General features: G+C 30.9%; 2 protein-coding genes across 2 annotated transcripts in view; both read right to left on the bottom strand.

Annotated features, from left to right (window-relative positions):
* LOC129002582 (tachykinin-like peptides receptor 86C) overlaps positions 1–10,257 on the bottom strand; it is a 19,319-nt gene extending 9,062 nt beyond the window's left edge. Inside the window, exons 1-5 of the mRNA XM_054430506.1 lie at positions 10,161–10,257; positions 7,267–7,378; positions 5,805–5,906; positions 2,913–3,047; positions 561–632 (exon numbers count right to left, since the gene is read on the bottom strand). Coding sequence (XP_054286481.1) covers positions 561–632; positions 2,913–3,047; positions 5,805–5,906; positions 7,267–7,378; positions 10,161–10,257 — 518 coding nt within the window. The remainder of the gene's footprint in view (positions 1–560; positions 633–2,912; positions 3,048–5,804; positions 5,907–7,266; positions 7,379–10,160) is intronic.
* Positions 10,258–45,860: 35,603 nt separating this feature from the next.
* Positions 45,861–70,497, bottom strand: LOC128983209 (tachykinin-like peptides receptor 86C). The gene is made up of 9 exons (XM_054402418.1): positions 70,346–70,497; positions 65,141–65,252; positions 63,515–63,616; positions 59,975–60,109; positions 57,842–57,913; positions 56,460–56,610; positions 53,986–54,182; positions 47,785–47,915; positions 45,861–46,306 (listed from the first exon to the last, which is right to left on the bottom strand). Exons 1-9 carry the CDS (start codon positions 70,470–70,472, stop codon positions 46,065–46,067), a joined length of 1,269 nt encoding a protein of 422 aa, XP_054258393.1. The 5' UTR covers positions 70,473–70,497; the 3' UTR covers positions 45,861–46,064.
* Between the last annotated feature and the right edge of the window lie 1,592 nt (positions 70,498–72,089).

The following is a 72,089-nucleotide window of genomic DNA, read 5'->3' as shown; positions in this document are numbered from 1 at the left end:
TAAACGATTATTTTAACCGTTTCCTGGAAATATTAAATGTTTTATAAATGAAAGCGATTAAATTCTAAATCATAATATTCATAATCCTGATGTTTTTGCTAATGTGTTATTTAACAGAATGCCTTTTCAATTTTAGTAGAAGAATGTAAACATAAAAGATAAATATGAATTTTTTAAGGTTATTAGTGTAATATACATATAGGCCTACGAAGTTCAATCAATGAAGTTTTATTAAATTGTCAATTTATCACAACCGTTTTTATCTAATTTAAATTGATTGTAAATAAGAAAAAGAACAGTAGAACCTAAAGTTTTATCAAAAATATTCAATAAAAGTCATGCAAATATTAAATTAATGCATGACAACCAATTATAATTCGTACGAGTAGTTTTAATTGTTTTCAATGTACTTAATCCTATTCGAATCTATTATCAACTAAATAAATACTATGTGGGAAATAATATTAAACGTTTTTAGAATAACTACTAAACAAATTCCTACTTTTAACAACAAGTCCTTACATATAAAATAGCAATAGCCTAAATTTTAATAATCTTACATGTAATCCATAGTAGAAACCAAGGGCTGCCCGTCCGGCCATATTAAAATACAAGCTGTTTGGCCTGAGGGTCTGGAAAAGTAGAACGTGTTAAAATTTCAACAGCGACATGTATTACGTATTGATTATTGTGTATAACTACACACCTTGAAATTATTTTTTTGTATCGTTTATGTATCGAAGCTGTAGCATTCAAACCTCTTAGTTGCAGATCAAATGTCAAACGATACATATGTTTTATTAAAACACCGTATATCTAAGAATTACACATACTTAACGCCAAGAGGGGTTAGTAAGTTTTGAAGGAAAGGAGGAAAACGAAATAAACCGGTAATGAAGGAATATAGTTATCTCCTTTCCCACATAAAAATTAAAAAATGGAGTAGATAGAGGAAAACCAGAAACAATACATGTTGACCACCAATTATGAAGAGTACGAATAGCTGAAGCGTCTGTGTGACGAAAGACTCCTTTACTGGACGTCCGGAAAGACAGAGGATATTATAATTCTGACGTTTGAAAGGGAGGAGCACAATTAAGTAAAGTGAAGAAGATTAGTTCTGGGAAACTTGACCTGCCCAAGGGGAACCGGTTCGATATGAGAAAATTCATTAAATAAAGATAATTTCAATTGGAATGACTCGTAGGAAGGATGAGGAGGGCCCCTAAAAAACAGTAAGAGTCGTATCGCTAAACTCTACTGGTAAAATTATAAGTATCTGTTGAAAGCACGATTACTAGAAAAATACCGGTATGGATCATAAACATAAACAAATGACGTTGTTGGCCCGAATCCTATACTAATATCATTGAACATATGTTTTGGCAGTTCAATTTAAGCAATGTTAAATCATGTTTATTTTCGGGCCAAAAACGTCATTTGTTTATGTTTATGATCCATACCGGTATTTTTCTAGTAATCGTGGTTGAAAGTAACAAAAGCGACGGTGGTGAACGACGGTGGTGATGGTGAAGAGTTTTTTTGTTACTCTGTTGAAAGAATTTCTAAGCACAAGCGCATCCCGCCAACCACTAATTGAAACTATCTATACCTGTATAGAGATGGTATCTTGGGACCTGTGCTAGTTGGATAGGGGCTATTCATCCTACTCAGAACATAGGTATTTTTTTTAAATCCATTTTTAACTAGACAGACTCATCTAATCCCAAAATCTTGGTTATATCATCTGCAATTAACTTGAGCTTGATTAAAATCATCAAATGTATTAGTAATTGGAAATGAATGGATTATTAACCTAAAGATTTAGTCTTACAGTAAAATTTCAATTTAAAACCCATTCAATACTAGATTTTATAAGTTAAATAAAAATGAAAATAAATAAAAACAATGCGACGAAACATGAATTATTGACATGTACAGAAGTTTGAAACTTAATTGGAAAACTTTGGCAGCCAGAGAAATTAATCGGAGCAGAAGAATAGTGCACTGTATTGGTTTTTAAAAACTATATTCTCTTATTTAACTGTCAGTGGAGCAAGAATATTGGCTCTCATACCTATCTGTATCTCGATTCCTTGTTTTTCCATATCCGGAATTAGTTCACATGATCGTTACAGATATACATGTAACCTAGATACTTCGAAACTCTATCAACATTATGTTTTCTCTTTATATAACTGCTTTTAAAATTGCATCATTGTAGTTATTTTGAAAAATATTTACCGACAAATATCACAATCTAAAGAGAAAGTGTCTTAGTTAATTGTATCAAACAGTAATTAGTACACTTTTTTATAGGATTTTATAGAAGTTTCTACAGAAACATTCTTTAAGACCATAGAGACCATAGAGACCCCTGTGGTTAACATATATTTCAGTTGAAGATGTCTTATACGATATGAATATTATATAGTTTAACAACAAAAGGTTCTACCATTTGTCTGTTAATTCATGAGTAAATTGATTTAGAGGTAATCTTATCATTAGTTAATAATCAAAAAGTGGGTACTGAAAAGAATATACCATACAGTGGTTCCATTATAATTATGTTTTAGTTTACTATACTTTATTGGAAAAGATGCTTCTTAGACCTTAAACGTCAAAAAGTGTGTTAATATTGCATATTTTACATGAATGTAATTTCAATGAGTTCTCATTGAACTCTAATGTTAATTATAAAGTGTTTAAACACATTCATTAGTGTTTTGCTTACATTTTCAGAGTTAAAAACTTGTATCCAACCTAATACATCTAATTTCGACATTTTAAATGGTGAATCCAGTCACAACTCGATCCGATAGAACGATTAGTACATTGAAGAAAAATACATCTGAATCCATACATCTTAAAAATAAACTCAAACATCGTTAATAACATAAACCATAACTTACCTGTGAGTGACTGTGGTAGAATACATAAGGCAAGGAGATCCCAGTATTAAACTAGTCAGCCAAATAGCTGCTATGGTAATTTGAGCACTGGTCTTTGACATCCTAGGTTTCAGAGGTCTATTGATTGCCAGAAACCTGTTTGAAGATAATTACATTACATCTTCCTCCTCAAATTATATCCTTAACCTCAATTGCAAATGTAAAAAGTAAATGTGTAAATTGTGTATTACAAGTTACGTAACCTAAGATATGTATGTAAAAGGACAGCACACAGCATATAAAATACAAATTATCATTATTATTGCCATTTTCCTATAGGAAAGAAGCTATTACCGTAGGTAGCACGGCAATAAATAACCTGGGACCATTTTGCTTGTACATCTTTATGTATTTAGAGGAAGTTACCTTTCGTTTAAATTAGTATGTTTTATGTTTGTGTCCGTGAACGCGATGACTCAAGTAATGTTGGTCAGATTTTTATGAAGTTTTGCACAAACTATGAAATCAATGTCATGAGGTCTGTTGTTTGCAAGAAAAAATGGTTCAAAATTAAATAAATATTACATAGCTCTTTTATATATAACCTCAACCCCTTTGGTGAATATATTATATTTTATGATACAGACTTTAAGTGATAATAGCATCTTTTCATTCCTGCGTTGTATGCTTTGCATATTTTCAGTTATTGAATTGATATTCAAAGAACACTCTTTTTTTTACGGATTCACGAATTGCTTCAAGTCATATCAGAGATTTATATTTTTCAGTATTGTGTCATGAATAAAAAAAAGAAATTTTCTCTCGTTAATAAATAAATGATATTTTGCATTCATGACAAAGGACATTTCTTTATTGAACCCTAAACATGAATGTATCGGTATGTATTTATGAATATGGATGTTAAAATCATAACTACGTATAATACTATCCAAGCATGTTGAGAACTGTACCAAGAATGTTGAATTTTAAAAGCTATACGTTAATATTAAAAGCCTATTAAACGTTGTTTTAACTTTATTGAAGGACGTTTATAAATTGATCGTGCTCTCAGGCAAAACCCCTTTCCATATTTAAAAAGTTTAAATTATAATATGGTCTTGAAACAATAAAAGCTGGCAAATCCTTTTTGTAGGGCTTTAAATACAATAAACTGTTATTCTCGAAAAACTTATCTTACGATATAAATCTTGCACTTTTACAACCAAATTCGTTATTTGTTATGGGACATGACACATGTTTAGCAATGGGATTTTAACAATGTGAGTCGGAAAAAAACTTAATTCATGTATTTATTTACTAACAAATGTTTAAAAACAATTTATTGTAACAAATAGTCCTTTATTTAGGTTTATGTCTTTCAGAAAATATTACAAAATATATATTATGGTTTAAACCATAAACACACATTGTTTTAATAAACAAAAAAGGTACATTTTAATCATTAGTTAGTCCTCATGAAATTATTATCATGGTAAAAGTATGTGTTTTGTAGTTATTTTAAAATATTTTGACGTGAGTAAAGGAAAATAACGAACGATCTGTTACGCCAGAGACAAGAATTAACCCAGTTGCTGGGCTTCCTTTGATTTGCAGGATTACTTAATCACCAGGAAAGCTGTACCGGATACCAGAATGAAGCGCTAAAGCCATGTCATTCCATCCTTCATCCGGTGATTACTAATTAAGTTTGTGTCAAAAGTAAAATAAAAAAGTGTGTCAGTGTCATGAGATATGTCAGTGAATATTTTAGACATGTTAGCTTTTTGTTTTATTTTGTCTTTAAAACAAATCTTTACATTATTTTGGAGTTTTCATTTTGTTATAATTCTGAAAGCATTAACAATACTTAGCTTTATAAACCATCAACAGACTACTTAAAATGAAGGTTATTGCTTCTGGAACCTAGGCAAAAACCTAAATTCCAAGGAAATAGATTCCTTGGTATGGGAAACAATTTTAATAGCTACTTCCCTATTACGAATAGTCACTAGGATATAAGCTAAACAACCATAGCAAAGGTTATATGTCTTCATTATCTATACCTGTATTTGTTGAAAGGAATCCAAGGGAGTTAACCTTTAGGATTTGTTTACATCTTTCTCGCAAGATGTTGCTTTAGTTACAGTAGAACATCTATCATTAGAATGTTTTCTTATATTTACAGCTACATGATTATATTTTATTTATGTGGGACTAGGTACCATTAAGAGTCTAGAGTATATGTTAAAAGAAATTTTATCCGTATGCACAGATCAGTGTAAAATTCAACAATATGCTTCACTTAGCTCATGTTGGTACTGTTGTTAAAACTACTAATGTGATGGTTTTCCTGTTAACACTATTTATAGTTTCTCTAAGAGATTTCCTCACAGTTAATACGCTGAATGTTAAAGGTTAACTTGTACGGTGAAACGCTTTTATGTGTCCCTCAATCTGTCGATAACAATAAGAATTGAAGCTACGTTTACCTAAACTATTATATTGTTTATGAAAATACTGGAAGGCTCGATATACTGTTATTTTATCAGAATTTCACCATTACCATGAGCATTTGCTTTATGATACGTGTATTTGATTTATAACTCGTAAGAATAAAACCCACTAGAATTTGGGTTACAAGTTAAACATCTTTACTTATAAAGTCTATAACAAAAGTCTTAATGTAAGATTTATAGATCTTTTGGTTACATGAAACAGATTCTCATCTCTACTGAGAACCACGAGACTTAAAGCTACATAACACATACTCTAATCAGTACAAAGAGAAATTGTGCGAGTTAACTCTTTATGTGGCATATTCTTGTTTCCAAAAGAAACCAATTAAATGAGGTAGTTGGCCACCTGTTGAAGTGAAACTAGTTTTAGTTAAGTTACATGGTTAAATATTCTCACCTGTCCAACGAGATGCCTGTGAGTGTGAACACACTAGCCGCTACCGTCACGTTGGCAATGAAGTTACTGAAGGTACAATAAGGCCTCCCGAACTGCCAATCGCTGCCAAAAAATGACAAATTGTTATATATATATTGGGTGACTGTAAGAATCCTTTAACTGACTCAATGGACACATTTAGATGAGTTTTAATACGATAGAGGTGCAAAGGATTGCAACTGTATTCCAATTGGATTCCGAAGGTTTCGGTGTATCCAAGAGAAATACACGTTCCTTCTGTTTTCTGGGATTTCCAAGGTTTGAAACTGACTAAAATTACTCAGTGATTATATTGATGTATACAAATTATTAAGGGTCGGTTTTAGTGGTTTTTTATATGTGCATCCATAATATCATCTTGCCATAACAGTAATACTTTGTTACAATATAGTTTTATTTTATTACAAATCCTAAGTTAACAGACCTTTTTTAAAAAAAATCTTGTCGAATCTTGATTTTCTATTTCACTGAATATGAAGTTGGGATACAAAAAATCTTTATTAAACTTGTCTACATACTCATATTTCCATACCATATTTCATATTTCATGCACTACAGATTTATGAATATAACGACAATCCTTAACCAAAAGTTTGAATATATTTTTGGATTTGAATAGCTAATGTTTATATACACTTTTTACGTATTTCTTTATATTTTCCACTACCTCAGAGCTCATTGAAACAAAAAAATGTATTAGTCTGTAATGCTACGTCGTATATGTTTGTCACAGTAACTTATGGTATAGAATGTATAAATAGTGTGAACATTGAGAATACAAACTTTAAACCTATTTGTGTGGTTAAAAAACTTTTCTAACTTTGAAATAATACCCTCACAATAGACTGTTGATATGCATGGGAAAAGCTATTTTTAATATTTAATATACTTTGTAGATATTATTTGTTGGTTAACGATTACGATATTAATATGAGGCAAGATTTATACGATATATACACACATTTTAAAGTTTTGAACGAATTTCAACAACAGTTGTAAATCATCGTAAACAAAGGTTTGGGAGATTTGCATCATAATGTACAATAATCTTACAAACCCTTGATAATTCCTTACAAACGAAATTCCTGAGTCAAAACGTCTTTTGTGAGCTTAAGCTTTCCTTAATCTGCATTAGTTTACCTTGGATAACATTTGCAATTTAATACCCTACCTGAGTTATCCCTTCATTTATCTATACAACAGATTACTTGATCAATTATGTGTTAAAAGTAAAGCCTGTTTTAGAGATTGAACCATTTTTCAAAGTGTGCAACTTGTTTTACAAATTTGGAAAGATAGCGAAGATGATTACTCAATTTGCCAAAATACAACAGGTTAAAGTAGCTATACATTTTCCACCAATTGAGCCAATATCTAACAATTTCCCTACAACATGTAAATGATCAACAGAAAGTATACTTACTTGTTCAACATATACACAAAATTGAAGATACAGTTGAATACAGACATCATTAAGTCTGCAATGGATAGATTTAAAAGGAAGTAGTTAGTGACTGTGCGCATTCGACGATGAGCTGCAACAAAGAAAGTGAGCTAATTATGCTCTCAAAACATTTGAGCAGTGTTAAATGGAGTAGTTGTTTGAACAATGTCAAATTAGCGCTGTAATATTTTTTTTGCAAAGGGTACCTCGTAATTAAAAAACTTATTCCCTATATGGGAAATTCGCTAAAAAAACTAAGGTTATTTCTGTTTATTAATCCTATCCCACACCCACATTGATGCATCCGGAAAATTAGTTGCTTAAAATTAAGTATAAAATATTTTATTTTCACATCCTAATTAATTTGTGTGCTTGTTATTTTGACAGGAGACAGTTTTCAGATGCTAATAAATCAAGATTTGTCAACAAAAGGAGTTCTAGTTTTAATATCAAGAGTGTTAAGCTGCAACAAATATATTTGTTTCTGCCATCCTTTAACACGTCATTATCGTTTACGGCTTTTATATGATAGCCTGATAAGTAATATCCCAAAGGTTTGCAAAGTTATAATTGTGGCAAATGCAATATAGTTTTCTCTACCAGTAGAAATCATGATAGTATATGTAGTTGTTTTTCTTTTTTTCTTGACGACGATTTCAAATCCCATTCACACATAATACAACGGATGTTCAATGTTCAATGGCCTATAGCCAACTTATATTCTTTAATAGAGGTTTCCCAAGATTTTTTTAAAATTTATTATAATTACAATTATTATGATTATTTCCGAACAGTATTATAATGGTATTTTTACTAAATAAATGTTTCAATCAGTTTCAATTAAATTGGAACCATGTTTTACAGGTAATAAATTGAAAAAAGTATTGTTAAAGAACTAGTCACATGTTATTAAACTTATTTAACTTTGTCTAAAAAATTAAAAAGATATTTCACAAACATTAATGAAACATACAATATATTTATTTACCCTTTTGGTTTAGTTATAATCCAAATGTCAGGTTTATGAACGAATAATATAAAAAAAACATACTCAAAAACAATACAAACACATGGAAGTCAATAAAAAGTTCAGTCAAAAAAGTTCTTTCTTTTACAAAGAAAACTGTTATTTCTGGTCTCACGATTGGGCTTCTCAAAATCACAATAATTGGACATCAATTGGACCCCTTAATGTTGCCATGGCAACGAAGATACTTCTAATTGGTCATCAAAGGTAATTTTCTACCTTGTTCTACCATAAATATCTTAGGTTACTGACTTGTAAATTATAGGATAAAAAGGTTCTTTTGACAAATCGTTTACTACGAATTTTTTTATTCCATGGCTGTGATAATTTATTTAAATAAATAATTTGTATTAATTTAATTAAGTTAATTTAACAATGACATTTTGTAATTTTATGTTTAACCCCTGCCCGGCCTTCTAAAGATCTGTAAGAACTAATTGGATTAAAAGCCTATTTTAATGATGAAAAATATATTTTACCGTTGCACTTGTAACAGTTAAATTATATTTCAATCATGGCTGAATGGAGGGAAATTTCTAACTACAAAAAAATCTTTATCAGACTAATTTTATTACAATTTTAGACGGGCTGAAGATCTACGTTCTGACCTAATAAAATTCTGACCTCCCAATGGACGTTTTTAATCTCTGGCCATTTTTAAAATATCCAAAAACAGTCACCACACTACAATTGTAATCTTGGAAATGAACTAGAAACGCCCATGCCTTTGTCCTACACCGCTCTCTACATGCCTACCACTGATCATGAACTTCCGTCTCTTTAACTCATTTCCTAATTATCATAAGCTGAGGTTGATGTGGGAAAATTAAATCAATGGCTGAGAGAATATTATTTTTTATAGGAAAGTAAGTTTACGTTCATACAACAATTTTAATAGAAGGCACTTATAGATTGTTTATCTTTATTCGAAAGAGACCTCATTATATCTTTTGTTTGGTTTTAGTGTTTTTTGCCTTCTGCTTCTCTGTAGTTTTGGCAAAAATGACTATCATTCATATTTTAAAATCCACCTTCTGCTCCTCTTCCACAATAGATGACGTGAAATCGTGTAGGTGTTAGTGTTTGTAATATCAATATACTGATTTTGTTTGTGTACAAGCGCTGCTTATTTCAAGGTAGACAAGAAATTTAACTTATTTCATAGTAAAAAAAAATAATTATTATTTAATTAAAATTGACATTCTTCTAATAATGGTTATAATTCAGAAAATTGTACTAACTGATAACACGATTAAGTACAACCCACGAATCCTAGAAAAATGGATCATTAACATAAACAAATGATGTTGTTGGCCTGAAACCTATACTAATAGCATTAACATATGTTTTGGCAGTTCCTTTATGCAATTTTAAATAATGTTTATTTTCGGGTCAAAAACGTAATTTGTTTATGTTTATGATCTATACCGGTTCTTTTCTATTATTTGTAGTACAACCATAACAAAAATCTGCATAGTAGCTAGATAAATTTAATTAAAATGCAATCAATGATGATATAATTTAATTGAAATACAATCAAGTATAATATTTAAACCCTGGAAAACACACTAAAAGGTAAAGTGGTAGAGGATTTGAAGCTGTAAAATTAATGTTTTGTATGTACTGCAAATTATATCCAATATTGGGTGATCTATTTGTTCTGTTTTCAACACTACAATTGTTAGGTGTTTTAATTTAAAAACTACGAGTACATTACATTTTAACTGTACAAAACTACTTCAAATTTTTAATAAACAATCAGACTTTTTTAAAAATCAGAAATTTTTAATATCATCAATACAACTGTACACCCAATTAAAAGATACATGTCCGATATTTTACTCACCTAAAACAATCCAGATAACAATGACGTTGCCACCAATGGCTATGATAAGCATGAAGGCAAACATAGCGGTCCAGGCTATCTGCATCAGCCAGGACATCTGATGTCTGGTTGGTCGTCTGCGAGGCATTGTCGTGGTGTAGGACCAATCGTAATCCTCGTCACACCCGAACAACGCCTGAAAACGCATCGATGGTTATTTCATTGACTATTGGATATTAAGTAGACATCTCATATATACAGGGTGGTAATAAGGTCCGAAGACAGTTAAATATTTTCTAAACGACAGCAGGCAAATCAATAAGATCAATAATATCAATTTTCTGTCATATCATGGGGACGTCCCGCAGGGAGTCAGAAGGAAATCCTAAATAGAAGCATAGGTTGACATGCATCAAATTAAAGGTCTTTACTAGCAGAATATAATGCCGCAAATTTGAACTCAAACGGACAACCAAGCCAAGAATGACAGTTGGTCAAAGATTAATTTAATTTGCAGCGCTATTATCCGCTTACTCCTCGAGGGGGCACAGCCCTAGGAATCAGAAGAAAATTATTAACGTATGCATAGGTCGATATGCACATCAAATTAAAGGTCTTCACTAGTAGATTACAATTCCGTAAATTCAAGCTCAAAAGAACGCCTGAGTAAAAAATTACAGTCGTCCAAAGATTCAAAATGGCAGATTCGAGAAATCTTTTAACGGCTGCCATTTTGCACAGGATCAACATTTTGAAGAGAGAGAGAGAGAGAGAGAGAGAGAGAGAACTTTATTACATAAGCATCAAGCTTAGAAATAGTGTCACAAAAGTAAAAATTAAATACATGTTTTTTTTGTTTTTTTTTATGTCTTTGGCTTCTTTTTTAAAAAAGTGGCATTCTTCTACATCGGGCTTCAAACTCCTCGATGCTGTAAACAGGCTCTTCGAGCATCCATTTCCGAAGTCTTCTCTTCATTGTCCCAGGGTTGCCGGCTTTGATATCCATTGGGAGCAGGTTAAAAAGTCTGGACCCAGCATAGGATGGCTTCTTAGAGAATCTGGAGGTTTGGTGGACGGGAAGGTTGAAATTAGCTTGGTTCCGGGTATTGTGCTGATGGATATTTGAATTCCTCGGGAGGTTAAGGGAAGTAGAAAAGGCAACAACCTCACAGATGTAAATGGCGGCCAGCGGAAGGATTTGGAGAGACTTGAAGACGCCCCTGCAACTCTCTTGCTGCTGGAGGCTCCCGAGAATTCGCACAGCAAGTTTTTGTAGAACAAAAACTCGCTGAGTGACTTCCTTCGCACAGTTTCCCCATAGAATTATACCATATCTAAGATGGGATTCAACGAGTGCGTGGTATGCTGCCCGTGTTGCATCGGCTGTTGCAATACTATTGATCCTTCTTAGAGCATAGATGGAGGAGCCGAGTCGTTGGCAGAGATGGTCGATGTGGGCACCCCAGCGCAGTTCCTGGTCCAGGATTATTCCAAGATGTTTTATTGACTCGGTAGCTTGTATGTTAGGGTGGCAAGTGACGTCGTCCTTAAGTTTCCCAAAGAATACTTGCTGTGTTTTGTTTTTGTTGAAAACCAGGTCATTGTTGGCACAGTAATCCATGGCTCTTTTGATGGCGAGAAGGTTGTTTAGCTCAAGGGTCTCCAGTTCATTGTTACTGGTTAAAAGTACCGAGTCATCCGCATACTTTAGTGTAGATTTTAGTGGCACAAGAAGTGCGGTTTGCGGCATTGTATTCTACTAAAAAGACCTTTCATTTGATGTACATATTGACCTATGCTTCCATTTAAGATTTTCTTCCGACTCCTTGTTGGCCGTCCCCCTGAAGAGTTATTGGATCACTGAAAATGTGTTAAAATAAAGTTTTATGCTCTGTAACTTTGTACCAAGTATTGTAGCTCTATCTACATTATTTTTTTTTATATATTTAACTGCCTTCGGACTTTTATTACCACCCTGTATATAGACGAGCTGTCACAAATTGTTAAAGAAATAACGTAGTTATGTGAGCTAGTGTCTAAAATTATATTTTATACCTTACCTTGTATTGCTGACCAAGTATATCATAACAGTTATACCTCAGCATAAGTCATTCTCTTAGTTTCACATGGCAAACAAGTTTGTGTAACGGGACAACTTTCCTTTTTTAATGCATTGCATACTCTTACGCTTAGGGAAAGATACAGTCAAGTGAATTCCAAGTGTAAAATGTGAGTAACATTAATTAACTTAGGATGCTTGAAGATGGATTGAAGTAACCGAAACATCAGCCAGTTCAACTTGCCAGTCCTATCGGGAAAGCTAAGATTTGACAGTTTATGTATACAACATTTTTCTGGTTGAATCACTGTCTAAATATATCCCGAATTATAATGTTAATAGATACATCACAAAAATGATATACTAGGTACAGTTCTAAGGGTTTTTTCCTCTAAGAAAATAAAGGAATTTGTAGAGGAACTTGTAACAGAAGCTAAGTTCTTCGAAATGAAAACCAAACGGATAATCAGATGAAATAGTGTTGGCCGTTGAGTAATAAAAAAATCCAACATCCGTTCAATTATTCTATCTAACAGACCACTACACTAATATTAATTGAATCTGCCTATGAAAGACATCAGACCATAAGCAGTTATCACTAATTAGCAATAAGGAGAGAATTCCCTAATTGCTGTTCAACAATGTGTTCCTTAATGTTGATATTATTTTCAGTTGTTTTGTTAACCTGTCGCTTAGAGAGAAGAGAAGAAAAGTCATTAAGACATTAACGATCATTAAAATTAACATGACTCTCATCATTAACTTAACGATTGTCAAGGCTGTCAAGTTATTTTTTTTTTAATGTCACCGTAAGACTGACATAAAAAAAACTACAACTTTACTACAGATTACTTAATTAGTCTTAATGAAGCTGTAAGTAACTATCTTTTAACTTAGCTATTCTAATTGAAGAGTCAGCTGACCCTAATTAAAACTACAAGGAGTTCATAACTAGTTTATTTAGTCCTTTGGCCGAAACTACTGTTTATGAATTATCAGAATGGCAGATAAAAACTTGAAAATCAATTGCAATTTAAATTTTAATTCTGTAAACATTACCCAATGTTTTGAACAAGCTGTTTATTTGAACACTTACATTACTGTTTTAGATTCAATGAATTGAAATATATTTAGGTAGCAATAACCAGAAAAAACGTTATAGAAAACAATTTTGAACAACCATCCCTGGAGTTTTGTGTAAGAAAACCTGCTTCTTGGGGGGATTTTGTATGTGAATGTTTTTTATATTGAAAGGTCTAGCAGGAAAAGAGGCCAAAGCTTATTTTGTTGTCAACAAAACTACGTTATTATAGTTGTAACATCAGAATCAAAAATGACAACAAAAATGATTAGTTCAGAGGATAATTAGTTCTCTTACGTTCAGTGACGTAATACCTATTAAGTTTAACCTTTCAGAAAAAGTAAGTCATAAGGCATTAAGTCAATAACTCACTTACCAGACATTAATGCATTGGTAAAGCCAATTTAAATAGAAATACAGTACAGCGTTTCTTATAATTTAGAAAATAACAACTAATCTTTCAAAAAATCGTGAACAGAGTAATAATTCTTTGAGTTATCAAATGATCTACAACTACAACTATTGCTAGCTTTCGTTTCACAAACTGCTGTTTTGAACCAAGTGGAGGTTGTTTTGAACCCATAAGCTTTTTTTATAATAATACTACCCAACAAAAATATGATGTTCTTTAGTGACCATACTACGTTTTGGACTGTCCTTTTGCAGTCCTTTTAAAAGATGTAAGAAATTGAGTTTATTTTACAAAATAAAATTAAATAAATAGAAGAAAGGCAACTAAGATAAAGAATTTGCCCATTTTAAAATTAAAATTTGTGAATCTATTAGGTTTGATGTTTCTGGAATGCGCTGCATTCAATCTGCAATCGCTTTGACGCTTGACATTCTTTTGCTATGTAAAGGCAAACTGATTTATGCCTCGTCGACTTTGATTTTAAAAACCCGAAGGGGTGAGGTTTTACCCCTTTTTGTTCAGTGTACAAGACAATTAATAACATTTACCAAATACATAGATATGCAAAATATAATTTTAGTGATAGTTTTTTAAAACCAGACAATTATTTGCGTGTTGATATTTCTCAGTCCTACCTGTTTCTGCTTTGTGCAATGGTATATTTACACGAAACTTAATACATTTTTAAACATACTTTATCCAATTAAAAGAAAAAAAAAACATAAGGATACCCAAATAAAATAGAACCCCTGTTCGATTTCAATGAGGAATTATCGGAATCAAAACTACAAAACATAATATTTTACATCCTTATTTGTTATTGGTAATTATTTTCGCAATCTTTCGTTATCAAACACGTAATCCCCTTTTGACATGTTTTAGGCTTACATTTAATGACTTTACAAAAGTATAAATATTTTTTTATGTTTGAAAGAATAAATCCTAAACGAACCTTGCTAAACTATTTTACCCACGTACCTCAAAATTATTGGTCAGTTAGTTTCCCTGTTAATTTTGCTCATCTTATTCATGTAATACCTTACAAATTATTCATTCTCTTGGAAGTAGCAACAAGATCTTGAGAAATATTTTAGGAATTCTACTAAAGAAATAATTATTGCAATTCAGATTCTCCTTTTCTTTGATTTTATTTTTGAATAAATAAAATCCGGTAGTCTATAGCTTTCGGCACTGTATGTTCCTCAATATGTTCAAACATTTAAATAAATATATCTATGATTACCCAGTCAATTCCTAGGAACGCAGCCTTTTTTGTAGTGTAAAAAAATTATCTTATTTTTATATTCAATTCTTTTAATCTATCATAGATTAAAAGATAACAGGTTAATGAAAATTTTGGTGATTAATACTATAGCATTATCGTACATGTCTTTAATTTGTTGTAGACCCACCGTTACAAGCAATCTTCTTGCATTAATTCACATCATTTTGTTTACCGTCCACCACAGCCTGATCCAAAAAGTAGCCTTGTTTACCATATAAAAATCCATAAAATAAGTACTCTCTACAAGCCTATCTGGCCTCATATTAACTTTCCTATAATTTTCCCTTTAATCCTCTCCATAATATTCATATGGGAATTTTGCTTAGTGATGTTTTGTTTTGTACCATATTTCAGTGAAGTATAAACATATTTTCTTACAGATTTATCCGTATCCACTTCATTCCTCGTTATGGAAAGACAGTTTTGCTGTTTAATACTTCTTTCTTGTAATTTCCCTCTCTTAAACTTAAAATATACCAATGGTTTAATTTTTTAAGAAACTATTAGAAAATTCGTGTTTTTGTGTCAGATTTCAACACGTCGGTTTGTGTTTCCACAAGTCGATTAGCAAGTTTTTACAACTTTTTAGCGAATTTCCCTATAGGGAAGTAGCTATTACTGTAGGTGGCACGGTAAGACCTAGACCCGGGACCGATTTACTTTTTCATTTTGATGTCCCCAGAGGCCAAAAACACCATTCGCTCAAATTTGTATATATGTATATATATATAGACATATATATATACGTCCGTGAACGCGATAACTTGAGTAATTTTTGTCCGATTTTGATGAAATTTGGTTTAAAGGTGTAAAGCAGAATAAACTTGAATGAGTTCGTTTTATTTTTTTAAGATTTGGCAAGTATTTGTTTTGTGTTAATAGTGTATAGAATTAAAGCTAAAACCAGTCAGGGTAGATATATCTGCATTTTATAAACTAATATTGGGTATTCAAATAGTACCAAATCGTTCGCTTAAGGAGCCGCTATAATTTTCAACAATAAAAGTTTTCTTATTATGATTCAACCAAAATATTTGTACTGTAGCCTTTATGTAATATAACATATTTTTGTATTAGACAAAATTCCGAGATTTAAAATAATGCATGTTTAGTTTTGGTAAATGCTGGGTCCAAAAAAATAAGTTTATTTATTATTGTCGTTGGTTTAGTGAGAAATATTTTCATTACATCTTTATGAGACCTCCGGTTTGTCTGAAATCAAAAGTGGAAGCCTTACATGATTCGCCCTGCATAAAATTCATATTATATTTTTATAAGGTCAAAATTTTGTCATATGCAATCACTTATTTAGAGCAACATTTCACTTTAAATCTAGGACAATACAACAAAGTCTGAGCATTCTTAAACTTTCTTAGGATTGGACCAGCAACAAAGGTGTATATCACAATGATATTTTTCATTCTTTAACAAATAATAATAACTACAAAATAAAATTCAATTTGCACACTGTTTTTTTTTTTATTTAGAGTTATAATTGCTTTCAATTAACCACCAAACAAAGATTACGTGTCATTTGCATCCAAACTTAAATAAGTAATAATTATTGTCTTCACATGTAGTCTTTTAAAATATAATTTTATGTTAAAATATTGGAAACTGTACAATTGTACTCAACCGTACCTTACTTTTCAAATCTTGAATTACAGTATAAATATCAACAGTTCTATGAATTTAAAAGGGGGAGTGAGCTGGCGTAGTGGTTAGAGCGCAGAACTGCAATACCTGAGGTCCCGGGTTCGATCCCCACCAAGTCACCAATAGATTTTATCTAAGTGATAATGCCGCAACCACTAGGTCTAGCCTGATGTAATGTGAAAAACAATCCCAGGCTCGTGCCTAGGATAAAAATAATTAAAAGAGTTTTCAACTCTACTCGATAAATGATTCGTTCATAATAGCTCTCCATGCTTTGAACTATTTCACTCCACAATTCGTGATAATTTGAGTCACAGTAACACAAATCCCTCTGAAGACTAAAGTCTAAATTACGTCATTGTTCTGTATTTGCATAATTCTCACTGAATGAATGATTCTGTCAATAACAAACTCATTAAGGAAGATTCTGTCCCAAACGTGAAAATTAGTTTTCCAAGGAATAACAATTGTTCGCATTTATTCGCATTTATTTTTAAGATAGCAATTATAGAATTCAATAACCAAATAAGCCAAAGTAAAGAAAAACATGATTTGCTGGCGCACCTATATATTTTAAAAATCCATGACAAAATAATACATTTCTTTTAATAGCATCACAAACTCTTACAGATTATTACTTTTGTCTTTCGTGGGTCATAAATTAAATGTAGGAACTCTTAAGATATAATGTTCGAATACGTTAAGATTGCAGTCCGTCATATACAGATTACCGATATATTTTTAATACGTTTCAACTCCCCTTCCAATTTTAACTAGTGAAAGCATTGAACATTTAATCAATGATTATGAAATAAGAAGCAGTAATTTAATCTAAGGAAGGTTCTAAAATTTAAAAATAAACTTTCAGAAAACCGACGGAATTCTCGCTTTTACCTCCAAACGATATTTCGTATTGAAGTTTATTAATCTTCATCTTCCATCAAATGAAATACCTTAACAACAACCGTTCTGTCCGAATAAAACCTGGCTCCACGAAGTTTTATTAAATTTACATCTCTACAGCTTCCTAGTCTCCATAACTTGGGCAGTTTGTTATCAAATTTTTTGAAAAAATAGTTTAAACACACTGACTTAATTCTAAATAATAATTATGGAAAAGGTGGAATTCTTTCATAGAAAGCTCTTGGATTACATTAAATATATTATACTTTTTTTATGCACATTTAAGCAAATTATTAAATGTAAATATCCATTTTTTTAATTTATTTAAGAAGACAGTATTATTTAAACAAACAAAATTGGACTAACTTATACAACGTATTTATTAAAAATAACATCTACTCGTCTTGGTTACTGTGGGTTTATTTCAGTACTGATATAAACGTGGGTGTTTTCGTAAAGTGACCTGTTTCTTGCCAATAAGGTGCACTTAGCTGTATGCTCCAAGAAATAAATATTGTTTTGTCTCCATAATAAAATAAAGAATATTGACATTTATATGGTTTGCGTTCTCTGGGGTTATAAATATAATCCTTATGACCTCTGCAAAAGTTAAAAATACCAATGTTCAGTCCAATAATTACTCACCGATTTTTACTAATCCGATCAAAATTTATTATTGCAACTGTTTTCTTCCTGGGAGTAATTAATCTACATTATACGTAAGTGTTTGCATTCTCATCCAGTTATAGATAATTTGTTTAAGTATCTGTACTATCATTTAAATGGGGTGGGTTACTATTTTCTTATTTCGAAAAATAGCATAGCGATTTATTTTTTTTAAACAACAAAAACATCCGAATATAATTATGATAATAAAAACATTAAATTTACTAGATAGGTTTATTAGCTAAATTCAATATATTTGTTATGTACGGTAGTCAATATGAACACATTTTATACAATACAAAGAAAATATTCTAATACACCTTTGTAAATACATAGATTGAAATAAAAATAATCTTTATCACCTGTGTTTATTAACTGCATCTAAAAAAAGTATTTACGTTAACATGGGCACTTTAAAGGGCTGTAGGGCGGAAACTGGATTTTTCCCAGCCTTGTGACTAACTCCAATTGATGTATCGTTGCCATTTACCCCGTAGTAAACAAAAAAATATAAACAATTCGGACAAAAATAAAAGTTTGTCCGTACACGCGCTTATGTTAGAGTACAGGATTTAACCCAATTTATTAGAACTGTCTAGTCAGGTGGTCCTGAACTTCATCTAGTTTCTTTGTTTAAATTTTTTACATTACATTGGAGGTCTAGAATGCATATTCCATATGCAATATTATTTCATTATTAGATTTGTTTAAACCAACTGTGTGGAATTGTGAAATCAAGTGCATTTGAAGTTCTGCTTGTTTACACTTAAACTTTATAAGTCTGCAATTTGTTGCTATGGAATTGACATTTACTTTTAAAACTCTCACCTCAGAACTTTGAAAATCTACGGGTTAGGGTCCTAGGACAATATCGAAACGGGGATAGTTCTATATGTATCCTCCGAGCTGTAGCTTTATTTTTATCCAATTTGAACCCAGGCGGTTCAGTAGTTATTTAGTTTAGCTCATACAAACACACAGACAGGTGGCTAGACACAAGATGAGCCAGACGGACACCAACTCTTCTTTATAATAGTACTAGCAGAGTACCCGTACTTCGTACGGGGTTGGTATTAAGTAGGCATGCTTATTGCAGTTATACTCAAGCTTTACATTTGCAATGGGAGAGGACGCAGTTTGATAAAATTTGCCTCTTTAACATTACGGTACTGTATAATATAATATTTTACATCTACCAGAGCCATATGGTTCTACCTCTTCACCTAAACAATACAAAAAAATAAATGATTAAAATTCGCAAAATATCACAAATCATTCATGGAATTTCAAACATACACATTACTGAGTTCAAATTTGCTGTTTTCATAAATAAAAAAAATATATTGCTGCACCCTGTTAGTAAATCTTATAAATTTTTATGCTTTTGCATATAATAGAACAATTTTTTTTAGTTGAACCAGCTGACAAAATTCTTTAATTCCATTTAAATATGAATACTCATAAGGTTAACATGGGGAACTACAAAGCCAGAAAGTATTTTTGAGATAAGAATATGCCTATATGTTAATCGGGAATTTGATCTATCATCGTGCCAAATTTCAGCCCAATCTGTCCAGTAGTTAATGCGTGATTCAACTTAAAACAAACAAACAAACACACAAACTTTCATATTTATAATATTAGTACAGTAGAGTCCCGCAAACTCGGCGTAATGTGGACTGAAAGGGTGCCAAGTTTGTGAAATGCCAGGTTATCAGGATCTAGGGTTAAAAATAAGAACAATACTATTTTTAAGCTTATTAACCGCCTTTTTTATTAATATTTATTTATATTACAAGTCAGTATTAACTATTAAGTCATCAGATATAGTACGACAAATCCTTGGTACGAGTTGTGAATGATTTGACTTGAGCTGGCTTGAGTTCATGTTTAAATAACTTCTTGATCAGCATTGTACGTGTTATTAAATTTACGGAAAGTAAATAAAAGAAACGTCTTATAACACTTAAAACATATATTTACGCTTATACTGTTACTCACACGACGGTAAATATACAAAAACGATGTTCATGTTTAACTCGGACAAAAGAAATCACTAATTTTCTGCGCCAGGTGATGACCGAGTTATCCAGACTGCCGGGTTATCGAGATCCGAGTTTGCGGGACTCTACTGTAACATAGATTGATTTATTTGTTAAACTATGTGGCTTGGCTTAAATTGTTTTAAATTACATTTTTAAGGTAGAGCTCAAACAATAACGGCCATCTCAAATAAAAGAAATCATACATATTATGTGATCGGTAAAAGAGTTACACAAGGTTAAAAGTTTCGAAAATGTTTAAGCATTTATCATATATGACTTCATTACCATTTTGTATTAAGAGTAATCTGTCCAACTTCAGGTAGGTGAATTGTAATTTTCGTGGTCTGTGAATGTTGGTTATAAATCCTTAAATGAAAGACAACTTTGCCGAGTCTTTTTAAATTGACGCTACTTGTTAATGAACAGGAGCTTCCAAAGGCTTGAGCAGTCTTTTACCTAAAGAGGACTGTTTCAAAGCTTAAAAAATGTTCTAACACAATTTGATTTTTACCCTTTTGTATCCCTGTAACCATTCACTCCAGCAATCTTGTGGAGAGGAATATTCTTTTGAAACTTATCATTGCTTGTTTTAAAAATACTTTAAGCTAATTTGAATATTTCATAAACAAACAAGATTATTGAACTTTTACCTCTTCCCCCAATCTCAGCCTTCAAAATAGTGAAACCTTTTACTGAACATTAGAGAATCTGTATTGAAAAGATCAAAGTCAAAAGTTAATTTTTACTCATAATGTTAAGGTTCGGCAGTTTTTTTCGGTTTTTAGTGAATTTCCCATATAGAGAATAAGCTAATACCGTTGTACTCATGGTAAGGCCAGATCCCGGGACGGATTTACTTTTTTTCATTTTGAGGTCCCTAGAGGCCAAAACATCATCCGTTCAATTTCATATATTGTTAGCACGATCACTCGAGCAAAAATTATCCAATTTTGATGAAATTTGGTACAAACGGGTACCTACATTTATTTGAACAGTTCGGAACCAGTATGATCGGACTATGGGAACGGGGGTTTATGGGGGTTTTATGGGGGTAAAAATTGGGTTTTCCCATTTTTGACCTTAAAATCATACAATTTATTTCCAAGCCATTTTGTAGAGTAAATAGAAATTAGTATATTGAAGTGTTGTTATGCGCCTAATGGTTACGGAGAAAATTCCAAAAAGTGTTGAATTTAAAATTCCCATGCTATTCTTACATCGAAAATAAGTCAACTGTTGTAGTTGGTTTTTATGGATATATTTTGATGGAAATTTGCTAAGTTTTTATTTCATACTAAGCTATTAACATTTCTATAAAATAAAACAAAAACATACCTTATTACATTCCCTGTAGTAGCAAACCTAAGTACTCATTCAAATTAATGTTATTAATATAGGAAACAAATGTGAAAATTTTAAGGAAATATTTCAGTGAAAATCAAACCAGACAAATGAAAATTCGCTTAGTCTGCAGGTTTACTGCGGATGGGGTATTTTGTTTTTTTTTCTCTTTGCATAATACTACATATTAACAAAAGTATATCCTACGAGGTGTACAATGGTACTCCTTTATCTAATTTAATCAAACCTAAGAGAATCAGGTGATCTATAAAGCGCATTTAAGTATCTATAGTCAACGGTATTATCTGTGTTTTCACTGCGCTGTGATACACGGGTAGAGGTATAACATAGGTCTATAAACTAATAGAAAAAGTGCACTCAATACATAGACACCACTCTAATACTTTGGAGAATGACACTTTAGTTTTATACTATTTAAACCCTTGGCAGGTAAGAAATATAATCTTAGCTATCATTTGTAAATTGTTTATAAAATTTTACTAGTATACTCATTATAAATTTGAGTTGTGAACTTGCTTTATTTTACAATCCAAAATAAATAGGTCTAACTGTAAATTCGAAGTTTTCATTCGTGTAATTTGAAAGGGCTGATTTCTTAGGCTAGCTAATACCATTGACTATAGGATACATAAGTTGTAGATAGATTGTTGTATTAATAGTCAAAGCTAATACAAAATAGCGAATAATCGCCATGCTAATACGAGACATGTTCACATTTTAATCTAATTTAGCAAATCTGAGAGGTTTTTTAAATTATTTATTGTTATTTATCTTTTTCTGATCTTGTACAATCGTCAAGAATGTTGTTATGAAAAACATTATCCAGCTTACAATATCAATAACTACTTTAAATTGGTTATTTGTATCTTCTTTTTCACCATAATTTACTTTTCTTCAATTGAAATCTCAAACTTTGCATGGAACATTACGAAATACATGTTTGTCTATGGTATTGACATTTCAAATTCTTCGTAAACAATCTTATGTAAATAAAAAGCTATTTATCCACCACTAAAACTCGATTTTTATTCAATGATAATTTTGAAGTCAAGCTAATGTATCGTTGAATTTTCTGTGATAGACATTTCTAGAAGAACCAACTCTTTAATCAAATCATGAATCTCAAACGAAAAAAAAGTTCTAAATTGCTTAACTATCGTAGCTGTTACAAGAAGAAAAGTTAAATAACTCCTAGGATTTTTCGAAATCCTGTCCATTGATTAAAATCTTTTCTAAATCTCAAAGTCAAAGAAAAATACATTTGATTGAATGTTCTTGATAGTAAAAAGTTCCAAACAGCACGCTTACAACAAAATCTTCTCTGAAAGCAAATGTTTCTCATTGGCAAAATTCTTATAGACGTTTGAATACTGTTTAAATTTACCTTATTTGTAGCTTTTTTTATTGCTTCTTTCAGCATTGGGTTAAACAAACTTTTGAAAACTATAGGTTCATGTATATAAACTATATTACAAAACAAACATTGTAGTAGTTTAATTAATATGGTATGCATTAATAGTTATTATAGTTGTAGTAATATACATATACATATACTATGTAGTGTAAATGGTTTGTATAATAATTTGAGACTCAAAATGTAAGTATAGGTTTTGTGTTAAGCATAGTAGCTAATTAAAAGTAGGATAAATTAATAGGCCGAGAACTAGTTTCAAGCATACTTCTCATCCTTTTCACTATCTTACCATGTTAGTTGAAACAATTAATTGAACGAATAAAAACATAAAAATAAACTCAACTCTCCATAAGGTTGATAATCATCGTGCGGTAAACATTAATAACTTACTGCTCCTAATGTAGTTGTTGAAAAAAAATTAAGCCAAAATATTCATCCGAATATTTCCGAGAGCACACGAAAACACCCGAACTCTTACGAATAATCAAACCGAATGAAGGATTTAAGGAAGAATTTAAACTGAGTACACCTTAAAAATCAGAATACAATACAACACGATAAAGGCTTATGTGGAAACCAAACGCAAATTCACCGAATACAGATAATATCATTATTATGTTATGTATTATGTTATTATGTATTATGTAAACATATATTGTAACTGTTGGTAGGAGATAAATTTGGAGTTCCTGTAGCCTAAATATGACAGAATCAGTTATTAATAGTAAATAGTTAGTTAAAATTATCGTCATGTATTCCTGCTAATACGTCCAAAGCCTTCAACTCCACGTTATTGTTATATTACTTTCTAACTATATTATTATATTATTTATTATTATATTGCTATTATATTATATATTATATTTCTTTCCATCTAAATTTCCTTTTTGACGTATTTATATCTTTTTACATGTCTTATATTTATTTAGTATTGTAAAAATGGCGTAACCGCTAAGATAAATAATTAGGCACATTAATAATAATAATCAATATCAAGCTGTATAAAATAATTACCATTATCAAAAAACCAAAATTGATAATTTCCTCCAGCCACAACGAAATAATTATATACACCTAACATCCAATGTTTATAAGTAGGTGTCGCTAGTAAGGTAGCTGCAAAACGCTTTCATTTTTCCACTCTCAAAAAAGAGAGGTGGTAAAAATCATAAGTTTTCACCACCTGAATACTCGTGTGTTCAGAGTTCTGCAATTTTTTCCTACTAATAGTTGAGTTGACATGTAATTAATCTTTACTAATGCTTTAAGATTTCTTTATTTAAAACTTTCTTTAAATGTACACCTAGACTTTGTAATTGTATGATGTTAAAGGGACTTTTGGCAGTTTGTCAACATTATCAAAACCATTTTTTTTTTGTATTTGTCATTTACGTTTTATTTACAATAACTACTCAATAGTATGGCCAGGTCTCTTCGTTAACGTTAACTTAGATAACGAGACTTTGTAAATGTATAACTCTTATAGGGAAAGGATACGAATTGTATACTTTGTTATTTAGTACAATCAAAACAATAAAATATTATTTGCAACTGAATTCATTAATGTTATTTTACGGACAATTGTAGACATTTTATATCTTGATTCATTAAAATAAATCCCTAGTAAACAAACAAAACAATAATAAAAGGAAAACATATACCTTCATTCAAGAGTTGTATTATAATCCTTCATTGTTTTTTGCAAAATACAGGGTGTCCGGTCATAAGTGTTAAATAAAATTTTGCATCAAACTACGTGGTAATGGCAACATAATGACGCAAATTTGAGGTTCCCAACCTCAACCGTTATGGAATAACAAATAAATTAAAGTTTTCCAAAAATTATTGTAGTTGTTATTAAAAATATTATATTACTCTGTTAAAAATGCACTAATTGTTAATGTAAATGTCATTTCCAGAATCCTCACAACATTTTAAATAGATATAACACATAATCGTTGGGGTACGTAAAAATATTATATTTACATTTCTTCGTTAAACAATTATTTTTAATATCGACGAAAATTTAAATAACAATATAGCAATTAATATAGCAATTAATTTCTCGGTTACCGAGTTCCGCTGAGTTGAACAAATATTACTAAAAACTTCCTTATTTAAAGGACGTTACAATGATGTATAACTACATTTATCTACTGTCAAATCTATGGTGAATTTTACGCACTATTGTGAAAAATCACGGTTAAACCAAAACAGATATTGTAAAAAATGATGAATTTGTTTTACTATTTTATGAGCTGATCACTGATGTTTGTGATCATGTATGTATGTAGGTTGGGTTTGTGTAATTTATGATTGACCAGACTACACTTCCTACTAAACACGTTTTTAAACTAACGTTAAACTAAACAGTTTTTTTTTAGACTTTGGAAAATTTGTTATTAAAAAAACACAATACATTAGTAAAAATACACAATAAAATCTAATCAATGACATACTTCGTCCGAAGCACAACTTTTATTAAGGTGAAATCACAGTTTGGGTGTAAAGTGCCCTCCGTTTTCCCGCAAGCAGGCCCTAGCTCGCTTGTGAATTGCGCCAACTGTGACCTCATACATAAATTTTTCCCTTACTATTCCAGCAGCCTCAAAGATTCTCTCCCATAACTCAACTTCAGAGTTTACAACAGTTGAGTAAACTAGACCTTTTATGTAGTGCCAAACAAAAAAATCTAACGGGCTCAAGTCTGGAGATCGAGGAGGCCATGTCACACTTCCTTCACGTCGACCACGTCCAATCCATTTCGATTACTTTTGGTATAGCCACAACCGAACTTCCGCGAGTTAATTGAAATCTTATCTGAAATATGAAAAATGTACGATAACCGTAACTTTATCACAAACACATTTTACAACTATATGTTTATTTTTTTAGCTTAATAGTTATAAAGAAACGTTGCATGTGAGAAGAAAATACAAATTATTCGTTGCCTGCACTTAAATGTATTATTCATCACAATAGCTTTTCTTTGCCCTACCATGTTTTTCAAAACAATGATTGAATTACATTGGGGAATTTGAAACTTGGTAAAAACTATATTACACCATTGTAAAGCCCTTTATTAAATTATTATCGTCCCTTTATCCCTTTATTATCGTGTGTAGTTACATATTATGTATCACATTTGAAAGCTTGAAAAAAGTGATTTCCGACTATCTTCGATATAGCCAATAAATGTAACGTTAAAACAAGTTCTCTTTCCTCTGGGAATTAGGGATTTTTTTCCTTTCGAGGAAGTATGTTTTCTTATTATATTTGTCATTTAAAGTTTGAATGAAAAGTTTTGGGCAATGTTGTTATACTGTAATTTTTTTTACTATTAGATCTTTATTAATAATTTATGTTTTTGGACTGAACTGTCTATATTGCATAATTTAAACCATAGCTAATTATACATGATTATTTATAAAGTCGTTTTTTATTGAAAACTATGTAATAGAAATAACTCAAAATATAAATTAATCAATCTATCAGATCATCCTACAGATCATTAAACATATTCATTAGCAATAAACAACGCTTTAACGGTGTAATCATGTGCATGATGATGAACAAGAACAAAGACAACATATACAATGGATTAACCAAGTGACTAAAGAGTTATCGGATCAAAGGATTTGTTGGCTAAAATAACGGTTTATGCGAACATGTTTCCCACCAAATAGAACCAAAAACTCCATAAAAATGAAAATCTATGAATACAGATATAGCATTGGATATTTTTTTTAACTTATAGAATTATTTATTAATACTTTATAAGGTGTTCACTATTTATTTACGCCATTGAAGCAATTTTCTGTCAAAACCCCTAAGCAGGGTAATAATAGACCCAAGTGGTGTGTTGCACCGATGCAGGTACAACTAATTTCGCTGACTGCGTTTGTCTTACTTTGTTCCACATTCTTGAGAAGCTAATAACTATCTTGGTCACGTTCTTTTCCTGATTTAAGTTGTAATTCTCTCCCCTCACTGTTTATCTAACTACATTTTCTGGGTAAAAAATACGTTGTGAGGAGAAATTGTTAAAATTATCGTTAAATCAGTTTAAATATATTTTAGTCAGTATGCGCATTTATTTCTTCCGATGTTGTTATTTTATATTTCATGATTATATTTAGATTTACTATCAATTTATTGAAATTTCAATTACTTGTATAAATATTCATTATTTATTGAGAGTTTTTAGTAATTAGTTATAATAGGTACATGAACAAAATATCCTAACACATATAGTCCAAACTGATAGAATATGAAGTGGACTTACAGTGAAAACAACCCCAATGCGGTAATTCAATCCAACGACCCTTGTTCAAGTGCTGGAGATGGACCTGCCAAGTCGCCTTGTCGTACGTTAACTGCTTATGTTTACACCATTTGCTTACTCCAGAACTTTAAAATACTATGTTGAATCATTGATATTTTCAAGTGAATGCAGAAATATTCCGATTTTTACTTTATTGTTCCATTAAACCCATATTTGGACATCAATTGGCATTTATTTGAAGGACTGTAATTCTATTAATTTATGTTGTATGAATAATTTGCACCTATAATACAGTGTTTTGATCACTGTTTTGAACTTAGGTACGTATACACAATATCCTTCTAGGTATACCTCATATTAACATTTTATTTTGCATTAAGAAACATATCAATTTAAACATAACCGAATGTAATAGATGTTTTTGTTCTAGCGCACCTCGTCGTGCTAAATGGAAATTACCAACTACAGTAACAAACTTTGGTGTAGAGAAGTTTTGAGAGAATAGTTGGATAACTTAACTTTGTAGTTCTTTGTAAATCATTTACTATGACTGGGTGAAATTCACGAGCTACAATTTCACAAGCTGACATTTTGCTTATTTTATGCTTTGCAAAAATGATTTCCATTTTACCTTAGTGTTATAATTTTATCACCAACTTTTGAACGATACACTTAAAAATATATTTGTTACTAACAAATACAAATTTACCGACAACTATGTTATACTTTCAAATAAAATCTGTCCACTTTGTTTAGTGCTCTAATACAGTCTAAAATAAACTACAACTAGTTGCTTATTTGAACTATTAATGTTTATCTTAAAACATTAAATATTTTGTCAGGCATATATTATAAATACAGGGTGTCACAAAAAAGTGTGATGGGCTATACAGGACCTAATTCTACATGCAAAAATAAGTCAAAAATGAAGAATAAGATTTTTTGGATTTCGGCTTAGTTTAGCCGTAATCCGCCATTTTGTTTTTGGGGATAATATTTATTATTTCAAATTCCCTTCGAGATATTTTTACGAAACTTAGCAAAATTGTTTAGACTATAGTAAGTAACATTTATAAAAAAAATTATAATTTTAACTTTCCAAATTTTAAAATGGCGGCCGTTTGAATTTTTTAATGCAAAATTTCATGAAAACCGGTACCTAAATCAAAATCTTGTAAGACACAAAAGTTTTAGTATTTATTATGACAAATCCAACAAAACAAAAATGAATAAAATCGGTTCATAAATAAAAAAGCTGTGTTTATTTTAGTAATTTAGACTGAAATTATTAATATTAAAATGTATTAAATGTAATGTAATAGTTTATGTAACGTATTAAGTAGTTTCAGTCTAAATTACTAAAATAAACACAACTTCTTTATTTATGAACCGATTTTATTCATTTTTGTTTTGTTGGATTTGCCATAATAAATACTAAAACTTTTGTGTCTTTCTCCTCGTTTAAAAATAAGTAGTATTTTGCAAAAGAATATAAACCTCTACTAAAAATATAATTCTCCTCCAAGTCTTCTGCAAATTATTTTGTATAAATAATAACTTTCCGGCGATAGATTATTTTTATACTACGGCATATGAAGGGAATAAATTTTTAATACAGTTTAACATTATATGCAATATTCTACTGATAGTCTATATTAGACTTCTCCTAAAGGTATCTTAATAGACCGTTGTATGTTTAGCTTAACGAATCCGTTTTATTTATTTCCATGTTTGACAAAACAATAATTTAGATCCTGAAATATTAATATATAATGTAAGTATAATCATTATGCTGTTAACTGACATTAAATAAGGATACCTTGTTCTTAAATCAAACCAGACTTAGACAGAGAGCTAAAAGCATAAGATCGTAAGGAACACATTATTCTTTTAAAAACAACATAATCAAGACAAAAGTATGTGGGTAAGATACCATACTGAAAAGTCCTAATTGAAATGTATAAAAACTTTGAATTGTTCCTAAGCTAGTGAGTGTGTAAAGTGGAAAGTGTGTGGGGATTCATGTGTGAAAAGCATGGGGGGGGATACATGTGGATGGGTTTGAAAACTGATAATCACAATATCATTGTCATCAACAAATGGAAAGGTCTATAAACGCTTCAAGTAACAAAATATTGCAGCACTTTATTAAAATTAATCTTAGTAGTCAATTATCTACTACATTTTAAAAGGCCTAGTTTGTGACAATTGATATCAAATGGAAATAATGAGTTGTTTTATGAAAAACGGGTAGTTTTATTGCTTAAACGTTTGAAATTGTGTTTATTGTTTTTGTATTTTAAGCCTTGATAATGTGTATTTTAAATCGTATAATAATTTATCCAAACTACTTAATTTTTATAAATAATAAAATACATACATTTTAGAAAAAGAATATAATAACTTTATTCATTTCATCAATAAGTAAAATGTTTGAATCATTTTACCAAGTAGTTTTATTTGACTAATTTTCGATACATATACTACTGTTTAAGGTAAAGTTCTTTTATAAATTTTATTGTAATCACGGTTTATGCAATTTGATTATAAATTGTTAAGTGTATTGACGATTTGGTAATTATATAATTCAGCATTGATGATTGGGTATTTCGACACGCTTTAACAGCTGCTAGAGTTGTAAGCAGTTTACAATGAAGACCACCTCAATGCGGCATTTCCAATTCAACTACCCTTGTTCATTGTTCAAGTGCTGGGGATGGACCTGCAAAATCATCTTGTAGTACATTTACGACTTAAGTTCACATTTTCTTACTGAAGAAACTCAACTTCAACATGGAGATGGTATGTTTATGTTTGATTAAAATATTTAAAATGTTAAGCAATATACATAAAACAATCAGTAAAAATATATCAAAAATATTTCATGAAACCAATTACATCCTTCGCAGAATCAATTGGTTGTTTCAATCTGGCTAGTAATAATACTAATACTTCAGAAGAATGCAATAGTAAAATTAATTTCACGCTTATTTTTTAAACACCCCCTGACTAAATAAGGATGATTAATTTTGTGCAATTTCTAGTACATGTTACCAATAATGCTCGTTTCAGTTTTTTCCAACCTAATTCCAAAATATTTTTCATATTTGTAATTTTATGGAACGTTTGATGGAAATAATTCAGAGACATATTTTTATTAGCTAAAATTGTCATAAATATGTAAAAAGAATGATGTATAGTGTTTAGTTAAATAGTTTTTATCCGTTTTTACTGTATAAATATGTATACCTCTTAACAATATGACAAAAGCCAAGAAAATCAGTAAAAGGTTACTGAATACAAAATTAATTAAACGAAAACAATCTTTATGCTAAATCATTCTTCATATGTATCTTATAAAATAAAAAGGTATTTATGATTACTACTAAATAGAAAAAACGTATCGAAAATGTTTACATAAAATAATGCAACTTCAAAAATACGATTACCTCATTTAGAGTATAGTTTGGATAAAATATGTTAACAGAATTATCTTGTAACTAAAACCAACAAAATCCATAAATGCTTAATATTAAGAGTGGAACATTAATGCAACATTAATGGACCTTTTCATAAAAAGCTATCTAGTAATCGAACATATCAGCGTGTAAGCAGCATCAGCATGTACATATCAGTATGTAACTTGATAATAGTATGAAAGGTCAAGTGTCACTATTATCTTTGTAGACGACCGGTCACATACAAGGAGGTTAGGTCTATCTACTAAACTCAGGGAACAATACGTGGCTGTATCTAAAGCATCACTTCCTGGGTATGAATGGGGTAGAGTTCACGAGTTTCAGTTGACAAAAATGTATGATGAATAAAGTTATTACTTATCTCTATGACGGTGTCTTATGGTTGAAATGAGTAAGCTAATCTTTAAAAAAAAAATGTTTTACGAAAAGTAGTTACGGACGTTCAAAGGATAATTAATGTAATATTAGCTTGTATTCTCTTAATTGAGAAAGCTATCGACTAAAAATAATATTTTCAATAAATCTTACATTATAAAAATATCTGTTAGATCGTAGTTTAAAAGGATGTATGTGGTGGATAAATGTTAGTTTATGTTGATTAACGTGTTTGTAGAGTTGCTATTCATTTACATAACTGTTAATGTATTTATTGTGTCCTAAGACATATCCACAGACTGTTCCAAAAATACAATATCCATAAGTACATGAAACATTATAGTAATAGACAATTATTATATTAGTAAAGGTCTAATGGGGTATACGAATGGTTAAAAACCATCGTCTATTGATTAGTCGATTCCTTATAAATGACGACAAACATTTATAATTGTTAATTTACAATAATAATTAGCTGATTTCCTTTTAATGAACAGTCTTAAAGTGTTAATGACACGGATAATTTTTTTATTAACTTTTTCTCACCACCAATAATTTAGTGGTAAGGAAAAAACTATATCCTAAAATGATCAAACCTAAACCCTGCAATTTACCAATGACGATTTTGGAATGGAACATTTTGCTCTGTTCAATAATAAGATTGAATAATGAGATTACTCTCGTAAACTGTTAGATCATGTACAATTTGAAAATCAGCTAGACCATTCATATGAGAGCTAAAGTCAATTTCAAAAACATTATTTTACTAGATAAATAAAACATATTAACTCTAAATAATAAACCTAATGAAGAATCTAAATTTTGCATATCTTTATCGCAAATTTCAAAAATATACTTGAAATAGCATTTTAAGCTTTCAGTATAGTCATTATGGTATAATCTTGGGTTATAAATTATTACTGTTTTGTTTTATTTAATAGAAAAAACATTAAAATCATTAATTTCTTTTATGTTTACAGTGCCACCATGTTAAAATTAATTGGTTTCAAATTAAAAGACTAAAATGCGAGCGATGAACAAGCTAGTGTGGGAAGGTCAAAGAGTTTAATAACGTGAGTGTCGTATATCTATTTTGACAAACTTTAAACGATTTTTTAACCTTTAATCAAGAAATGGAACGTTCAATGTAAAATTTCACGTTTCAAACTAACATTGGCTTGTTGCTTTATTTAGATTGATCGCTGCAGTTAATGAGGGTCCCAATTGATTTAATTTATTTTGTTACATGTTAAACATAATGTGTGAATTGAGTTTTATTCTTTTTATCGATAAAATATCATTTTAACGTAAACAAGCCAAAAAAATCCTTAGCTATTAAGTTAAGGACTATTAAAACACTAAATAAATAGGTCGTTGAGCGCTGGTTTTTTAGCGCAACCGTTTAGTTCTTTACTGTGGTAACAGTTTTGATATATTTATAGGTGCATAAAATATAATTTGCTAGTTAAAATTTAAAGGAAATTCAACTACAGCTAAAAAAATACAAATTCCGCGATGGTCCATAAATATAAAACATTTTTGTGTTTACGACTTATATGGCTTTGTTTCACCCATTAAGTACAGAGGAATACTTTATACCACCATTAGTTCTGCTTTATTGTTAGAGAAGAGACGGGGCAAAATAATGGAGCAAACATATCGGTTAAAAACGTGAGGTGGTGCGGGTTTTTTATTGTAGTTTAGTTTCGCACAAGTTGCAGCTTGTATTAATACAGCACTTCTCTTTGCGTAAAATATTATGAACAGTTTATTGGAAACATTGAAAAAATGCTTAGAACACAAATAATTCATAAATTTGAATTTGAAAAATTGGCAGTTGACAAGTAAAAGTACACTTTGTGTAGTCGATATAACAAACACTGACAGAATATTAAAACGTCAAGAAGTATTAGTCTGGGTTATGCTTGAAACTTTCTTGATCATTTGCTGAAAACCTGGAACAATATTTCATTTTTAATACAAGATTGTAGTGGCAGATAGTAAAGTCTGTTATTTAGATTATACTTAGCTCTACCAGGGCTAAATTAACTGTCTGCTGAAATTATTTTGAGTCAGAAGGAATCTAGCAAACTAAATTGGAAGGCAATCCTGTTTAGTTACCTTGTTAATTTTACCAGTTTGGTTTTAGATATGGAATGAATAAAGTTATAGTTATTGAATTGAATAAGTTGACTTATCGAATCATACACTACCTGTAATGCAATTTCTTTATTGTATATATGTTTTAATATAAGGTTAAATATTATACCTGGATTCTGAACCACAAGGCTGACAGTGTTAATTTTAGCACTAGGCAGTAAAGCAACAACATTGAAAGTCCCATTCTTATGACTCTGAAACCATACTGCTGTGATAATTTGTGCATTAATTTTAATGAAATAAAAAAGTGTTTAAATGTCCGCACATAACAAGTCATTCAGGTGTGTGGAAAGTGTTGGGATTGCATGACGTGTTATACAAAACTTTTCAAGCGTGATTTCCTTGTAATCAGCAAATAGAAAGTCCAGTTAACACGTCATGTTAAAAACATTTAAACAATTATGCTTTATTTTAGTGAACTTTTACAAAGCTATTGGGAAAATTACCTCAAAATATATTAATTAACATACAATTAGTTGTAACATTAGATATTTTATTTATTTATTTATTTATTTTATTTACGGCAAAATCGCCATTTGTTCAATCAATTACATGCATAATATTTTGTGGATCAATAAATACTATTAACATGCTATAAGTTTTACATCTTGCTATTTGGTCATGCTTTATGAATACATGCTAACACCACTAACACTAATGATTCTCAACTGAGTAATGAAAAATGAAAAACAAACGTATATAGGTTTGAACATCGATTCTTATTTTATACATGACAAAACATGATATGAGAAGTTATTTATGTAACATGACATTACCAGGTGGTGTTTAAAAATCTTTATACTTAAACAATGTATGATTATTTATTAAACCTGCAACTTTAATGGGTCGCTTTTGTTTTGATGCAATGTTTACCCGTTTTCAGTTTACCACTTGAGGAGTGTAGTAGGGTATTTACAGTAGAATCTCAAAACTAGACTCACACGAATATTATTAAATACGACAATTTAATATTATATTGTTATCTTGATTGACTTCTTATCAAGGTTTGCAATAACATTAGATTAGGGGTAAAATAAACACTAGAGGATTTGAAAATAACATTTGTCATCAAGTTTGACACGTCATTGACACGTCGTTTGTCTTGTTATCGAGGTTCCACTGCAGTAATACACTATTGTGGTGTGTTGCTGACATAATTTCTGTATACTTAATGTTGGTTGGGGGGGGGAGGGATGGTATAGTGTTCGTTGGGGAAAGGAATTTAAACATTTTGCGTAAAAAATCTGTTGCTGGTAAAAATCGATGTTTTAAAAAAAGTGCAGGTCATTGGTTTAACAAAATTAAAATGTGATATTTATGTTTGATAAGAACCTTGACATAATACCTTAAAAGGTAGGTAGGGAGTCGTAAAACACCCTGCAATTTTATGTAAACAGTCAAAAAATGTATTAATTTTTCTTTGGCTAATAGCTTTTAATTTTAATTTTCATCTCCAAAAGAATGCATACCACGTCACATTGTTGTGAATAAACTGTTTAAAATAAAAAAATAGTCATAATTTTATTACTTAAACACTATTTAAAAAATAATCAAAGGTCCAAAATTATTGTGTACATTTTAGTAATCCTTAAAAAAATTTGAATGGGCAGATTAACCTTAACAACATTATTATTTGACAGAAGTAAGGGTAAGTAGCGTAGTGGTGTAAGTAGTGATAAGTAGTGTAGTGTACTAAGGGTAAGTAACAAGTTAATAGCATGGACGTTTATGAAGTTCACTACTTATACGTCAATTTAACGAGAGGAATGAATTTTCACCTCCCTGCACGGATGAAAATTAATGCTTTTAACGGAGGTATGAGACTATTTACAAGATAAGTAACAATATTAAGCGAGTCATAAGGTATATAATATAAATTGGGAACATATACTTGAGCCATTAATTTTGTATTGAATTGACCAAGATGAATTAAATAACATGATTAAGTTTTTCTAATAAACTATTTAAAGTTTCCACCGGTAAAAAAAATAACTGGTTTGATAGCAGCAATTCATAAATAATTAATCTCAATAGTATTAAAAGTGATAATCTATGATATTGTGTCCCAATGTTTTTGAAAATGACAGTTAGTATAATATAATTTACATATCGAAATATGATTTGATAAAAGCATGAAAGGTCAAGTGTCAATATCATTTGTGTGGATGACCGGTTACATACAAAGAGGTTATCTTCTAAACTCAGGGAACAATACGTACCTATATCTAAAGCATCACGTTATCCTCAACATGAATGGGGCCTACTAGACAATGACTTTTAAATTAACTATTTGTTTCGTTAAATTATTATTATAAGCTCGATGAAACGAATAATAAATTAAAGGTTTGAAATAATCAAGACCTTATTCTCCCAAGAAGTGTTTATTAATTCTTAAAATATGGAGGTGATCAATCAAATAACTTGTTTTTGTAACGAATATTCCATCAATTATGGTGAAACCATTATTAACCAATTTTATTTTAAAATTTCTCTCCAGCTTTAAGTTTGTTAAACTGAAAAAATGTATTTAACATAAACTACTAATAAGAATTGCATTTATTGTAATACGTTATTAATCACGTAATTGTAGAATTAAAAAGTAATCGGTAAGCGAATAAATGAAGTATCGTTAGAATCAAACAATTAAAAAACATACAAATTAGGTTATACATTGTTAACAAATACTACACTACATGTAATGTTCATTGTATAATAAATAAATTATAAATCATATTAATATTGATATATTAAAGTTTGTTAGGATTAGAAATATAATTATTGCTGAGAGTCTTATAGCTTATCGTGATCCTCCAATATTACTTTGGTTACATCAACACATTTTTTGTTTGTGGAAGACCGCAATGCCGTTCCCACTTTTATGTTGGCAGCCTGACAACCTTGAACAAACAGAGCCTTAAATAAATAGCTAAGCTTTTGTCATGACATTTTGTGTTAAATCACCTGCAGAGTTGTTCAATGGCATAGTAACATATTTAAAATGAAAACTAAGCTCATGTCTATCTCACCGTCAAACATTTTGTTGGCTAAATGTATACTGAATTTCAAAACCAGAATTTTAACTGAATTTTTTTAACTGAATTTTTAAATCCTTAAAATGTACTGAATTTTTGTTGTCTGTGACTTCAATAAAATAAATTTCAATCACGTTTTATTTACAGAATGGGGCGAGTATCCGTTAAAAGATGCAGTACGGTGCAATTCAGATTTGCTTTCTATAATCAACGAGAGGGATATTTCAACAGTGTTTACTGCAAATTTAAAGAAGCGTATTATTATCATCTACAGGATGAGAAGTGCACATTCTCATCCCGTTGCGAAGCACGAGCAGAGCAAACTACAGTAGTTGTTATTATTTTACACTAAAGTAAACATATTCCGAAAATTTTCGTTGAAAGGATTATTACAGAAATGGATAACCATAGGTATTGATACGGGTTATTGTGTAATATTTAATTTTAAAAACAAATTTATAAAATGTGGAACTAATTAAAAACTTATACAGAGCCATTCTTTAAGGATAATTGAGCAATAAAAAATTTGCAAAATTAAAAACTGATCTATAAATAAGCTAGCTTGAGAAATTGAAAGTGCTTTAGTTACCTTGGGACGTTTTGTACATTTGTTTTGATTAAACTTTAAAAGTGTAATTTCCTTTTAATCAAGAAATGTCTAATACAAAATGTCACGTGCCCGTTACAAATTTGCAACCGTTGCTTGGTATATGGAGTGATCGTTGCAGTTAATTAGACACTTAATTGATTTCCTGTTTATGTTTTACTAGCTCTACAAAGTTGTGTAATGGCCAAAATACAGGTCCTAGTGTACAAGCAGGCATATTAGTTGCAACTGTCAGGTGGTGTTATTTGTTTTATTTATTTTCTGCTCAAGTTGTCATTTAAGAATAAATATTTCTTGTTTTTTTCGTATTTATTTTAAAATTGCATATTAAATATAAAGGATAGCCATAAATTCAATATCAAATCCAACCTGTCAACCATGATTAGTAAAAGTCCTCATCATGTGTTCAAAACAACAAACAAAGCTGAAACCTTTAATACTCGTCGAACAGTATTTTCGGGATTACTATTGCAACTGTACCTTGCCATTCTAAAAAATGTTCTCATAAAAAAAAACCTCCACCGACAGTCTGTTCCCGCTCGTGTACCGGCAATGTTGCATATTCATGATAGGCCTATCAAACTACAAGTATTTATTTTTATTTTTATGTCGTACGTGTCGTGTATAAATGTTGTATGTCGTGTAATGTGTTGTGAGAACGAAGCTATTCAAGCGGATCTACATCTTCCTGTATTGAAGTGTTTGACAATGGCAGCTCGCCGAAACATGTAACACACGTTGACGAAAGTTACTCTTGGAACTGATAAAGGTATTGTAAAACCAGATATTTTAGGTTGGAGCTCGTTCGCTGCGCTCACTTGCCTTCAGGTTAGCTCGTTCGCTAAGCTAACTCGCCTCCAGGTTGAAGTTCATTCGCTACTCTCACGCTCCACCCTGTTGGTAATCCTTGTAACTTTAATGCTATTGAACATCATAGAACAGAACCAACTTGTTTAATCGAAACAGCTGTTAAGATTCATTAATTCCATTTCTCATGAGGTTAACGTGGGAAACTCCAGAGCCACTGGGGCGGAGCCCAGAGGTCGGAGAGTGAAATCCTTTCTTAGTGAGCGTCTACTACCCAAAAGGAAGATGCCTGCCAAGTTTCAGGTTCCTAGGTCTTATGGTTTCTGAGATTTTGTGATGAGTGAGTGAATGAATGTATGAATGGATGAGTCAGTGGTATTTGAGCTTTATATATATAGATATTGTTTGAATAAAAATTTGAGGTAAGCATAAAGTAAATACCTTTAGTTCATGTTAACCTTTGGTAAATCCCAGTGTTTCATATAACAAGTGTCAGAAGAGTCGAGTATTATTTCAGAGATATTAGATTACCTTCACAAACTCAGTCCGTCTCTGCGGAATCTGGAACCAATTTATACTTTACCATTAACTGTGGTAGAGGTAAAACTTGGAAATTTAGAGTGAAGAAGTCTTCTCCGACAGAAACTGTAGGTGTTGGCGTGAATAAAACTCGAAATATTTAATACAGTAACATGTTTTAACACTACTTGGGAACAAAAGCGTATATATATATAATACCCCCGCCGCAGCAAACCTGCAGACTAAGCGAATTTCCATTTGAATGATTTGATTTACACTGAAATGTCTACTTAAAAATATAACATTTATTCCCGATTTAAATAGAATTAGTTTAACAAGTACTTAGGTTTGCTGCATCAGGGAGGGTAAAACTGTTTTTTTGTAAAATGTTAATAGTTAGTAAGAAATAAAAACGTTTTCCAAATTTGATCAAAATATGTTCATAAACAAGCAAACTTCAACAGTTTACTTATTCTCCATAAGAATAACATGGGAATTTTAAATTTACAATTGTTTTGAATTTTCTCCGTAACCATTAGGCGCATAATAACGCTTCAATATACTAAATTATTTGTTTTTTTAAGCTCTACAAAATGGTTTGGAAAGAAATTGTTACATTTGATGTTTTTTTGATCAAAAAGTGGGGAAAACCTATTTTTACCCCATAAAACCCCCCGTAAACCCCCATGGTCCGATCATGCTGGATCGCGAACTCGTTCGAATAAACGTAGGTTTACACGTTTGTACCAAATTTCATCAAAGTCGGATCATTTTTGCTCGAGTTATCGTGCTAACGGACATATATTAGATATATATATATATATATATATATATATATATATAAATTTGAACGGATGGTGTTTTTGGCCTCTAGGGACCTCAAAACGAAAAAAAAATCGGTCCCGCGTCCAGGTCTTACCATGAGTACTACGGTAATAGCTTATTCCCTATATGGGAAATTCGCTAAAACCATTTCTGTATTTATGGATATTTATTTTAATTTCTTTGTATCCATCTGTCAAACAAATTTAATTTTTTTAACTCTACGATTTAACATCTAGATGGCTTGATTACATATAAAGCTAAATGACTTAAATATGTGTGATGTTTTTATAACTCAATAATAATCAGTAGGCCTAATAATATTGATATACCTTAAATGTAGAAGAATAATTATTAAATAGATTCGAAGTTATAAACATGTTGCCTTTGCACTGCCTCACTTTAAACCGGAAACAAAACTGTCTGTCGTGTGGTTTAACTGGGAAACCTCAACAGTGTAAATGCTCTTAATTAAAGAGCCGCATAGTTAAGGCCTTTGTGGGAGTTACACTAGGCTATAAAATATATAAACACCATTGTGTTGTGTATTTATTATATGACCCAATATATTTTAATGACATTACGTTTGGAGAAATTCTTCTCCCAGAAACCGCCCAAATAGTTTTAGTGTGTTTATTTTCAAAGAAGTATACCATTTCTTATACTTCTATAACCAATTCATCTATAGTATTACATTGTATGATACGGTCGTGATTTAATTTTTTATCCATACAGCTAAATTAGTTTGCTGATAGAAGCAACATTTTCAGCTCACCTGCACTGTTTATTACCTGTACTAAATAGTAAAATGTTGTTCACTACTTACATGACGTAATCTTTGATTTTTTATTAGCCTAAGAATGGCCCTGAAAAAAAAAACATTTTAGGTACGGGTTTGAGGATGTTAAACATTAAGTTTAAAGTATCAGCTCTTTTCTGTTCATTGTTGAATTAAATCGTTGCATACTGCATGTATTTTATATTTTATATTATAAATTAAAATACGTATTCAACTATATTTGGTAGTGGAAAAACGCTTTACCCTCCTTTAAACAAATAATTTTAGTCAAATCATGCTCATTTACGAAGCAATGATTTATTATACAATTTAATTTACAAATAAGATTTAAAATGATTGCATTTTTTATATTCTAATAATTATCATGCCTGAAATATAAGGGGCATTATGAGATGTCTTGATATAATTTTGTTGTTGTTGTGTAATTTTAGATGCTGACATTGGCATTAATTTCTTTTAATTACGCTATAAATTTATAAAATCGTCTGCCTTATAAACAAATAAATAATGTTAATCTGATTGACATATTACCCTTGGAAAAAAGTACACTACTTCACAAGAACTTAAACGCTCGTGCATTAAAATCTACGTTTGATTATGCTATAAGAATGAAACTATCCAAAAGTAGCCTACTAGTCATAAATAGCTCATTGACTACGTAGCTCAAAAACTCCCCAACCATGGTTTCCTGTTATTCAATCAATACATAAATCTGTTTTTTTATTTAATGAAATGAAAAACAAAGGAAGACAAAAACGCAACGAAGTAAACTAAAACTAACAAGTTACTTCTGTCTTGCTTTAGAGTTTTTAATTGCCACTTAAAACTCACGTTTAACACAAGCAAAAAGAAGAGACAACGTCAATTTAAAAGTTAAATACGGTCTCAGGAAATGTGTTTGTAAGAGTGTTGTTGAACAGGAGCTGAGTAAAAAAAAAGTAAAAGTGTGTCTGAGTTCTTTAGGTATTACTGTTAAAACCCCTATTTACTAATGATAAAAATTGTAAAATGCTTGAATAGCATAGCGCATTTAATTCGTTTAGTTAACAAAACTGAACGACGACTGTAGCCATGGATTAGTTCAATCATTAGTCTAAAATTTAAATGCAGAAATATCAGTTATTTTTTTGTTATAGTATTTGTTTTATAATTAGGTTGTAAAAAAATTGCCACACAAATAAATATAATGACTTACACAATTTAAAACCTAGAACTAAATGCAATTTGTGAGTCAAAATGTTTAAATGAAAAATTCTTTCTAGTAAACAATCGGATTATTTAGGTAAATGATTGGGAATCAAAGCTGTTGGAATCGGATGTTAAATTAAACATGTATTGGGGCACGTTATGGCCTATAATTATGTTCTTAACCCGTTGATTACTACCAGGTTAACAGCTTAGCACACTTTTTCAAGTATAACATTGTAGAGATTTAACAGTTTGAAATACCAACGTCAGAGTACTAGATAATTAATTTTTTATGTTTTTATATTTAACATTGTTTGAACACGTAGCCTAATTTTGACGGGAACGTATACAATATTTGAAACTATGACACGTGTAACGTAGTATAATTTATTTATTTATTACTGTTTTCTAAATCACGTGATCGTTAACTGTTAGGGAAGACCAATTAGGAAACATGAAACATTGTGGAAATAACTTTCTTTTAAAAAAGGGGAAGTAAAAATTCTGTTAAATAATTGCGTTTTATTATAATAAACTCTTTATAAGGTTTGTTTTACCATAAACCTCATAGAACTTATAGTTAGTTGTAGGTCCTAGTTACACATTCCTAGTTAAGTTAAAATATTAAGTTGAATAATATAAGTATACTCAATGGTTACACACTCCAATCATCATCAGACCCAATATGCAAATGTCATTCTGTCAATGTAAATACAGTATTTATTAAAAGAATTGTATACCATTATAAAATTACAGGAGAATTGTCAATACAGTTTTAAATATTTAGACCTAAGGACTTGCATTATAAAACAAATCAAAACAGTTTTAATATTTTACTCTCAAAATTTCCACTTAAAGTTAGATTTTTAAAAATAAATGTTTTTATCATCAACCAGTCAAACCAGATTTTTTTTATTATTAGAAACTAAGTTCCAAATTTTTGGTCTATTATATTGAGGTGATGCTTCAAATAGTTTTCATCTATGTCTAGTGGGTGCAATTAAAAGTCCTATGTCTAGGGTAGTACACATGGTTTGTCTGGCTCCCCCCGAAAACGGACAAGTAGTTGAATACCCGAAATACTGCTTATAAAATATACAGGTCATAAAATGATAACACTTGAAAAGCCTAAAAGATGGTCTTTCTACCATGGCATGAATTTCCCGGCTCAAGAAATATATTAAATGATAAATATGACTGACGTACTGTCAATTGCGTTTTAGTATCCTCTGATTTCAGAAACCGTTCTGAGAGAAAACAATTCTGAAGAAAGTTTTCCCGTGAATTGTTAATTTTAGGAAGCCAATCAAAACTTCTGTTTTTACGCATACTGTCTCTTCTAACATGAACTGCGAATCAGGAAACGTTATCTGTTTTAAGCAATTTCTATGATCAGTTCGAAAAATAACTACTTGAGATTCTTCAATGTTCAAGGAGAGCCCATTTACCATATACCAGTCACATGGAGCAGTAAATTCTGGATCTACTGTGTGCTGCAGGGAAGTTTTGGGAGTGTTAAAAGAAAAATTTCTATTTGTCTTGCGAAATGTAATCACATGTGCAATGCTGATAAAAACATTATCTCATATAACAACGTAATTTAATCAATTACAATCTCGCTATCTGTTTTGGACAATATGTTAGGTTACTACGTTTTTAAAAGAAGAGTTTTTAAACAGGATCACAGTTAAATGCAACATAATTTGTAATATAAAACCATGTTCTATTTTGATAAAATATACTATTTTCCATAGCAAACTGTTTTCTCGTGGGGTTCATCGATTGGTTTGGTATACTGTTATGTAAATATCAATCTGCTGTAATACTGGTGCATTGCAAAATATTTATATGATCCTCTTGAGACTAGCATTCTTATCCAATCATTTTAAAATGTTTCAACTTCCACGAAAACTCTTGTTCTGTCATTATGTTGTCTATATCTAGTATTGTTTTTTTAATTTTTAAATTACCGGTATTCATATAATTGGTCATACCATTACTCATTTTATAAGCTTTAGGTAAAGTAGTTTTTATGTTAGGATTAATTTTACAAAATGAATGAAATCACTGTGAATTGTAAAAGGTAATTAAAATTATTTTCAAGGGATAAAAGCTGATATTCATTAACACTGTGAGTGTAGAATGTATTTTAACACGAAAAAACTGAGATGTGTGATCAATTGCTCATGTTATTACATTCTATAGGTTATATACATCGATGGTTATTACACCCCTTTAATATTTAAGACGTCAATAGTTCGCAGTCGATAGTCTTTTAAAAAAAAGTAACAATTTATATGTTTAAACCCTGTGATATGAGAGAAAGTTTTTATGAGTTTGTTGTTCAAAATGAATGTAATATAGAATTACTGTTGATAGCAACGTGCAAAAGCTTCTTAAAACGAGGATTACTTCAATTAAGGCTACGTTAGGTGTCAGGTATTGAATAATTTCAGCCACAATCATTTAAATTACCATTTATTACCCTGTTACCGTATTTTAATGAACACATTTATTGAAACACAACCTAAAGGAAAGTCCCGAAATACGAAATCTTCTATTAAGTTATACATATATTTTAACTAAGTTGTATTAACAAACTTCTTCAGGTACAGTACGGAAAAGAAATAAGGCTAAAGGAATATTCCAAGCTTGATTAGCAATTTTATTAAAAATTTGACTTTCTACATTTTAAATGAGTTGACTGTGAAATTAGGTTTCTCGTTATAGCTATCATAAAACTTATATCCACTCAAAATTTATTATTTGAATATAAAGTTCATCCATATAATCTAAATACAAGATTAAAGCTAGGTTTAATGAATTCCTCATATCTAATGTTATTGACAAGAAAAATTACATATTTAGCCATAAAATGACTTGGTTCTAATATGAGACTTACACATCTTTACAATAAATTCTCGTGCAAAAGAGAGGCGAATTACTTTAAAGATACTATTTTTTCTAGATATACACTATTATAATTGCAAAAATACTAATTCAAAAATAGCTTACAGTCTTTTTCTATAACATGTATCAACCTATATATTAGTAGCTTATAATAATTTTTATAAATAAGCAAGTCTATATCACTCTCTGTTATAGTAGGTCTATCACATAACATTATTCAACAACTTTTCATAAATTTAATTAAAAAAAAATATATAAACCTTCATAACCAACGCAGTATAGAGAAAGTATATCTTAGTTTTTTACTCCCAATATCGCAGTACAACCTACTATTGAAAAACACATAACTGTCTACGACTGCAAGTAATAAAATAAGAAATAAATAAAAAAGGAACACCAATGAAATACAAATCTATAGTTTCATCAAGACAATAGTTAACAATTTTAATACTAACAGTATACAGATGTAAAGAGTACATTACGTAAATATTTCCGCTATTTGCATGAAGACCTTCAAGCCAGAATCAAGTATAACACTATTCACATTTATAAAATTATCATCATAATTTTATAAATTATGCTACAGTTCTTATCAATTACTAGCTGTTACCTACTGGCTTCGACCCCTTTGACTTGATAAATATTAATACAACTATTGATTGGTTAAGTTAAGCTGAAAGGAAAAAAACTGAATACAGTAATACAATTACATAATCACACCTGATTTTAATAGGGTATAATTTAAAAGAATAGCAAACAAATAAGTACAGCTGAGGTAATTTTTACATTAGGTATATGTAAAGTTACATTTAGAAAGGAAATACGACCGTAAAGTAAGACCAATTTATTATATAATCGATGGTTTTGCGCAAGGTTTCTCGTCATGACGAACATTTCAAATATATGGTTTATGGGGGTGTTACTTTGAGTTTTCTCGAAAGTTCATTGCTACTTTGGGATTTATATATGGATTATCATCAATTATTATTATTATATACAATTATTATCATTACTGTACATCATTTGATGTCAAATTTACTTTATTTAAAACATACTGTCGTATGTTAAAAATGTTAAAATGAATTACGTAGTTTTTGTTAAAAAGAAGACTTAATTACAAACTGACTGATGAGTTTTTTTCCATTTGTTTGGTCGTATTTGCACTAAAACATAACCTTAAAGTTGTCAGTTTGATTTACAATTCAAATAGGAAGTTATTCAGTTTATTTAATCCTAAAGGGAAGGTAGTAAAGTGGGGTTTTTATTGTTATCTTAATATTTCAGGTATAAATATATGAATTTTCCATATTAGTTAAATGTATATCTATAAAGAAGCAATCAACTATACGACAGCAAATACATCCTCATTTAAAATACCGAATAAACTTTAAATTTAAAAGTTTTGTTTTCTCCGTAACCATAATACGTACAAGAGCGTTTCAAAGTAGCTTGATTTCTTTCTTTAAACTTTACAAAGCGATTTTAAAAAAACTGCAAAACTTGGTTTATTTAGGGGAAAAATTATATTTTACCCCATAACACCCCGTTCCTTAGTCTGATCGTGCTAGTAGATGTACTTTGCACTCATTAAAATCATATGCCTTTGATTCAGGTTATCGTGCTAACGGACATACAGATTGAAATTTTAACCTCTAGGGACATAGAAATAAAAAAAAAAAGATAACTTGGAGTTTATTGTATTACCATAAGATTCATGGGAAAAGCTTTTTCCTCAATGGGGAATTCGTATAAAGGTAGAATCAAATAAGTCACAAATCCTAAGTCTCAGAGAAATGTACCATGTAAATATACACATGGCAGATGAGAATTTAAACCAAACCTACACCTAGAAATTTTAGGCAAATTTTGAGTCTAACACTCACAAATCTGTTAAGTCTACACATACACAAATATGCTTAACACCAATGTCAGTAAAATCCTGCGTAGCAACGTTATGTAACTACTATTGACGTAATCTGTCATCATTATTTGACGAAGACGATGTAAAACGAACCGTTGACGTTTGATGACCCAAGGCACAACGTCAGTACGGGCACTTTCAGACTTGCGATGACGTCATATGCCTGTGGTTGACGTGGTTGGTCAACAACGGTTGGTGCTGTGGATGACGCCATGACACCGGTTGGCCCGCCACACAGATCTGCACCAATGGCCGTCTACAGGTGTGGTGCTGTTGCATGTTGGGACCTGTCGCGCAGAAACACTGTGTTTGTTGCTGTTTGAGGACAAGTCGTTGTTGCTTGTACCTCTCGTTGTTTGAATAGTCGTCTCCAGTGCCTCCTGAACCATAAAAACAATAAAACATACATAAAGCTTATGACTATTGATGCATCTCCAGTAACCAATAGTTTTTGTCTTTTGTTATGTTAATGGACAGTTAATTTAAATTTAAAGAAAAATAACTAGTTTTTATCACCCCGTACAGAAAGTAGCTGTTTTCGATAACAGCTGATGTCAAAGGAAGTAATTGTTTCCTAATGTCCAATTTTGAGTTAGAGGAAAATGATCAACTGAATTTCCTTTCATCTAAATAATTTACTTACCCTTTCTCCTAATCAGCCTTCCATTTACTATCTCCGCGCTAGTGTCTGTTCGCAATTTATTCATAATATTAAATGAGCTGCTGTTATTGTTCATACATAAGTATGCATTACTTATTTGTGCTTTGGTATATATCTTGAAGCACAATGAACGTTGCCTTGAACTTGTTTAGATGATGTGCCATAATCTTTTTTTCTATTTTTTCCACATTAAAGTTATATTAATTAGATTACAGTTATATTAGAAAATTAATTACCGAAGTTTGATATTTTGTACGCGAGTATTGTTGCGTGGTGATAAAAAGTATCGGTCATTATAATCGCTATTTATAATTCAAATTATAATAATTTGCCGGAACTTGCTAATTTTTTTTCCATACCCGGCTTTACTTCATACATGAGTATGACCCACACAATCTTGGCTTCACCTCACAACCGAAATTTGTGTTCCTGAGGACTATATATATTATAGGACTATTCTATAATGAATAATAAAGAAACTGAAGAACTTAATACTGTTATATTAGGAGTAATTTTTTTCCGATTTCTTTTGAGCGAATTTCTCTAGGTGGCATGGTAAGACCTAGGCCTAGGACCGATTTACTTTTTTCATTTTGATGTCCCCAGAGGCTAAAATCATCATTCGTTAAAAGTTTAAAATGAGTATATATTAATACGTCCGTAAACGCGATAACTTGAGTAATTTTGTCCGATTTTGATGAAATTTGGTTTAAATGTGTAAGGCGGGATAAAATTAAATGAGTTTGAGAACCAGCTTGATCGGACCATGGAAACAGCGTTTTACGGGAGGTTCTATAGGAATAAAATGGGTTTTTATTATTTTTGACCCTCAAAACACAAAATTTCCCAAATTCTCTCTAAACCTTTATAAAGAGCTTAAAAACAAATAATTTAGTATATCAAAGAGTTTTTGTACGGTATTTGACATGTAAATTTAAAATTCCCATTTTTTTCTTATGGAGAATATTGTAAAAAATATATTTTGATCAAAATTGGCAAATTAATTTATTGTATACTAACCTATTAATATTTTACTAAAAAACACACTTTATTAGTTTTCTTGTAGTAGCAAACCTTGTACTCGTTAAACCTAATGTAATTTAAATAGATCAAAATCAATTCGGACAAATGGAAATTCGCTTAGTCGACAGGTTTGCTGCGGTGGGGTATTTTGACTTTATTTATGAACAATCTCACCAGATCTAGAGCGAGAATACGAGTGAGAACACCGTCGTATCATGGGTGGCGTGTCAGCTACGTCACTGTGCTGTTCTGATCGTTGAAGACATCGCCATTCACACACGGCAGTCCGGAAATATTGTCTGAACCTGTAAAACGAACGTCAAATCTTCATCAATGTAATATATTTTAGGTAAACAGTAGTATACATTTATTTTAAGTAAGTAAAGTTCATGAAATTATGGAGGTTCAATTGACGGTTTCTTATATGGGTTTTGATTGCTGAGTGTTGGTCGTTTTAGGTACATTTAAGTTTGCCTTTCAGTGCAAAACTCAACGTTTTTGTGCCCTGCCAGCTTACCTTTTGCTTAGTTTAATTTTCCTTGCATAGGCTTATGGATTTTTCTTGTATATAAACAGAGGTTGGTGGCCTATTTCGAACTTGCATTTGCCCATCCACATAAGCCTATGCGTGCAACATACCCAGCAAACCAAAAAATGAACGGGTGAACAACTAGGGTGAAGTGTACTGATATAAATTAGTGGCAGGTACCAATATTTTAACCAACGACATCTTTGTCTCCGGTACGAAGTGGTTTTACTAACTGTGCCACCAGATCACTAATATTTTGCGGACAGGGAACGGATAAATCTGGTTATGGAAGAGGAACCAAAATACCTTTAATAAAAAAAAAAATATTGTTGCAAAACAATTTCACATAACAATTTAGCAAAGTATTTAATAATCTTTACTAACTAAATTATAACCAAATGTTTTTTGTAACAGTTTAACAGTTCGTATGGCCTGGTTTTATTCAAGAATCAAGAATCAAGAATCTTTAGTACCTTTGATCCATTCATATACAGACATTGGCATAGTCAATAAATTAAATAAATACATCACATTCTAACAATAATTACAAATACTTACACATGCTAAATTAACAGTAACGATACAGAGGTGAACAATAGCAACAATAGGCTAACAGTCAATAACATGAATTAAATCTTAAAATTAATATTACAAGGACATGATAAAAAATCTTCTATTTTATAAAAAGGATTGGCAATAAGCCAATCAGATATTTTAATTTTAAATTGTTTTATAGTCACAAATCGGGCAGTGTCAGGCAGTTTATTGAGAAATCTCACATAGTTAATTTTAAAGCAGTTTCCTGTTTTTGCTAAGCGGTGCTGAGGAAGGTCAAATTTGTTTTTTCCTCTTGTGTTAGGCTATGGAATGTTTTTCTATTATTGAAATCTGTAATATGTAGTTTGGTATAAATGAGAATGTGGTAAATGTAAAGATTAATAACAGTCATTACACCGGCTCATACATTAAACATATATAATGTCACATACATTATATAATTATATTATTGTGTTTTTGGAGTTGTGTTCTGGAGTTTTATAAAAAATGGTTTGCAATGTTCAGTGTCACTTCTCCTAAAAATTTTTCTAATGATGTTTTTCTGTATTGTAAGTATGTCATACACAAAACCCGAATGGCCCCAAAGAGTAATGCCATACGAAAGATGGGACTGACAAAAAGCATAGTAAGCCACCCTTAGATATTCAAAACTCACAATATCCCTAAGCTTCAACATGAGATAAGAAACTCTTGAAATTTTTCTGCACACATGCTCAACATGAGCCTTCCAATTCAATTTGTTGTCAATAAAAAATCCCAGTAATTTAACAGTTTGATAATCTTCAACATGAGCCAAACTAAGCAACATGCTTTGAGTTTTCTCCTTGTTACATAGCAACTTATTTGAAGAGAACCAGTTTTGAGCTGTGTTAAAGACACTACTTATTTGTTCCTCAAGACACATTAAGTTCCTGTGTGAAGATAGTAAGGTTGCGTCATCTGCATATATGACAACCTTAGAGGCAATGTTAGATGGAAGGTCATTAATGAAAACAGTGAATAAAAATGGCCCAAGAACAGAACCTTGGGGAACACCGGTATTGTTGGTTAGTATTGAAGACTGGCATCCATTTGTAGAAACACATTGGGTTCGATTGGAAAGATATGATTGCAGCAACTGAAGGGAGCTATCTGAGATACTATAGTATCGAAGTTTGTTTAAAATGATTTTATGATGGACTCAATCAAAAGCCTTGCTTAAATCACAAAGCTTAAGAGAGACTGACTCTTTATTTTTAAAAGACACTAGCACTTCATTAACTTGACTAGAAACAGCAGAGGTTGTAGATTTGTTTGCCCTAAAACCATGTTGACAATTACTGAGAAGACCATTTAATTCAAAGTGTTTGACACGTTGAGAATGAATAAGAGATTCAAAGACTTTCGAAAATATTGGTACAATGGATACTGGACGATAATTCTGAGGTAGAGACCTGTCACCTTTTTTGTAAACAGGTACTACTTTTGAAATTTTCAATACATCAGGAAAATACCCATGAACTAAACATTGATTTAAGACAAACGTAAACGGTTCGTAAATATAATTAATCGATGATTTGAGCAAGTAGTTAGAAATCCAATAAAAATCCGTACTCCTAGAATTTGAAATTTTGGAAACAGTTTTAAAGACCTCCTCCGCTGTTATTGCTGACCAATGAAACACAGGTGCATTGTGTCGTGATGACTTAACTAGATTTTGTGCCAAGGTGTCAGCATCAGGTATGTTCTTTTGTATGTTTATAGACTGACTCAACAAAAAAGTTATTTAACTGATTTTGATTGAGTGTAATTTTTCTTGTAGATGGGATGGGTAGAGTTTATTTAGATATTACCTCACAAGCAGTCTTACATTTGTTCTTTGAATTTTCAATAAAATCAGAATATGCTTGTCTCTTTGCTTTCTTTATCTTAGCTTTATAATGTCTTTTAAAAAACAAATAAGAATTATATGCTGCCTCAGTCTGGCCCGATTTGTCCCTTTCCATGCTCCTGTAAACATTGTAATAGCCTAACATTAAATCTTTAGCCTTTTTAAGTTCATCATTAAACCAATTAGTTTTCTTTTTAACATCTAATTCCTTACGTTCTACTAAAGGTGAACAATAATGCCAAATATGTACATATCTATTGAAAAAGTTTTCAAACAAAGTTTTAACATCTATTATGTTATTTAAATACAACCCAACCATGTCCCAGGTTTCACACTCAAGCAATTGATTGAAAAGCATGATCTGCTTTTCATTTTGCTTGCGCACCAGATTTGTGCCTGGTACACAATTGTTAGTTGTTAGTTGTAGTTGCAACTAAGTTTAGCGACCTCATGATGTTTTTGAAAGTTACTGTTGTAGGGTCACAGTCTTTAAAAGATTAATATTAAAATCACCACAAACAATAATTTTGTTTGCAAATTTGTGTAGTTTCTTCACAGCCCTGTCAAAATTATCAAAAAATATTCTAAAGTCTCCATTTGGAGGCCTATACAAAGATAAAATACAAGTACCATTGACCATTACTGCAGTTAATTCAATATTATTTACAAGGAAGTTCCAAATTTATAGAGAATTGTTTGAAAATGTGAAATAAACACCTCGAGTCACGGACAAATATATAATTAAATATCTTTAAAACTATTGAATTAAATCTTTATTTTAGGTTAATTAAGTGTGAGTATTTTATAAACCAAACTTATAAATGTTTTTATTTGCTTGTTTCTTCTTATCCCTCAAACCCCTCACACCAAATCAACTAAATCTTCACAGAAAAACAGATACTTTGTCAAGGAGTTTTATAGGTCTTCTTGCTGCTGAGATATCTTTATTTAAAGATTTACCTCAACCCTTTAACATTCTGAGACTTTGAAGGATAATAATAAATTTAACGTTATTTTGTTACATTATTAATTTACTTTACATCCACCTGTCATAATAAACTTACACACAGTAGATAAATTACCAAATTTCATAATTTGTTAACCTTACCATGATTGTGTCTTGTTAAGTTATTAGTTGTTATTTAAACTACCTTTATGAACGGTCCTTTATGTAAACATAAGTAAATGTTTAGTGGAAACTTGATAGACATTCGTTTTAAAGCAGGACTGATATAATTAATTGACTTATCAAAATAAAATTGTACACAAAAATAATTTTGTCATGACTAACATAGCGGACTAACATAAAATCTTTTGATACAGTACCATGAATTGAAAAGCTAAGTTTTTATTCACTGAACCATAAGTTTAATCCATCAGGGTTTTGAAAGAGTAAACGCTAAAAGCATAATTAAAACTCAATTTATTAAATGAATGCTTCAATTCCAACACAAATTGGAAGCTTTTAGTAGGTTATCTTTAGACGGTTGATTTAAATTAAACTATCTAATTAAAGATACATATTGTAGAGATAGGATACAAATCTATCGTATGAGATTAAAAGTGACCACGATGAAATTGTTGTAAGCAAAGAGCTTGTGATTATAACTTTTAATGACTACACACGATGGTACGTAATGTGTAATATATACCTTAAATAAAATGATTTAATTAATTACAATGTATCTATTAAAAATGTGAATAACCCTAATTACTCTAATGTTTAGGTATAAAAGAACGTTACTTCACAAAGTGCTCAGATTCGGCGAACAGCTTTGGTTGCAATAAAAACGTTTCTTTTTCCTCATTCTAAATTAAAAACGTTTTTACACACGTACCTAAGTTGCCACAAAGGACAAATAGAATAAAGACAAATGAAAAATCCTTTTCATTATTTGAACAAAGACGTACCAGTGGGTTCCACATTGAATACAGCTTGGAACGTGTATGTATAATATGATTATGGAAAAAGAAAAACATGAAATACCTAATTTTTCTTGAAAATCTTTCTTTTACCATCCATCACAGTTATTTTAGATCTTTTAATTCAAATAAAAGTCAACCATACACAGTTGTTTCACACGTTTAAAAAGCGTGTAACGTATAACAAATTCTTTTACGCGTAATAATATAAGTATGGATTCAAAGGTTTTGGGGACCTTTCTTTTCGAGATTCATTTATATAAGGTTTAGTCTCTCAAATTATCTAGTTAAGAAGCTAATAAAAGGCTCATTTGTATGTGTTGAAGTCAAATGATCCTGTTTGCTACTGTTATTGCTAGCAGCTTTAAATGTGTAGCTTCGTCTCAACCTCTGCAAAAAATATCATTAATCAGTCGCAAAATCCTATTGGCAATGCCAGTCTTTGTTTATAACAATTAAAAATGTCTCTTTGTTAATTATTTTTATGTTTGGTTTTTTTGACATTTTGATGACCTAAACTTCCTCCTAATTATTGATGAACTATCACCTCATAATCATAATGACGTAATGACGTACGTGTAATAAGTGTGTAATAAGTATAACACGGATAAATTTCACTTCAATGTTGCATATGTTGACTGTGGCAAAGGCAAAACAAACATTTATTTCAATCGTGTTTATTAAATAAATTCTTTATATTTTTTAGATTAATTTATAGATATTATTAAGGCAAAACAACATTAATACTGTAATGTGTAAAGTAAAGTTGTGGTCAAAAGTTATAGAACCGTCTGCAGACAACCGTAGACAAATCGTTTCGGGCATTTCCCGATGAACAACAAAGTTTAAAATTCTGTGACATGTTTGGTCAGTGTGGTCTAAACTTTTATATCATTGTTAGAGGTTTCTGTTGGAATATTTTAGTAATTTAAAAACATGACTTTAAGCCTTTTAGGAGTGAAATATATTGATATGCTGTTTAACTTATTCGTATTTGACTTTTGCATTTTATGCCACTTTGATCCCTCTATCTTTGTCAATAATTTAATTTAGTATTACAAACTTTCAGCTTCATTAATCTAGTGTTTGATTGACATATGCCGTTTTATAACTTTTTTCAAGAGGTTAGGTTAGGGACCCCTACATTTGCCCGTTCACATTGACAATTTTCCCGAGCGTGGAAAGTATCCAGAAAAGCAAGGGGTGAGCCAAGGCCGCACTAGATATACCAAGTAGTATATCTAGGGTGGCCTTGGATGAGCCGGTACAGTACGAAGGTGAATTGTAGTGATAAAATATTTGCGGCTGTGACCAAGATCTGAACCCACGACATCGCTGCCTTGTCTGAAATCCTTGATGCTACCAACTAAGCCACCAACTCACCATAAAAACTAATAGTGTTTAGAGACATATAATTCAATAAAAATACATGCCTCCGTTTTTTAGATTATTTCAGAATTATGTTAGAACTGAAACCAAACCATGTGTTACTTACCTAGCATTCATCCAGTAGTATATGAGCGGGTTGACCATCGCATTGGACATGGCTAGCCAATAGAACATGAGATAGAGATGTTGGACGTACTTGGAGTACGGAACGTCACGATGGTAGTGGGTGTAGAGGAAGTACGAGTGGTAAGGGAGCCAACACACTCCGAAAATCGTGACTATAACTATAAACATACGGACTACCTGAAAAAATACAAACTCTATAAGGAGTCTGGCATCACTGAATTTTGGATACTAAAGCACACTTACCATATTTGTGGACCAGCTTGGTATTTCAATGACATGCTAAGGTAAGGTATTATTTGTGAACATTTTACCAGGACACGACATGTACTGTACAAATACATACATCCACAGACATACGATGGATATCTGTTCAACCTGCGTTCAGGTCCAAAAATAAAGTCTTTGTACCCTGAAAAAGCAGAACGTTCTTCAAGTTCCTCGAAACGACGGGTCAATCTCCAGGACGATTACGTGCAACGTGTGTGTGTGTGTGTGTGAATCTGACAGTCTATGACGAGTCTTAGATATCACCAGACAATAAATAATTGTAAATATATCAAAAGACAATATACAAATATTTAGTTTAACAAGGGTTTATTTAATCATATGAAGGTGAGTAACGCCAACAAAATATAGATAAATGGGCCAACTCTGGCCGAATAAAAAAAAAAAAACATAATTGCTCTAACAAGAGTTGGTCATCAATAATTATATTTTGCATTAATTCTTTATTACCGTGACAATTTACGTGCCATAAAAGAAACTGTTATTGCATGTTTCAATTACAAAGTGTTGCATAAGGCCCGATCTCAATGCATACTTCGGTCGCTCTACTCAAAAATGTGTTTAAAAAGACTTCTGCATAAAAACATTGTAGTCCCATTTGTTTGAGCATGACCATAGCGATTTTTACTTGTCAAAGTTGTATGAAAGTTCGACATATAAACTACTCTACCGATTGTTTACATTCCGTTCTCCAGTCATCCAAGGCAGGAAATTAACTTAGAACTTTATCAAAGCGGCTGTCTAGAAAGTTAAAAGTCAAAGCTAGTTAGTAGAACTGAATCAAAGATTGTTTGTTGTGTTGTTGTTGTTGTTGTTGTGTTTGTTTTTATCGTAGACATTACATGGGGGACCAAGACCCCTGTATTTTACTTATGTTTCCGGTCGAATGAAAGTAACTCTTATAGTATTCTACCCAAATTAAATTTTGATCACATGTTAACCAAAATCTGTATAAGTCTGTATTTTATTTCCTAGGCCGCTAGGAACGAGCTCGGGATTTTCTTTTACATTACTTCAGGCTAGACCTAAGGGTTGCGGCATTTAACTTGCATAGAATCCATTGGTGATTTGGCAGGATTTGAACCCGGGACCTCAGGAACCGATGTCCTGCGCTCTAACCACTAGACCATTTCGCTCCCCCGCTAAACCTGTACTAAGGATGGGTGATGGGTACTCTGCTAGAATACATATATAAAAAAAATCTAAAATCTGCGACCTCCTCCTCTATATTAATGTAAATGTAAAGGTTTGTATAGCATTAATTGATTTATAACAGTGTAATATCGTAATGGATGACAGAGTTTTTAGAGGAGAACTGTGCGCAATATAATATTCTAGGCCTATACATTTAATTTTTACGTCAAAAAAACTTAATCCTAATAAAGAATAGGTTTTACCGAAGACGTAACAACGTAGTTTAATAGATATAATATTTTAGGCGTTTAATATCAGAAAAGTTTAGAGACCATTTTGTCCAGTTGACGAAAAAATGTTTATGTTCTTGATCATCGATAAAACCTCAAAAAATATATAACATTGTAGGCTTTTAAACTCTAAACATGATTGATGCATTGGTAATTGATTGTATTCCTTGAATAAGAATACTCATTGATTTAATGTTTTTTTTTTTTATTGGGCTATAGTACAACATTTATTTGATTGTGAGCTAGTTGAATGAATTATTTGAAATTGATATATAAATTTGATAAACCTGCAGGTTTGAGGTACTAGGAATATTTGTCTACGTGGTGTAGTTGAGCGATGCCTTAAAGTAATTGGTTCTTCTAAATGTCAAAGCCCTTTTGACAACAAACACCTTTCAAGAGATCTTATTTCCTACACCTTTTGTGAGGCTGTATTTGTCGTATACAATTCCTTCTTAAGATTGTTCTTAGGTAAATTTGATTTTTAAAGCCATCACTAAAACAATAACTACAGTACAGGCTTAGTTGTAATGCTGAACATTGTTACCCAATATTTTGTAGATATTTTAGTTTTTAATTATTTAGATTTTTGAAAGTAGATCAATTAGAACTTAAAACCCTTTTTTGATTGAATTTAGTTTGTACTCAATACAAATAAATAAACTTTTTTTTAGATAATTTGATACAGTTGCCGTTAAGTTATATAGAATGATACTGATTCAAGAAGCACATATGACAGAATTACCTTCCGTTTAGACTTTATGGAGTCTATTTGCCTTTGAGTGAGCTCTCCAATGGATCGACTTCCCCATAGCTCTCTCCCCATAGCAGTGTAACATCCCAGCATAGCTGCCATTGGAGTTACATAAGTCACCATGAACAGCACCAAGTTATATCTAGGATAAAAAAGAAGCTGTATTACAATGCATTTGAACTGAAACCGTTTTTTTTATTCTAACTTAAAAGCTCAAGATCAAAACAATCTTTTTTACTTAAGTATATAACTAGTTCGTAATGAACATATAATCAGTTCTAAGCACTGTATTGAGTGCAAAATGTAAACACAATAATCTTCAATATTGCAAGAATAACAGTAGTTGTAGAATGTTTTGTCTAAGGATAATACTTCCCAGTCTTGTGCTTTAGAGGAAATGCCTTTAAAGGATTTCCCTTCACAGACATTATTGTTGAAAATTAAATAGTGTATGGTGTATTTCAAGCGAGTTTACTGAACGAACTCAATACATATATTTAATTTATTTTATTTAGTTTTAATGTAGACGACGTAGTCAAATTTTGTATACAAAATATTTATTTTATCATGTAATTTGTTTTAGTATAAATATTAGCTGATATACGTATTTTAGTAAGTAGACACCATTATGCACTAAGCCTGTAAGACTTCAAGGTTTAAAATAACATTACAAAGAGTGTTATCATATTATATACAATTATAAGAATATGTAACTTATAAGAGCAACGTTCAATTTTAAGTTAATACAAATGCAGTTTTTTTTTCTGTAGAATAAAATGAGGAAAACTACAGAATGACGGTTGAGGCTGTATAAACGATTATTTTAACTGTTTCCTGAAAATATTAAATGTTGTATAAAAGAAAGCAATTAAATTCAAAATTATTAATATTCATAATCCTGGTGTTTTTGCTAATGTGTAATTTAACAGAATGCCTTTTCAATTTTATTAGAGGGTTGTAAACATAAAAGATAAATATGAATTTATTTTTATGGTTATTAGTGTAATATACATATACGAAGGTCAATCAATGACATTTTTAAAACTATAGCTTTATTACAGCCCTTCTTATCTCATTTAAATTGATAGTAAATAAGAAATAAAAAAGAACAGTAAAAACTAAAGTTTTATCAAAACTATTTAATAAAAGTCATGCAAATATTAAATTAATGCATACCAACCAATTAATTATTTCGTAAGAATAGTGCCAATTGTTTTCAGTACACTTAATCGTATTCAAATTAACTATCAACTTAATAAATACTATGTGGGAAATAATATTAAATATTTTTTAGAATAACTATTAAACAAATTCTAACTTTTAACAAGTCCTTATAGATAAAATGGCAATAGCCTAAATGTGCATAATCTTACATGTAATCCATTGTAGAAACCAAAGGCTGCCCGTCCGGCCATATTAAAATACAAGCAGTTTGGCCTGAGGGTCTGGAAAAATAGAATGTGTTAAAATTTCAACAGCGACATGTATTACGTATTAATTATTTTGTATAACTACACACCTTGAAATTTTTTTTTGTATCGTGTATGTATTTAAGCTGTAGCATTCAAACCTCTTAGTTGCAGATAAAATGTTAAGCAATACATATAGTGTTATAAAACATCGTATACCCAAGAATTACACATATGTACTTAACGCGTAAAAGGGTTGGTACGTTTTGAAGGAAAGGAGGAAAACGAAATAAGCATGTAAAAAAGGAATATAGCTACCTCCTTTCCCTCATAAAACTTCAAACATGGAGTGGATAGTGGAAAACCGGAAAGAATACATGTTGACCACCAATTATGAAGTGTCAGATAGCTGAAGCGGCTTAGTTTGTGTGACGAAAGACTCCTTTACTGGACGTCCGGAAAGAAAGAGGAGATTATTAATCTGACGTTTGAAAGGGAGGAACAGAATTAAGTAGAGTGAAGAAGATTAGTTCTGGGAAACTTGTCCTGCCCGAGGTGAACAAGATCGATATGAGGAAATAAATTGATTAAATATCATTAAAATTGGAATGACTCGTAGGAAGGATGAGGAAAGCCCCCCAAAAACAATCAGAGTCGCATCGCTAGATTATACTGGTAAAATGAATTGAAAATTGGTTGCTTAAGTATCTGTACAAAATAACAAAAGCGACGGTGGTGAACGACGGTGGTGATAGTGGAGAGTTTTTTTGTTACTCTGTTGAAAGAATTTCTAAGCACAAGCACATCCCGCCAACCACTAATTGAAACTATATATACCTGTATAGAGATGGTATCTTGGGCCCTGTGCTTAGGATTCATCCTACTCAGTACTTAGGTATCTTTTTGTAATCCATTTTAAATTAGATAGACACACCTAATACCAAAATCTTAGTCATATTATCTGCAATTTACTTGATCTTGAAAAAAAATTCTAATGTACTAGTAATTGGAAATTAATGGATTATTAACCTAAAAATTGAGTATTGTAAAATTCCAATTTAAAACCCATTCAGTACTAGATTTTATAGGTTAAATAAAAATGAAAATAAATAAAAATTGCGATGAAATATGAATTATTGACATGTACAGAAGTTTTAAACTTAATTGGAAAACTTTGGCAACCAGAGAATTTAATCAGAGCAGAAGAATAGTGAACTGTATTGGCTTTTAAAAACTATATTCTCTTATTTAACTGTCAGTGGAGCAAGAATATTGGCTCTCTTACCTATTTGTATCTCGATTCTTTGTTTTTCCATATCCGGAATTCGTTTACATGATCGTTACAGATATGTAACCTAGATACTTCGAAACTCTACCAACATTATGTTTTCTCTTTATATAACTGCTTTGAAAATTGCATCTAGTTATTTTGACAAATATTTACCCACAAATATCACAATCTAAAGAGGGAGTGTCTTAGTTATTTGTATCAAACAGTAATTAGTACACTTTTTTATAGGATTTTATAGAAATTCCTACAGAAACATTCTTTAAGACCATAGCTGTCCCTGTAGGTAACATATATTTCAGTTTAAAATGTCCTATACGATATAAATATTATATAGTTTAACAACAAAAGGTTCTACCATTTGTCTGTTAATTCAAGAGTGAATTGATTTAGAGGTGATCTTATTATTGGTCAGTGATCATAAGTGGGTACAGCAAAGTATTTATACATACAATGGTTCCATTATAATTATGTTTTTGTTTACTATGCTTAATTGGAAAATATGCTTCTTAGACCTTAAACGTCAATAAGTGTGTTAATATTGCATATTTTACATTTATGTAGTTCAATGAGTTCTCATTGAACCCTAATGTTAATTATAAAGCGTTTAAACAAATTTATAAGTGTTTTTCTTATATTTTAAGAATTACAAACTTGTATCCAACCTAATAAATCTAACGTCAACATTTTAAATGGTAAATCCAGTCACAACTGGATCCGATTGACCGTTAAGTACATTGAAGAAGAATACATCTGAATCCATACATCTTAAAAATAAACTCAAACATCGTAAATAACATGAACCTTACCTGTGAGTGACTGTAGTAGAATACATAAGGCAAGGAGATCCCAGTATTAAACTGGTCAGCCAAATTGCTGCTATGGTAATTTGAGCACTGGTCTTTGACATCCTAGGTTTCAGAGGTCTATTGATTGCCAGAAACCTGTTTGAAGATAATTACATTACATCTCCCTCCTCAAATAATATCCTTAACCTCGATTGCAAATGTAAAAAGTAAATGTGTAAATTGTGTATTACAAGCTACGTAACATAAGTAATGTATGAAAAAGGATAGAAGGACACAGCATATAAAATCCAAATTATCATTATTATTGCCATTTCCCTATACGAATGAAGCTATTACCGCAGGTAGCACGGCAATAAATAACCTTGGACCAATTTAATTGTACATCTTTATGTATTCAGAGGGCAAATCACTATTCGTTCAAATTCGTACATGTGTTGTGTGTTTGCGTCCTTGAACACCATAACTCATGTAATGTTGGTCCGATTTTTGTGAAGTTTTACACGAACTATGAGGTCATTGTCATCCTAGGTTTTAGAGTTCTGTTGTTTGCCTGAAAACTGGTTCAATATAATATAAATATTACAAAGCTATTTTATACCTAACCTCAACCCTTTTGATAAATGTAAAATGTACGATTAAATATCAGAAAAGATGTGAATTATAGGTAACGTTACATAAGTAACGTATGCAAAAGATCGCACCACAACAAATTTAAATCGAGCCTTTTTCTATTCTAACCTACATTTGTAAAAAGGGGGAAAAATATTGGGTTACCTCGTCTAACCTATCGTTTTTCACCTAACCTAACCTAATCCAACCTAACACTAAAGCCTTCCTCTTAAAAATGTAAACTTTACGTACTAATCGCATTATTTTATTCATCTTGTGTATTGCCTTCCGGATTACTTCATGAATTGTATACAAGAGGTTAAGTTACCTTGATTCTGTCCAAGTAATCCTTAAGTCCTTTTGTATAGTTATTTATCTTATATCCTTGTATTTTTCGTAATAGGGAAGTAGCTATTACACATTTTTTTCATACCAAGGATCCATTCCCTTTGTATTTTAGGTTTTTGCCTAGGTTCCTGAAGCAATTACCTTAATCTTAAATTGTTTGTTGATGGTTTATAAACCTAAGTATGGAAATGCTTTTAGAATTATACCAAAATGAAAACTCCAAAATAATGTAAATATTTGTTTAAAAGACAAAAAAACATAAACTTAAAAAAGCTTACATTATTCACCGACATATCTCGTGTCCCTGTCAGACTTTTTTATTTCACTTTTGACACAAACTTAATTAGTAATCACCGGATGCAGGATGGAATGACGTGGCTTTACTGCTTTATTCTGGTATCCGGTACAGCTTTCCTGGTGATTAAGTAATCCTGCAAATCAAAGGAAGCCCAGCAACTGGGTTAATTCTTGTCTCCGGCGTAACAGATCGTTCGTTATTTTCCTTTTCTCACGTCAAAATATATAAAAAAAACTACAAAACATATACTTTGACCATGATAATAATTTCATGAGGACTATAATATAATGAAGTATAATGAAGTATATAATTAAAATATAATGAAAGTAAAAATATAATGAAAATATAATTAAGTATTATGAAGGACGTTTATAAATAGATCGTGCTCTCAGGCTAAAACTCCTTCAATATTCAAATAGTTTAAATTATAATATGGTCTTGAAACAATAAAAGCTGGTAAATCCTTTTTGCAGGACTTTAAATACAATAAACTGTTATTCTCGAAAAAGTATCTTACGATATAAATCTTGCACTTGTACAACCAATTTCGTTATTTGTTATGGGACATGACACATGTTTAGCAATGGGATTTTAATAATGTGAGTCGGAAAAAAAAACTTAATTCATGTATTTATTTACTAACAAATGTTTCAAAACAATTTATTGTAACAATTAGTCCTTTATATAGGTTTATGTCTTTCAGAAAATATTTTAAAATACATATCTATACATATTTAATTATGGTTTAAACCATAATCACACATTGTTTTAATAAACAAAAAAGGTACATTTTAGTCATTAGTTAGTCCTCATGAAATTATTATCATGGTCAAAGTATGTGTTTTGTAGTTATTTTAAAATATTTAGACATAAGTAACGGAAAATAACGACCTCTTACACCCGGAGACAAGAATTAACCCAGTTGCTGGGCTTCCTTTGATTTGCAGGATTAGTTAATCACCAGGAAAGCTGTACCGGATACCAGAATTAAGCAGTAAAGCCACGTCATTACATCCTACATCCGGTGATTACTAATTAAGTTTGTGTCAAAAGTAAGATAGAAAAGTGTGTCAGTGAAATGAGATATGTCAGTGAATATTTTAGACATGTTAGCTTTTTGTTTTATTTTGTCTTTTAAACAAATCTTTACATTATGTTGGAGTTTTCATTTTGTTATAATTCTAAAAGCACTAACAATACTTAGCTTTATAAACCATCAACAGACTACTTAAAATGAACGTTATTGCTTCTGGAACCTAGGCAAAAACCTAAAATACGAAGGAAATATATTCCTTGGTATGGAAAAAAATGGTAATAGCTACTTCCCTATTACGAATAAATACAAGGATATAAGATATATAACTATACAAAAGGTTATATGTCTTAGCTGTCTACACCTGTCTTTGTTAAAAGGAATCCAAGGGAGTTAACATATAGGGTTTGATTACCTCTTTCTCGCAAGATATTGCTTTAATTACTGTTGAACATCTATGATTAGGATGGATTCTTATAATTAAATCTACATGATTAAAATTTCTTTTATGTGTGACTAGATACCAATAAGAGTCTAGAGTATGTGTTAAAACAAATTTAATCGGTATGCAAAGATCAGTGTAAAATTCAACAATATGTTACACTTAGCTCATGTTGGTTCTCTGTGAATGTTAAAGCTAAACGTGATGGTTTTCCTGTTGAAACTTTTTCTAGTTTCTCTAAGAGATTTATTAGCTGAATGTCAAAGGTTAACTCAGTGTACGTTGAAACGCGATTTAGTGTCTTTCACATCCATCGATAACCAATAAAACCTAAGCTACTTGCACTTAACCAATTCTATTTTTATCTGAGAATCCTGGAAGGATCGATATACTGTAACTATCTCAGATTTTTACCGTATCCGTGAGCATTTGCTATGTATTATTTTTACGATACGCGTATTTGATTTATAACTCGTAAGAATAAAACCTTCCAGAATTTAGGTTACAAGTTAAACATCTTTACCTTTGAAGTAAAAGCTCTACTTGTAAAGTCTATAACAAAAGTCTTAATGTTAGATTTATAGACCTTTTGGTTACATGAAACAGATTCTTACCTCTACTGAGAACAACGAGAGTTAAAGCTACATAATACAGATCGGATTCTAATCTGTACAATGACAAATTGTGCGAGTCAACTCCAGCAGCATATTCTGCAGCATATTCTTGTTTCCAACAGAAACCAATGAGGTTCTTGACTACATGTTGAAGTGAAACTAGTTTTAGTTAAGTTACATGGTTAAACAATCTCACCTGTCCAACGAGATGCCTGTAAGTGTGAAGACACTAGCCGCTACCGTCACGTTGGCAATGTAGTTACTGAAGGTACAATAAGGCCTCCCAAACTGCCAATCGCTGCCAAAAAACGGCAAATTGTTATATATATATTGAGTGACTGTAAGAATCCTTTAACTGACTCAATGGACACATTTAGATGATTTTTAATACGATAGAGGTGCAAAGGATTTCAACTGTATTCCAATTGGATTCCGAAGGTTTTGGTGTATCCAAGAGAAATGCATGAACTAAATAATGTGCCTTCCGTTTTCTGGGATTTCCAAGTTTTGAAACTGACTTAGATTATATTGATGTATACAAATTATTAAGGGTGATTTTTGGTGGGGTTTTAAAATGTACATCCATAATAAACATCTTGCCATAACAGTAATACTTTGTACAATATTGTTTTTAATGTATTACAAATCCTTGGTTCATATTTTTCAAAGAATTTGGTCAAATCTAGATTTTCTATTCACTTAATATGAAGTTGGGATACAAAAAATCATTATATAACTTGTTTACATACAACTATATTTTATCCATAATAGATTTATGAATAGAACGATAATCCTTAACCAACGATTTGAATATATCTTTGGATGTGAATAATGTTTATATGCACTTTTTACGTATTTTTTTTCTATTTTACACTACCCCTCATTGAAAAAAAAAAAAATAAAAAAAATAGAATATTCTGTAATATACGTCGTACAGTAGGAACATTGATAACAAGACTCCCATAGGGTTTATAAAATAAGACTTGTTATCCAGGTTGACTTCTTATACAGGTTCGCCATAACATGTAGGGTTAAACAATTCAAGGAGATTTGAAAATTACCCTATGAATCGAGAGTCTCGCTATCGAGGTTCTACAATATGTCACAGTTACTTATGGTATCGCATTTTAAAATGGTATTAACATTGGGAATACAAACTTTAAACATATTTTTGTTATTAAAAACCTTTTTCCAGCCTTAAAATAATACGTTCATTATAGACGGTTGATATGCATGGGAAAAGCTAAATTTAAAATTTAATATAAATTGTAGATATTATTTGTTGGTTAACGATTACGATATTAATATGATGCAAGATTTATACGATATATACAAACATTTTAAAGTTTTAAATGTATTTCAAGACCCATGAACGAATTTCAACAAAAGTCGTAAATCATCATAGACAAAGATTTGGGAGATTTGCATCATAATGTAAAATGATCTTAGAAACCCTTGATAATTCCTTACAACCTAAATTCCTTAGTCAAAACGTCTTCTGTGAGCTTAAGCTTTACTTAATCTGCATTAGTTTAGCTTGGATAATATTTGCAATTTAATACCCTGTCTGCGTTATCCCTTCATTTATCTATACAACAGATTATTCGATCAATTCTATGTAGAAAGTAAGACCTGTTTTAGAGATAGAACCATTTTTCAAAGTATGTTTGTAACTTGTTTTGCAATTTTGGAAATATTACGAAGGTGATTATTCAATTTAACAAAATACAACAGGTTAAAGTAGCTAAACATTTTCCGCCAATTGAGCAATATCTAATAATTTTCCTACAACATGTTAATGATCGACAGAATGTATACTTACTTGTTCAACATATACACAAAATTGAAGATACAGTTGAATACAGACATCATTAGGTCTGCAATGGATAGATTTAAAAGGAAGTAGTTAGTGACTGTGCGCATTCGACGATGAGCTGCAACAAAGAAAGTGAGCTAATTATGCTCTCAAAACATTTGAGCAGTGTTAAATGGAGTAGTTGTTTGAACAATGTCAAATTAGCGCTGTAATATTTTTTTTTGTAAAGAGTACCTACTAATTTAAAAAACCAAGGTTATTTCTGTTTATTAATCCTGTCCCACATTGATGTATCCGGAAACATAGTTGCTTAGTAAGTATTAAATATTTTATTTTCACATTATTATTAATTTTTGTGCTTGTTATTTTGACAGGAGACAAAATGCATTATAGTTTGCTCTACCAGTAGAAATGATGATGGTATATGTAGTTGTTTTTCTTTTTTCTTGACGACGATTTCAAATCCCATTCAATATAATACAACGGATGTTCAATGTTCAATGGCCTATAGCCAACTTATATTCTTTAATAGAGGTTTCCCAAGATTTTTTTTATAATTTATTATAATTACAATTATTATAATTATTTCCGAACAGTATTTTAATGGTATTTTTAGTAAATAAATCTTTCAATCAGTTTCAATTAAATTGGAACCATGTTTTACAGGAAATAAATTCATAAATGAATTGACTATAAGAACTAGTCACATGCTTTTAAACTTATTTAACTCTGTCTAAAAAATGCAAAAGATATTTAACAAACATTAATGAAACATACAATATATTTATTTACCCTTTTGGTTTAGTTATAATCCAAATGTCAGGTTTATGAACGAATAAATACAAACAAATGGAAGTCAATAAAAGGGTCAGTTAAAAAAGTTCTTTCCTTTACCAAGAAAACTGTTATTTCTGGTCTCACGATTGGGCTTCTCAAAATCACAATAATTGGACATCACTTGGACCCCTTAATGTTGCCATGGCAACGAAGATACTTCTAATTGGCCATCAAAGGTAATTTTCCACCTTGTTCTACCATAAATATCTTAGGTAACTGACTTGTAAATTATAGGATAAAAAGGTTCTTTTGACAAATCGTTTACTAAGAATTTTTTTTCCCATGGCTGTGATAATTTATTTAAATAAATAATTTGTATTCATTTAATTAAGTTAATTAAACAATGACATTTTGTATTTTTTTTATGTTCAACCCCTGCACTGCCTCTCAAAAATCTGTAAGAACTAATTGAATTAAAAAACTATTTTAACGATGAAAAAAAACATATTTTACCGTTTACTTGTAATAGTCAAATTAAATTTCAAACGCGAATGGATAAAGATAACTTTCTAACTACAAAAAAGCGTTATCAGGCGAATCTTTTACATCAATTTTAGACGGGCTTGAAGATCTACGTTCTGTACGGATAAAATTCTGATTTAAATGACGTTTTCAATCTCTGGCCATCTTTAAAATATCTAAAAACAGTCACCACACTACAATTGTAATTTTGGAAATGAACTAGAAACACCCATGCCTTTGTCCCACACCGCTCTCTACATGCCTACCACTGATAATGAACTTCCGTCTCTTTAACTCATTTCCTAATTATCATAAGCTGAGGTTGATGTGGGAAAATTAAAATCAATGGCTGAGGGAATATTATTTTTTATAGGAAAGTAAGTTTATGTTCATACAACAATTTTAATAGAAGGTACATTTATATTGTTTATCTTTATTCGTAAGAGACCTCTTTATATCTTATGATTGGTTTTAGTGTTTTTTGCCTTCTGCCTCTCTGTAGTTTTGGCAAAAGATTACTATTTTTCATTTTTTTAAATACACGTTCTGTTCCTCCTCCTCAATAGATGACGTGAAATTGTGTAGGTGTTTGTGTTTGTAATGGCAATATACTGATTTTGTTTGTGTACAAGCACTGCTTATTTTAAGGTTGACAAGGAATTTGATTTATTTAATAGTCAACAAAATATCAATAATTATTAAAATAAAATTATCATTCTTCTAAAAATGGTTATCATGCAGAAAATCTTACTAACTTATAACACGATTAAGTACAGTACAACCGGTCTTTTTTATTATTCATGGTACAACCATAACAAAAATCAGCATAGTAGCTAGATATATACAGACTGTCCCAAAAGTCCCGGACCGGTTTAAAATTTTCTAAACGACAACAGATAAATCAATAAGATTTTGCACATCAACACCACACTTAAAAATCTACTTTTTTAAGGAACTATCAATTTTCTGTCATATCATGGGGACGTCCCACGAGATGTCAGAAGAGATGTAAGACGCCCCAAATACCGACCCAAACATCCCTCTTGGTTCTCCCCCGAATTAAAATTGATGATAAAAAATAAAGAAAAAGTTCGCAAACGTTCAAAAAAAATTTCAAATGAACCATCTTCGAGATCAGTACAAACAATTGCGTTCTGAAATAAAATTGAGAATAAAGACAGATTATGATGCATATATTACAAATATCGAAAAGAACTTGTCTAATAACCCACAATCATTTTGGGGTGTTATAAAGAAGTTGAGAGGAGCAAGTGATAAAGGTCCACGAACTATGCAATATGAAGATAAGGAAATTGAGGGAAATGATAAGATAGCTGAGGCACTGGCTAATTACTTTCAATCTGTTTACCAACCCAACGACCTTGACCTTGACGACCTTGTAAACCAGGCGCTTTGTTCGCCAGTTTTGGAGAATGTCAATTCATTGATTATTTCTGAGATTGGTGAAGTAGAAGTTTTAAATGCTTTGAAAAAAATTAAAATCAAAAAGGTCATTAGGTGCAGATAACATTCCACCTTATTTATTAAAGGGCTGTGCTGATGTTTTAGTCAAACCACTTCACTTCATTTTCAACCTCTCGTTGAAAAATAACTGTTTTCCAGATATTTGGAAGATTGCAAAAGTAGTACCAATTCCAAAAAAAGGTGTTCAAAATGACATAAAAAACCACAGACCAATTGCAGTTGTATCTTCTCCAGCTAAGGTCTTTGAGTGCATATTATACAACAGATTGCTCGGTCACTTATCCAATTTTATCACTCCTCATCAACATGGGTTTTTTCCGGGCCGATCAATTAATTCGAATTTAATAAATTTTTCACAGTACGTTATAAATTCTATTGATCAGAACATTCAAGTTGATTGTGTGTACACCGATTTTGAAAAAGCATTTGATAGAGTTAATCACTTAGTGTTATTGTCTAAGCTGCATTACTATGGCTTCTCTGAGAACACATTAAGATTATTTTCTTCATATTTATACAAACGTAAACAGTATGTAACATACAATGGTGCATGCTCCAACACATTTCTGGTGGACTCAGGTGTCCCCCAAGGTTCAAATTTAGGGCCTTTATTATTCATAGTATTTATAAATGATATAACCAGGTGTGTAAAACATAGTAAAATTTTAATGTACGCTGACGATTTAAAAATTTTCAAAAATATTAACACAATCTTGGATTCTCAACAGCTACAAACTGATATTGATGAACTAATTGCTTGGAGTAAAGAAAATATATTATTTAATGTTAAAAAATGTGCTGTTATGAGTTATACAAGGAAAACTACCCAAACTATTGTAAATTTTCCTTATTCAATGGATGGTGTTGTCTTATGTAGAAAGTCAGCATTTAAAGATCTTGGTGTTGTTTTCGATGGTAAATTTCTATTTGCAGAACACGTGATGAACACTTGTAAGGCAGCTTATTCAGTATTAGGTTTCATTCATAGATCTTGCAGCTTTTTAAGAAATTTAAACTCAGTAAAATTATTATTTTGTTCATTGGTGCGCTCACGATTAGAATATGCATCAGTTGTATGGTATCCTCATCAGCATTATCTTGTAGACATGATTGAGGCGATTCAAAAAAGATTTTTAAGATTTATGTATTTTAAAAAATTTGGTCACTATACATTCAACATTTCATACCACCAGCTCTTGACCATGTTTGATATGACTAGTCTCAGTGACAGAAGGAAGTTGGCCGCCTTATCTTATCTACATAAACTGGTGAGCGGTGTTCTGGACGATAGTGACTTGCTGGGACAAATCAATTTTCACGTTCCACGACACAATTCACGCAGCACTCTTGTATTTACCCCTCGTTACTCTCGTACCAATCTTGGATTCAATTCTCCACTAAATATAATGTCTCGCACTTGTAATGCATATCAGTTTGATATATTTCACTTATCACTAAAAATGTTAAATGTCTGTTTGTTAAATAAATTCAAACTTTCTTATCAACTTTAATTTATAATTTTTCTAAATAGTACATATTTATTTGTTATATATTTATATTATATTTATTGCATTTTTATTAATTGATTCATGGCCATCAGTATTATTTTAGTTAGTATAAATTCTCTTGTTACTGTATATTTAAATGTTATATTGTCATTCTTATTTATATTCTTATTTATATTTTATATTCTTTTATTTATAGTTTGAGTGAAACTGTCACCATTGAAGACGGACATTTTTCCCTAGTTGTGTTTATTATTAATTGTAATACCATGTTAACATTCCTGTTATTTGATTAATGCTACAAAGTAATTGGCATGTGCTGTTTTGTAGCATTGAAAATAAAATAAATAAATAAATAAATAAATAAATGATGTGACAGAAAATTTATATTTCCATAAAAAAGTAGATTTTTAGGTGTGGTGTTGATGTACCAAATCTTATTGATTTATCTGTTGTCGTTTAGAAAATATTAAACCAGTCCGGGACTTTTGGGACAGTCTGTACAATTGAAAACCAATCAAGAATAATATCATAAATATTTAAACTTAAAAAGGTAAAAGATGTTTCATGTTATAATGTAATTTGACGTTCAGCTTAGATTTGGTTAATGTGTTATTCATTATTCTCCTGTAATGTGTGTTTTTCCATCAACAAAAGATTTAAACCCTGGAATACACACTAAAATGTAAAGATTAGAAGCTGTAAAAATAATGGTTTGTTTGTATTGTCAATTATACACAATATCGGGTGATCTATTCGTTCTGTTATCAACACTACAATCGTTAGGTGTTTTAATTTAAAAACTACGAGTACATTACATTTTAATTGTTCAAAACTACTGCACATTTGTAATAAACAATCAGATAAAATATCATCAATACACATGTAAAATTAAAAGGTAAATGTCCAATATTTTACTCACCTAAAACAATCCAGATAACAATGACGTTGCCACCAATGGCTATGATAAGCATGAAGGCAAACATAGCAGTCCAGGCAATCTGCATCAGCCAGGACATCTGATGTCTGGTTGGTCGTCTGCGAGGCATTGTCGTGGTGTAGGACCAATCGTAATCCTCGTCACACCCGAACAACGCCTGAAAACGTATCGATGGTTATTTCATTGACTATTGGATATTAAGTAGACATCTCATATATACAGGGTGGTAATAAGGTCCGAAGACAGTTAAATATTTTCTAAACGACAGCAGGCAAATCAATAAGATCAATAATATCAATGTTCTGTCATATTATGGGGACGTCCCGCAAGGAGTCAGAAGGAAATCTTAAATAGAAGCATAGGTTGACATGTGCATCAAATTAAAGGTCTTTACTAGCAGAATATAATGCCGCAAATTTGAACTCAAACGGACAACCGAGCCAAGAATGACAGTTGTTCAAAGATTCATTTAATTTGCAGTGCTATTATCCGCTTACTCCTCGGGGGGGGGCACGGCCCTAGGAATCAGAAGAAAATTGTTAACGTAAGCATAGGTCGATATGCACATAAAATTAAAGGTCTTCACTAGTAGATTACAATTCCGTAAATTCAAGCTCAAAAGAACGCCTGAGTAAAAAATTACAGTCGTCCAAAGATTCAAAATGGCAGATTCGAGAAATCTTTTAACGGCTGCCATTTTGCGCAGGATCATCCTTTTGAAGTGCGGTTTGCGGCATTGTATTCTACTAAAAAGACCTTTCATTTGATGTACATATTGACCTATGCTTCCATTTAAGATTTTCTTCCGACTCCTTGTGGGTCGTCCCCCTGAAGAGTTATTGGATCACTGAAAATGTGTTAAAATAAAGTTGTATGCTCTGTAACTTGGTACCAAGTATTGTAGCTCTATCTACATTATTTTTTTAAAATATTTCACTGTCTTCGGACTTTATTACCACCCTGTATATAGACGAGCTGTCACAAATTGTTAAAGAAATAACGTAGTTATGTGAGCTAGTGCCTAAAATTATATTTTATACCTTACCTTTTATTGCTGAACAAGTATATCATAACAATTATACCTCAGCAGAAGTCATTTCCTTAGTTTCACATGACAAACAAGTTCGTGTAACGGGACAACTTTCCTTTTTGAATGCATTGCATACTCTTACGTTTAGGGAAAGTTACAGTCAAGTGAATTCCAAGTGTAAAATGTGAGTACCATTAATTTAGGCTGCTCTGAAGATGGATTGAAGTAACCGAAACATCAGCCGGTATATTAACCAGTTCAACATGCCAGTCCTTTCAGGAAAGCTAAGATTTGACAGTTTAGATATAAACATGTTTCTGGTCGAATGACTGTCTAATTGTATCTCAGGTTATAATGTTAATGGTTACAGCACAGAAATTATTTACTAGGTACGATTCTCAATTATTTATTTTTTAGTTCTCCTCTAAGCAAATAAAAGAATTTGTAAAGGAACTTAAAAAGGAAGCTCAGCTCTCAGAGCTGAAAACAAAAACCGATGAAATAGTGTTGGCCGTTGATTAATAAAAAAAATCCAACATCCGTTCAAATATTCTATCCAACAGGCCACTAATTGAATCTGCCTATGAAAGACATCAGACCATATTAACAATAATTGGATTATCACTAATTAGCAATAAGTAGAGAATTCCCTAATCGCTGTTTAACAATGTGTTCTTTAATGTTGATATTACCTCC

The sequence above is a fragment of the Macrosteles quadrilineatus genome, unplaced genomic scaffold (genome assembly GCF_028750875.1).
Source record: "Macrosteles quadrilineatus isolate MER2022 unplaced genomic scaffold, UCM_ALF_1.0 Scaffold_1__1_contigs__length_201487025, whole genome shotgun sequence".
Taxonomy (NCBI): Eukaryota; Metazoa; Arthropoda; class Insecta; order Hemiptera; family Cicadellidae; genus Macrosteles; species Macrosteles quadrilineatus.
This window is presented reverse-complemented; position numbering and strand designations above follow the sequence as displayed.

Excerpts from the sequence above, each read along its gene's own strand:
- LOC128983209 (XM_054402418.1), bottom strand. The coding sequence starts at position 70,472 with ATGCCTCGCAGACGACCAACCAGACATCAGATGTCCTGGCTGATGCAG. Across the intron at positions 63,617-65,140 it reads TTTGTGTATATGTTGAACAA|CGATTGGCAGTTTGGGAGGC; the intron begins GTAAGTATACAT and ends GTTTTTTGGCAG. Across the intron at positions 56,611-57,841 it reads GTTTCTACAATGGATTACAT|ATATAACTTGGTGCTGTTCA; the intron begins GTAAGATTATGC and ends TTTTTATCCTAG.